At 34.9% G+C, this 72,089-nt stretch overlaps 1 protein-coding gene across 3 annotated transcripts; it reads right to left on the bottom strand.

Annotated features, from left to right (window-relative positions):
• Window positions 1–18,467: 18,467 nt before the first annotated feature.
• LOC122025791 (serine/threonine-protein kinase BSK2-like) lies at window positions 18,468–67,748 on the bottom strand. 3 transcript variants are annotated; one of them, XM_042584672.1, is made up of 10 exons: window positions 67,519–67,748; window positions 67,215–67,438; window positions 66,983–67,118; window positions 61,842–61,975; window positions 41,637–41,742; window positions 28,990–29,075; window positions 27,790–27,978; window positions 27,485–27,643; window positions 19,859–19,972; window positions 18,468–19,014 (listed from the first exon to the last, which is right to left on the bottom strand). In XM_042584672.1, exons 1-10 carry the CDS (start codon window positions 67,595–67,597, stop codon window positions 18,763–18,765), a joined length of 1,479 nt encoding a protein of 492 aa, XP_042440606.1. In that variant the 5' UTR covers window positions 67,598–67,748; the 3' UTR covers window positions 18,468–18,762. The 3 variants fall into 3 exon arrangements, with proteins under 3 accessions (XP_042440606.1, XP_042440614.1, XP_042440622.1); XM_042584680.1 differs by having other exon boundaries at window positions 18,776–18,970; XM_042584688.1 differs by lacking the exons at window positions 18,468–19,014; window positions 19,859–19,972 and adding an exon at window positions 21,313–22,793.
• Window positions 67,749–72,089: the final 4,341 nt, after the last annotated feature.

The raw sequence follows: 72,089 nt of genomic DNA, 5'->3' as shown, positions 1-72,089 counted from the left end.
CGGCTCGCCGGCGGCCTGCTTGCGGCTCGCCGGCGGCCTGCTCGCGGCTCGCTGGCAGCCTGCTCGCAGCTCGCTTCTCGCAGTCGGCGGCCTGCTCGTAGCTCGTGGCTCGCCGGCGGCCTGCTCGCAGCTCGCTTCTCGCGGCCGGCGCCCTTCTCGCAGCTCGCAGCTCGTGGCCATCGGCTTGCTCGCAATTGTTGCTGTGCTTTGCTACTGTTTGTAGCTGAGCACATTCAAAACCCTAGAAAATTTTAGTGCGGTGACATCTTTTGATCCATATCGTAATTATACTAGCATAAACTGTAGTGCCCAACAGGTGTTTGATCGATGCTTCTCAAACAATAAAATTTCAACAACATTAAGAGAAATTGAATTGAATATCACATTCTTTTGAAGGAACAACAAAGTTAAGCACACATAAATAGAGAAGATATCAACGATTTTTAGGAACAATATACTGCGACCTGATTATCACTATCGAATGTTGACCAAAAATGGATGTGAGGAAAGTGAGCCCACTGCCAAAGAAAAGATCATGCTTTATTATTTATTGTAAACATAGTTCTGATTACTCTTTAAAAAAAACTATTTTACTCTTTAAAAAGAAGAAAAAGAGAATTATTTACATTCTTTGCTGCAGTGCAGAAAGCTTCTTTGTGGCTGATGTCTGGATTGTTAGCCTTTATTCTTTGTATCTGCCCGGCATACATCAGGATCTCAATTCATTGTTGAGCACGCTATGGATCTGGTGATTTTAATTTAAAGTTATATAAATTAAATTTTTATTTATTAATAAACTTGTATAATTTTGGCCAAACTTATTTGTACATGCAGGAGCGTTCTTTAGAAAGACAACCTACTTGCTTGGAGATCTTTCTCAAGACTCACTAGAGAAAGGATGACACTTATGTTGATGATCGATCAAAGAACATTGGGGTTTGAATGATTAACTTGCAATTTATATTTAATCTTTAATAATGATTAATTAGCTTTAAAAATTGTGTATAAGATATAAATTGTATATTTTTTCTACACAGGAGGAAATGACAAGCAGGGTTGCTCAGACATCTCAGCCACCAGTAGAGGGAGGGGAGTCACAGGATTTATCCACCCAGGAAATAAACGAAATTTATTATGATGTTGTGGGTGGAAGGACAAAGAACTCCTCCCTCTGAGGCCTTGGCTCCCAGGCCAAGGTGGTATTTGATTGCTTGAGGACTCCTAGGGGTCGTGCGAGTTCCTCTTCTTCTTCTTCTGAGGTGGAGTCATTAAGAAAAGAAAACCAAGAATTGAAGACTCAGATGACTACCATGGATCAGAGGTGGGAGAAGAAGTGGGCTACTCAGGAGTAGGCATTGGCCTAGATGCAAGCAATCATTGCTAGATGGGATCCATCATAGCAGCCCCAGCCACAGCAGCCCCAGTCAGAGGAGACCCCAGACCCATCAGACCCCGCAGCTGATTATATTTTTTTGAGGTAATTAAGTTCAACTATAACTATTGGGATATTATTAGCTTCTTATCTTAAAGTGTTTTATATTTTTCAGGAGTTCATACTGATACATTCACCATCACCACTATTATTGGTTATCCAAAATATAATCCAGGTATTTTTTTTTACAAGTAAAATTAGTTATATATTACAATGTTTGAGTTATATTACATTTGTATTGATTCATTCTAATCATAATTTCTTGTATTTGACTTTTACAGGATTATATTTGGATATATGTATAGGTGATGTATCATGGTATATATTTTGGATATTTTGTATTTGGCGTTCACTTATATACTTTTAGATACTTATGATTGTGAGCACTTGATGCTTGAAATTTATTATATTTTGGATATTTTCTATTTGTCGTTCACTTATGTTTTTGTATTTATTCTATGTTGTATTTTGGAGATTGTGGATTGATTTATATTGTGATCTTGTTGTTATATGTTGTGAGTATATTGTGTGGATTGAGATATATGTATGAATTGTGTTTGTGATGCCATCGCTTGTAATGGCTTGTATTTGTATTAAAATTGTATATGGGAAATGAGCAAAACAGGAGTAGATTTTCAAATGTTTTAAAAATTTTTACCAACAGAATTATAGTTTCCGTCGGTAAAATATCAGAAGTACAGTAAAATTTACGATATATTACCGACAGGATACGAGCCAGGATCTCCTAGACCACTTTTTGTGGTACAGGGGATGTACCACTCCTATTTGCGGCCGGATCGTGGCCGCGATCCGATCACAATTGATTGCGATCCCTTCTAGGGTTCACCGTCCCCACCAGGTTATAGTTTTTGTTCGGAGCGAGCGGCCGGAGGCCGCCCGGAGGACACCCTCGCTCGGCGCCCAGTAACCTGACCACTTATCCATTACCGGAGGCCTCCGGGCGACCTCCGGCCACCCGCTCCGAACAAAAACTATAACTTGGTGGGGACGGTGAACCCTAGAAGGGATCTCAACCAATTACGGCTGGATCACGGTCATGATCCGGCTGCAAATAAGAGTGGCACATCCCTTGGACCACAAAAAGTGGTCCAGGAGATCTCCTCTCCGGGATACATATATTCCGTCGGTAATTACCGATGGAATCAATGTTTTCGTCGGTAATTACCAACGGAAAACATGTATTCCGTCGGTATTTATCGACGGAAACACTGATTCCGTCGGTTCCATCGGTAATGTCCATTACCTGCCGTTTATTTTTTGCCGACGGGGGGAATATTCAGTCGGTGCTTTACCGATGGAAAATATAATTCCGTCGAGGAGTACCGATGGAAATACTATTACGTCGGTAAATTGAATTGCTGACCAAATTACTCCCGATACCATGAATTCCGTCGGTAATGCCAAATACCGACGGAATACCGACGGAATATTCAGTCGGTAATAATAGTATTTTTTGTAGTGCCATGAGATGTAAATCATATTATACTAGTCTTGGGCGATTAGCCAAAGCTAACTCAAGATGAATTATAATATGGATTTCATAAGATGGGAAAACGAACAAACAGTGTTGTTCACCTAAGGATACAAGAGTTACATAGGATGTAATTGGTAAACGTTGTCTACCTAAGTTATACTAAGTCTTGGGTGATTAGCCAAAGCTAACTCAAGAAAGGTATAATATGGATCTTGTCCAATTGGTACACGTTGCCTACCTAATTTATACAACTCTTGGGCAATTAGCCAAAGCTAACTCAAGATGAGGTATAATATGGATCTTGTCCCACTTGAATGTCTTTGCTTTTGGGCTTAGAGCTAGTAGTGACTTGCTCCTATCAAGCTTTAGAATTCAGTGGGAGAATCATTTAATTAAAGGCCTAATTAAATGATCTGAGTATGATACTTCTCTGTATTTTATTGTTGTAGACCACCATGTCGTCTAGTGCGTAGAAGACACTATCTCTGCGATCTGTTCTTGATAAGGACAAGCTCAATGGAGCTAATTTCCTAGACTGGTATAGAAACATGAGAATAGTTCTCAAGAGAGAAAGAAAACTATACGTCCTAGAGCAGCCTATTCCTGAAGTACCCCCTGCCGCTGCCACTAGAGCTGATAGGGATGCTTACAAGAAGCATCAAGATGATGCATTATATGTGTCATGCCTTATGCTCGCCACCATGAACTCTGAGCTTCAGAAGAAACATGAGAACATGGATGCTTATGATATGGTTGAACATCTTAGACAACTATATCAAGGACAAGCAAGGTATGAGAGATTTGAGATCTCTAAAGCATTGTTTCAATGCAAAATGCAAGAAGGAAGTCCCGTAGGGCCTTATGTTCTCAAAATGATCAGGTATGTGGAGAATATACAAAGGTTGGGATTCCCACTAGGCCAAGAATTGGCCACTGACCTTATTCTGCAATCGTTGCCTGATAGCTATAGTCAATTCGTCATGAACTATAACATGAATGAAATTGATAAACCACTGCCAGAAATGTTAAGCATGTTGAGAAATGCTGAACTCAACCTTAAGAAGGCAAAGCCTAATTCTATTTTGATAGTATCTAAGGGCAAAGGCAAGTGGAAGCCTAAAGGTAAGAGTAAGACCCAAGCCAAAGGTAAGGGCAAGGCTCATGCACTGAAACCCAAAGGTGGGGTTGCTAAGGAAGGGACCTGCTTCCATTGCGGTGAGACCAGACACTAGAAGAGGAACTGCAAGGGATACCTAGAGGAACTGAAAATAAAGAGAAGTGAGACTTCTGCCTCAGGTATATTTGTTATAAAAGTTAATCTATCTATTTCTTCTTCATGGGTATTAGATACCGGATGTGCATCTCACATTTGTATTAATGTGCAGGCGCTGAGAAATAGTAGAGTATTGACAAAGGGTGAAGTGAACCTACGAGTAGGCAATGGTGCAAGAGTTGTCGTCGTCGCTGTAGGAACCTACTCTTTATCTTTGCCCACTGGGCTTGTTTTAGAACTTGAAGAGTGTTATTATGTGCCTGCTTTAACTAAAAGCATAATCTCTATTTCTTGTTTAGACAAGATGGGGTTCTCATTTATAATAAAGGACAAATGTTGTTCTATTTATTTAAATGATATATTTTATTGTAGTGCACCTCTGATAAATGGACTCTATGTTCTAGACTTTGAAAACCCAATCTATAACATTAATACCAAGCGGTTCAAATCTAATGATCTGAACCAAACATATCTCTGGCATTGTCGCTTAGGTCACATAAATGAGAGTCGCATATCCCAACTCCATAAGGATGGACTGTTGAACTCATTTGATTTTGAATCATATGAGGTATGTGAATCTTGTCTTCGTGGCAACATGACAAAGACTCCATTTAGTAGACATAGCGAAAGGGCTAATGATCTGTTAGAACTCATACATACTGATGTACGTGGTCTTTTCAAAATAGCAGCTAGAGGAGGCTATTATTACTTTATTATCTTTACTGATCTTTTCAGTAGATACAACTATGTGCATCTGATGAGACACAAGTCAAAATCCTTTGAAAAGTTCAAAGAATTCAATAATGAAGTATAAAACCAACTTGATAAGAGTATTAAGATGCTTTGATCAGATCAAGGTTGGGAATACCTTAGCCAAGAGTTTCATGACCAACTTCATTGAGTGTGGGATCATATCTCAACTCACTCCACCTGGAACACCACAATGGAATGGTGTATCAGAAAGGAGAAACCATACTTTATTAGATATGGTACGATCGATGATGAGTCATACATATCTTCCTACTTCCTTCTGGGGACATGCTCTAGAGATAGTCGCTTTTACACTAACCGAGTTCCATCCAAGGCTGTCATAAAGGCACCATATACGATATGGATAGGGAAGAGTCCCAAGATATCTTTTATGAAGATTTGGGGTTGTGAGGCTTACGTTCGACAACAAGTCTCAGATAAACTAGGACCCAAATCGGACAAGTGTTATTTTATAGGATATCCCAAGGAAACAAAGGGATATTACTTCTATAATCCCACACAAGGCAAACTGTTTGTTGTAAAAAATGATGTCTTTCTAGAAAGGGAGTTTATTTCTAGAAAAACTAGTGGGAGTGAAGTCGATCTTGAAGAAGTTCAAGATACACAAACTAGCACCAAAGCCTTGATGGAAATTGAATAGGTACCACAAGATGTTGTGGATCAGGATTTTGTTACACCACAAGAGGTTATGGAACAACAACCTGTTCAAGTAGCACAAACTCTACGTAGATCTGATAGGACCCATCATCAACCTGAGAGATATTCTTTTCTCTTGTCTAACAATGGTGATGTAGTGCTTATTGGTCTTGATGAGCCTACATTTTATCATGAAGTTGTACAGAGCCCAGATTCTGAGAAATGGCTAGAGGCCATGAGATCCGAAATGGAATCCATGTACACTAACCAAGTATGGACTTTGGTTGATCCACTTGAAGGGATCAAACTCATTGGGTATAAGTGGGTCTTCAAGGTGAAGACTGACATGGATAGGCATATACCTATAAAGGTAGATTGGTAGTTAAAGGATTCAAGAAAATTCATAGTATAGACTATGATGAAACCTTTTCACCAGTTGCGATGCTCAAGTCCATTCGGATCATGCTTGCTATTGTTGCTTACTATGATTATGAAATCTGGCAGATGGATGTTAAAACCACATTTCTTAATGGAAATCTACTCGAGGATGTGTACATGACACAACCTGAGGGTTTTTGTCAATCCAGAGCATGCTGGAAAGGTGTGTAAGTCGCAACAATCCATTTATGGATTAAAGTAAGCTTCTAGAAGTTGGAATCTTCGATTTGATGATGTGATCAAAACGTTTGGTTTCAATAAGAATGAAGATGAACCTTGTGTCTATAAGAAGATTAGTGGGAGCATAGTCATTTTTCTCATATTGGAAATGATATCCCTACTCTTCAGTCAGTGAAGATTTGGCTTGGAAATTGTTTCTCAATGAAGGACTTAGGTGAAACATCCTATATTTTGGGCATCAAGATCTATAGAAATAGATCCAGGAGATGGCTTGTTCTAAGCCAGAGTACATATATTGACAAAGGTATTTAAACATTTTTCCATGCAGAATTCCAAGAAGGAATTTATGCCGATATCACATGGTGTGAGTCTTTCGAAGACTTAATATCCTTCTTCTAAGGTAGAAAGGGACCGCATGGATTAGATTTCTTATGCATCTGCTATAGGATCTATCATATACGCCATGCTTTGTACTCACTCAGATGTCTCATATGCGTTAAGCAAGACGAGTAGATACCGGTCAGATCCAGGTGAAGGTCATTGGACAACAGTCAAGAATATTCTTAAGTACTTGAGAAAAACTCAAAAATTATTTCTTGATCTTTGGAGGCGATGAAGAGCTTGTTGTAAAGGGTTACAGTTGTTACTGTAAAGGGTTACAGTGGTGTAAGCTTCCAAATTGATAAGGACGATTCTAGATCGCAGTTAGGGCATATATTTTACATAAATAGTGGTCTTGGGTATTGGATACTACAACGATTCGAGGGATTATCGATATATGAGATATGATGATATACAGAGAACCAAACAATGCTAGCATTACAGATCCTTTGACCAAGGCTTTAGCACCGAGAAAGCATGATGGTCACACTAGGTTAATGGATATGAGATATTTTAGTGATTGACACTAGTGATATAAGGAGATTGTTAGTGTAAGCCCTAAGAGACAATCAAGAGTTGATTGACTTAGGACATTTTGTATCATATTTCGTTATTTCATTAGAAGACAAAGGTTATGGCTATTATATTTACTTCAGTTCAGTGACGAATGAATAAGTATAATAATGTCCTTGGGTAGTAAGTTATTATCTACAGTATATCAATTGGTTGAATTGATAGTGAGATGTTGTAGAGAACACTACTTTTAATTGTTCCTAGTCGAGCATTAATATACAAGGACAATATTAATGCGTTGAGACTAGCATGTAGGTCAACGGATGACTTGATCTCACAAGTCATGGATATGAGATATCAAGTTGACACATGGGTATATATTAGAGAATATATACTGAATGACCCGCCATGAGATGTTTCATGGATCGTTATATGAGTGTCATAAACATTCTCATGTGACTATTGGTATGAATAGTCCTTAGACCTGAAGTCACTACGGTTCCCTACATAAGGAGTTGTGTGCTTTGGTATCGTCAAACGTCAATAGGGTGGACTATAAAGTTGATCACTGGGTATGCAATAAATTATATGGAGGGATGTGAGTGATGTAGATGGGATATATCTCTTCCATATAATGGAAGCGATATCTGTGTGCCCCTTTATTAATGGGACACAGGAATGTATGGTCATACTCAGATAAGTCAATATGAGATATTGAGCTTGTTGGATCGTGAAGTTTCGATAGACGGGGGGTGAATATCGATTACAAAAATTTCGATAAGAGTAAGCGCAGCGGAAAAAGAAAATCAATGCTAACATAGAACCAGTTTTACTTGGTTCGGAGCCTGTGTCGACTCCTACTCCAAGGCCCGCACACAAGGGTGCTTTCGATGGGCAATTCACTAGCAATTCGATAACTATTACAAACTAATACAGGAATGCTAATGAAAAATAAAGTAAAGCTATACCGACAGAAGAAGAAATTAAAAGAATAGTGTTGTCGGAACTTCGCAGCGTTGCAGGAGCGTAGGAAAGCAGATTCTGAGTTGTTGTTGAAGCTTTGCCTCTGCCCCTTCTTTTATATGAAACTCGGGACACCCTGGATCCCTTCCGGGCGCCCTGATGAGACGTGGCAGGTCCAACCAGTGAGCTCCACATGGTGACGCTGCGTTTGGATAAATTTCGCCTCCTGGGCGCCCGGATCCCTTCCGGGCACCCGGACCTCCGGGCGCTCAGACCATCTTTTTCCAGGGAGCATCTTTCCTGCAAAACAAGGTTAGTCCGAGGCAAATTTATAAATTATAACCTGCAAAACAAAGTGTTAGTTCAGTTTATAGTTTAGCAAAAAGAGTATGACTTACATTCCGTCTTTTCGAGACCAGAATCTGGTCATGATCTCGACTTAGATATCCGAAATGGATCTAAGCCGGATCGACGCCTAATGTTCCCTTCCCAGGAATGCACCCTCACAGTTACTCCCTTCCAGTGACTTACCTTTACTCACCTGCCAGACGCCCGGTCAGCCCTTTGACCTGTCTAGACTTCTCGCCAAGCGTCCGGTCAGCTCGTCGACCCGTTTGGACTTCTCGCCAGTTATCTGGTCAGCTCGTCGACCTAGCTGGACTTCTCGCCAAGTGTCCGGTCAGCTCGTCGACCCGCTTGGACTTCGTGCTAGACATCCGGTCAGCCCGTCGACCTGTCTGGACTTCGTTTGCACACTCGGTCAGAGTGTTAGATCACAACAAACCTAACTTAACATGATTTTTCATTCATCAAAACCTGAGTTAGACCGTTAGTGCTAACCGCACCAACAGAGCTTATTTGCTTAGTGTGTCTACTTAGAGATCAAGAAACACAAAGATTGATAAGAGGATGACACGGTCTATGCCTCACTGATCAATCTAGATATCAAGGATAGAGGGACTGAGTCATATAAGATAATAGCCACGGACAGGTTAGGTTGGATCTCGACTTTCTCGTCACTTGAGTAGCAATGATGCATTGCTAGATGCCGCTCATTGTTTATGTATCACAAATATTGATTTGGATACATTGCCAACGTTATGAGAGCCTATAGGGTCACACACAAAGAACATATTGGTTTGGAAATAGGTATTTTAGTTTGACTAAAATATTAAGGATATTAAGAATAATAGGTAAATCCAAAGTGTTGATGTCATCTTAGTGGTGATTGACACTAGTGCTAGTGGGAGATTGTTAGTAATTAGCCCTAAGAGCCAATTATGAGATGATTAGGTCTTTTGGGTTACTCATTGAGTTAAACGCAAATAAACTCACTCATTGGATTGAGTCCAATCTGAATTAGATACATTGGATTAATGGGTTAGACTCAATAGGTTAGATTTATTGGGTTATTGGATTAATGGTTAATCCAATATAATAAATCCAACCCATTAGGAGGAATACAAAGAGACAAAAATCCTTGGTATTCATTGGATGAATATAAATAGGTTTTTGGATTTGTTTTTTCATTAGATGAAAAAAGGTGTCTCTTGAGCTTCTCTCTTCTTCCTCTTCCTTCCTACTTGGCCGAATCTTCAAGCTTGGCCGAACCATACTTCTTGCTAGCACAAGAAGATGGTTCTTCTCCAAAGGCTTAGTTCGTGCGATGAACAAAGGATATGTTCGTGTGGATACCATAGAGGCGCAGACGCTTGAACGCGCTGAGATCTAGATCTAAAGAAAAGGTTGCTGTCGGGATTGCGAAGGGCACACAACAAAGGTATAATCCTATCATGTAACTTAGTATAGATTGTTTGTATGCAATGTTTTTCCCTTCACATGGATCTGCTGGATAAAGGATCTAATAATTTTTCCACTGTGTTTCCGCGGCTTTGGCGCACTAGATCCCAACACCAGGGTCCTTTTTTTCCCTTCTCGGACTTGTAATAGTTGTTGATGGTTTTGAAGATCTTTCTCCAAGAGAGTCATATGTTGGGTCTGAGAACCCAATTTCTCTCTCAATGGAAGAACACCGTTGCTGGGAGGAGGAGGAGTTTCCCCTAAAACCCTTAGCTAATCTTTCAAGGTATTATTTTCCCGCTCTAGTTTAGCAGCTAGGTGACCCATATGTAGGCTTGAAGAAAAAAACTGAATGTAACAACAACACGTTTGTAGTTTAAGCCCACGACCTAAGAAAATTAAGAAAACTAATAAAACATATTCAAAATACTCACAGCAGCAGCTTGGCGGTTGTGGTCGTCCGCTCGATCATAAATACTTTTTCCTTTCACAGAAGCTTGACATTGTAACCAAGACTCAGCTAAGGGGCTTCTCAACTGAAGGAGCCCAAAAGAGATAGGAATAGGATCTAGCTTTCCCAACATAGAAGGTAGTCCTTGGGCCTGTCTAAAAACAACCCGGGGAGGGATAGAGGTTGAAGGCCTCTCAGAAGAAGTAGACGAATGTTCTGGAATAGAAGGTGAAGTCCTAACACCTGAAGTAATAGGAAGATTATGTACAGGGGCATGAATGGGAGATGGTACAATGAGGGGTAGGAAACCAGGGTTTGACTCAGTGGAGATATCTTGGGAGTTAGAGCCATAGGTTCTCCTACACGGGGTTCTCTTGGCTCTCACGACGGTGGGGGAAGAAGAGAAAATTGATGGAAGTTGAGAAGATATACGTACTGGCCTAGAAACAGGAACAACTGGGAGAATATTAGAAATGAGTAAGTCCGGTCTCATCATGTTAAGGGATAAATTATAATGAATTCTAGTATAAGGCATAGGCTCCTTACCTCTCTCATAAGAAACCTCAGAAGGGACAATAGGAATTTGTTCAATCGTGGGGATGGTAAACCCAAGGGAGGTATATCCGTCAACATTTGCTCTCCTCCGTCGGGCAATAAAGGGGCAGTCCTCCTCAGAAGATTCTGACTTCTCTGCGGACACTTCATTAGAAGGAAGCAATCCAAGGGTGGAAGATACAGGATTGGGACGACGATCTTTTAATAAATCCACCCCAAACTTGGTTAAAAATGATCTGGACAATGCTGCATTCTTGTACATAAGAGCTGGGAGCATGGTGTCAACCAAAGAAAACAAAAGATCATAAGTTTAAAAAAAGACTAATCTAAGAGTAATAAACAAGAAAGGTGCTCCACTCACCAAAAGGGATATCTAATTCTGTATCGACAGAACTTATCCCAAAGGCAAATAACAGGCTTTCAGCGATTAACGCTGGCAGACTAAATTTGGCACCCCTTAGTTTTGAGAGAGAAGATTGAAAGGTCAAGTCAGCGGACACGTCTTAGGGATTAGGGAGGACAGAAAGAGTCCACTACAAAGTTATAGGGTATGGAGGAGGAGAAGGAAGGCGTAGAAAGAAGAACTTATACTTCCATTCTCCTTGAGCTGAGATTCTATTAAACAGAATGACTTTAGGATGACTTTGAAACTTAAAAAGGTTATCCTCTACCTGACGAGGGACGAAAAAGTGGTGGAACAAGCGAGGAGACAAGGGAAATCCGAGTAACCGAGAGATAGCAATAAAACAAACCAAAATAGAGAAAGATTGAGGGATGAATTGATTCAGCGATATATGGAAATACAGGCTAACCTCTGTTAGAGTGTATACTAAAAGTCTAGCTTTTTGTATAAACATTTATTTAGAAATCACATTGGTCAAATGTCTACATTTATATGCTAAGTGTAGTTGTTCAATTAATTTATATTGTAGATAACATAGTGTGTGGTGTCACACACAGAAGATAATGCTATCAGTTCTTTATAAATTATAAACAGAAGCTCACGACTAAAATGGAAAGGAACAAACCATTGGAATAGTCGTAGTGTAATTTGGTATTAGTTTATCTTAACTATAAAATTACATTAGTACACTATGAGTGTATTGAGTAGGACTATTTAAGGTAAGTTCTTTTTATGCTGACTTAATAAAAGAACAAGACCTTAGTTATTATAGAAATGTGTGCTCTTAATCCTAATATAATAACAAGCACATATATTTAATATTCATCTCTTTAACTTATTAAAGGGTGAGATTTAGCTCGATGAATCAAAAGGCCTGATAAGTTGGGAAATGATATTACTTATAATATGTGTTGTTGATTATAAAAGGAAATTGTGTCCTAGTAATCTAGGTTGATAATGTCCCCAAGAGGAGCTCATAAGGATTGTCATGTTAAACCCTGCAGGTGGACTTAGTCCGACATGACGATATGGTTGAGTGGTACTACTCTTGGACTAAGATATTGATTAAAGAGAGTTGTCAGTAACTCATTTAATTAGTGGGCATTCGACATCTTAAACACAGGGAGACTAACACACTCATGATAAGAATGAGCCCAAAATGTAATTTGGGATTGGTACGGTAGTTCAATAATAATTCTTTAGTGGTATGAATTATTATTGATGAAATTAAGTTGGATGTTCGGGGCGAACACGGGAAGCTTAATTTTATCAGAAGACCAAAACCAATTCCTCCTCTCGGTCCCTATCGTAGTCTCTTATTTATAAAGTATTATACCCACCTATACCCACCTTTATACCCATCCTAAGGTGGCCGACCAAGCCTTGCTTGGAGCCCAAGCAAGGGGCCGACCAAGTTAATCCTTGGATGAACCAAGTGGTGGTCGGCCCTAGCATGAGTCCAAGCTTAGGTGGCCGACCACAATAAAATTAAAAGGATTTTATTTTTTAAAATTTTCTTATGTGGATTCCATGATTTTAAAAGAGAGTTAAAATTTAAATCTTTCCTTTTATAGCTTTCTACAAAAGATTAAGAAAAGATTTGATATCTTTCCTTATTTATAGATTGAAAGAAAGATTTTAATTTTGATAAAACTTTCCTTTTTTGTAACCATGTTCATGATTTAAAAAGAGAGTTTAAAATTAAATATTCCCTTTTATAAGTTTCTACAAAAGATTAAGAAAAGATTTGATATCTTTCCTTATTTGTAGATTGTAAGGAGATTTTAATTTTATTTTTGGAAATCATCCACATGTTTTAATAGAAAATTTTTAATTTATAAAATTCCTTTTATAACCAACCTTGAAGGGAAAAATTGTTAAAGAAATTTTTATTTTAAAATTTCCGGAAACAAATTAGGAAGTTTTAATTTTGTGTTAAAACTTTCCTTGCTTAGGAGCTATAAGGTGGCCGGCCACTTGATTCATGAAAAGGAAATTATTTTTTAATTAATTAAATTTTCCTTTTCATGGCAAAGTAATAAGAAAGTTTTTATTTAAATTTTCCTTATTTGCCAAAACCAAGGATTATAAAAGAGGGGTAGGGGTGCCTTCATGGCTAACATCTCTATTCAATTTTCCTCCCTCTCTTCCTTGGTGGTGGCCGGCCCTAGAGCTTCTTCTTCTCCTCTTCTCTTCTTCCTTAGTGGTCGGTTTTCATCCCTCTCTTGGAGCACTTGTTGGCGGCCGGTTCTAGCTAGGAGAAGAAGGAGAGAAAGGAGACTTTGTTTCTTGCATCCCTTGGAGCTTAGTGGTGGTGGCCGAACCTCTACATCCTTGGAGGAGTCTTGGTGGCCGAAACTTGGTGAGGAAGAAGAAGGGCTTGGGGTGGTTTTCATCTCGGTAGATCGTTGCCCACAACGTCCGAGATAAGAAGAGGAATACGATAGAAGATCAAGAGGTCGTTGCATACAAAGAAAGGTATAACTAGTAATTATTTTCCGTATCATGCTAGTTTTTCCTTTGTATGAATTCCAAACACAAGAGACATATGATTCTAGAGTTTTGAATTTGAGATTCGAGTTTGTGTTTTTTTTTTTCGAATTTGTGATTCGATTGTTCCTTTTGGTTAAACCTAGAGTTATATAAGGAAATTAAATATTAGATTTCCTTAAAAGGCTTTGTCTAGGCGGTGGTGGATGATCTCATGCCCAAGAAGGACTAGTGCCTCGCCATGCAGTCCTGGAACTAATTTTGGAAACTTATTTAATTGAATTTATAACATGGGTAGATTTGGATCAATAATGCTAAGTTCCGTTTGCGATCCAAGTCTAAACCATTAAGAACAGATAAGTTAAATTTGGAATCAATAATATTAAGTTCCGTTTGTTATTCCGAATTTAATTTTTAAAGAACACAATAGGTTGTTAGGAAAGGTTCGACACTTGTACAAAATTTTTGTATAGTGGAACCGGTACGATCTTCCTAGGACCAACCAACAACCCCGAGGGATTAAGGAGCCTCTTTACCAATCTTGTGGCTGGCCCCTACAATCCCTCCAAACAAGGAAAGTTTTAAACATAAAATTAAAACTTCCTAACTAGTTTTTGCATCATAACTAGTTCATCCTTTTTGTTTAGATCATGAAATACCAAATACAAGAGGCTAGTGATTCTAGGTTTCGGATTTGTGTTTTCTTTGATTTTTGATCTTGTGATTCGATTGCTCCTTTTGGTTAAACCTAGAGTTACTATAAGGAAATTAAATATTAAATTTCGTTGAAAGGCTTTGTCTAGGAAGTGGTGGTTGCTCTCATATCCAAGAAGGCCTAGTGCCTCGCCATGTTTAACCTGGAAATCGATCTCTGAAATTAATATTTAATTGAATTTGTAACATGGGTAGATTTGGATCAATAATGTTAAGCATCGTTTGTGATCCAAGTCTAAACCTCTAAGAACAGATAAGTTAAATTTGGAATCAATAATGTTAAGTTCCGTTTGCGATTCCAAATTTAATTTCTAAAGAACATAATAGGTTGTTAGGAAAGGTTTAGAACTTGTACAAAATTTTTGTACAGGGGAACCAGTACGATATTCTTAGTAGTAACCAACACTTCTTACCCACCTTAAGGTGGCCGACCAAGCCTAGCTTGGAGCCCAAACTAGGGTCGGCCAAACCAAGGTTAGATGGGATCAAGTGGTGGTCGACCCTAGCTTGGAACCCAAGCTAAGGTGCCGACCACAATTAAAATAAAAGGGATTTTAATTTTTAAAATCTTTCCTTATGTGGAAGCCATGATTTAAAAGAGAGTTTTAAAATTAAATTTTTCCCTTTTATAGTTTCTACAAAGGATTTTTAAAATCTTTCCTTATTTGTAGTTAAAAGGAAGATTTTAATTTTGGAGAAAACTTTCCTTTTTGTAAGCATCCACATGTTTTAATAGAGAGATTTTAATTTATAAAAGTTTCCTTTTATAACCAACCATGAAGGGAATTTTTAAAAGAGAATTTTATTTTAAAAATTTTCGGAAACAAATTATGAAGTTTTAATTTTGTGTTTAAAACTTTCCTTGTTTTGAGGACTTGTAGGGGTCGGCCACAAGATGGATTAAGAGGAAATTAAATTTTCCTTATTAGTCATTGTCAAGGAAAATAAGGAAGTTTTTATTATGTCTAAAACTTTCCTTATTTGCCAAGATCAAGGAATATAAAAGAGAGGGTAGAGGTGTCTCACCCCACAACAACACATCTATTATTCCTCTTCTCTATTCCTTGGTGGTGGCCGGCCCTCATCCTTCCTCTCCTCCTTTTCTTCTTCTTTGGTGTCTGGCGGCATCAATCTCTTGGAGCTTGGTTGGTGGCCGGATTTAGCTTGGAGAAGAAGTAGAGAAAGGAGGCTTTGTTTCTTAGTATCCCTTGGAGCTTGGTTGGTGGCCGAAGTTCTTCATCTCAAGGAGATTGTTGGTGGTCGAAACTTGCAAGGAGAAGAAGGAGGCTTGGGTGGATTCACGTCTCGATAGATCATCGCTCACACAACGTCCGAAATAAGAAGAGGAATACGATAGAAGATCGTGAGGTCTATAAGCTACAAAAGGTATAACTAGTTATTAATTTCTGCATCATAACTAGTTTATTCTTTTGTTTAGATCTTGAAATACTAAACACAAGAGGCTAATGATTATAGGCTATCGAATTTATGTTTCGATTTTGTGTTTCTTTTATTTTTCGATCTTGTGATTCGATTGTTCTTAATGGTTAAACCTAGGGTGGTTATTATAAGGAAATTAAATATTGAATTTCGTTGAAAGGTTTTGTCTACGAAGTGGTGGATAATCTCATACCCAAGAAGGCCTAGTGCCTCACCATCTTTGACCTGGAAGCCGATCTCTAAAATAAATATTTAATCAAATTTGTAACATAGATGGATTTCAATTAATAATGTTAAGCATCGTTTGCGATCCAAATCTAAACCTCTAAGAACAGATAAGTTGAATTTGGAATCAATAATGTTAAGTTTTGTTTGCGATTTCAAATTTAATTTCTAAAGAACACAATAAGTTGTTAGAAAAGGTTCAAGACTTGTATAAAATTTTTGTACAGGGAAACCAGTACGATATTCCGGGTAGCAACCAACACTTAGATCAACATTGACCTACTAGGACTACTGACTTACCTAGGTTAGTCTTGACCTATCAAAAATTCTCACTTGCTTAGGTCAGTCTTGATCTGTCAGGACTTCTCACGTGATTGCTAAGCATTCAATCAATTATAACCTTCTTAGACTTCTCACCAACTCATTTCCCATTACCAGTCATCCGGTAAAACTTGACTTGATTGGACTTTTCTAAAAAAAATTATTGTCAAACAAATATCAAAAACCTGGAGCTGGATTGCACCAACACGAACAACCAGAACTTCAAGGGATTTTTTTTGCACTAAATAGAGAGCTTTAGAGTGGATTGTTGTCATGAGCCATGAGCCTTCAATGCCATTTATAAAGTTTGATTCAACTTTTACCGGTCAACCTAAAACTTGTTCAATCAACTAAACTTTAGTCAAACCTGATCCAAAGACTGAGCTCCTCGTAATTTGGACTAAGCCTTGTGATCTCGCCGTTATAGAATTTTCAGTCGACTGAAACTTTTTTGGTCGATTGAACCAAAATAAGTTGCCAAAACCTGAGTTTGGCTAAGCAAACTCATCCAGTCGATCGGACCTATTTTCGATCGTCGGACCAACATTTTAGTCAACCGGACTAGTTCTCTGATTGATCGGACCAGTTCAGATCCAATTTGACCTATGTTAAGTCACATTCACTCCGAACTTGGTCTGATTGCATCTAGTTGCTTATGGTTCATCTGTCTTGCCTTGCTCTAGTCTTTGTCTGGCTTCAGTTGCCTACAAAACACAAGACAACCATACAAACAAGCCTAATCATTTAGTTTTTCTAACATATTAGGCTAGGAGTTTAGTCCTCCAAAATTTCTCACACTATCAGGGTTCACTTCCCTAGGATTTTTCTCTTGCTCAAAATTTACTCCTCTAAAACTTCTCACCACCTAAGGATCACTCCCTAATTTTTTTTCTTTTCTTGGAGTTCACTCCTCCAACACTTATAATCACCTAAGGTTCACTTCCTTAGAATTTTACCTTTGCTTAAAGTTTACTCTTTCAAGACTTTTCACCAATTAAGATTCACTCCCTTAGGATTTTTCCTTACCTGGGTCAACCTTAACCTATCAAGACTTCTCACTTGCCAAGCATTTAGTAGTTATCCTTGACCTGCTTGGATTTTTCCTTTGCTAGTTATCAAGCCAATCTTAACCTAACTGGTATTTTCCTTTATTAGTCACCTGATCACCCTTGACCTGACAAAACTTTGACTGTCATGTAGCTGGTCAATATTAACCTACTTAGACTTCTCTTACCATCTTTGGTCAACCTTGATCATATCTCTTTAAATATATTGCTCAAACAAATATCAAAACACAAGTTTAATTATCTAAAGCTTCTTACTCTAATAAATGGAACTTAAGTGACTAATTAATTAAGCCAATCTAAGGTTTGGAATAGATTGACTAAGCTATATGACTTATTCTTGGTCAAATCTGCTTCAATTGTAGCTTTGACCTTATAATCTTCAATTGATTTCTTCATCTTTTTAGCCTTAACCCTTATAATGAGGCCTCTATTAATACATAATAGATCGAGAACATTTAGGGTGGGATGATCATTTTCTTCCATGGACTTAGCTTGATCCCATCGTTAGTTTGTTAAGTCACAACTTGCTCTCCATCTTTGTCTCCTTTAGAAGGTGAGAGATTGGAAACTCATTTATAGAAACGGATAGGCACTTTGAGGGCCACACAAGTCCCCACCCCACCACCACATGTTCACTCAATTGGGTTAGTTTGGCTTGCAAGTTAAATTTATCTACGCTGTTTGAAAATCAACTCATTTCTTATTGATTTAAACAAAAATAATAATAATCTAGTCTAGCATATCCTATTTGAGTGGTTCAACTTCAATTCTTTTTTTAATTAGTCTCGTACATGTTAATCATTTACAACTTCATTTACACAAGTGTTCGAACTACCGTTCATGTATGCAGACCACACGAGCTTCACAGATTAGCATAGTTGAGAAGTGAATTTTCCTGATAAATCACTCTATCTCGGTATCAATAACATTGAAATGCATATTGCATCTTTAACGAATAGAAACACAGATCCTGATACAAGTTAACATTTGGCGAGCTAGATAGACAGCAACGTTGCACATGTTACAAGGACAATAATTAATAACCTAAAGATACTAAATTCATGCTCAACAAATTATCAATACCTAATAACAGATTTCGTATGACAGTAGCTGGCTTCTGTTCTGACATTGATACCCAAGAGAATGCTTGATACTGGTAGAAGAAACATAAAATAGTTTGGATTTGAAGATGCTGAAACCCACACCAAAGCTTCCTAGCCACGCCAGCTGTTCTGCTTCTTTGCTTCAAAGGCAGCTCCATCGTTGAGCATGTCCTGCGCATCAGTTTCCATTCCAAGCTTTGAGAGAGCAAGTGCTTGCAAGTAGAAGGCTGTTGGCCATTCGGTCATGCACACCTGAGCTTGCATAGCATCACGTAGGGCCAGCTCTGGCTGTCCGTTCATCAAGTATGACAGGCTCCGCCTTGCAAAAACAGTCGCAGAAGGAACTGACATCATTGCCACCAACTGAATTATAGGGAAAAAAAAGGGAGGAAATGATATCATTTTCACTGTAGACATGGCAACACATCACATGGCTTGAGAAATGGCAAAGAAACCATTGATTAGAAACCATGCACAAAATAAATTTACCATGAAACTAGTACAAGCCTAGTTAACACTTAAATGCAAGGGAAAATTGAATTCGTTGGCAGGGTAAAGGCTAGTTAACACTTGAAACATGGAATGCCAATGGAACTAAGAATACAAACAGGTCTTTTATTTACCACTTTTTTTTATCAAAGCTTCTTGTAGCAGTACTGTAGTGATTGTCCTTTAAGGCATATTGTTATTACATGACTGCTAGAATGTAGAAGAGTTTAAAGATAAGAGTTGACCTTCCATACTTTACTTTTCCAACATTTACTAAAAGCTAGTTTTATTTATTCCCATTGTTGTGTTTTCAGCATATAATTAATGTATTGGCGAATAAATTAGTTGTTATTTTCTTCCCAAAAAAAAAATGTACTACAAGCAAATAGTGGCAGAAGCTTATAATTATAAACCCACTAAACTGAAATGAGTTAGGTTTGTGGAGAAGCAAATAGGTATGTTATTGAGCATAACATGATCTAAAGAGATAATACAAGTAGGAGAGCATATCAACTCTTCATATTATCAATTGTTTCAATAACCCCAATATAATAACAATACTTACTACGCTATATAAGACTAAGAGGTAAACTGAAGGTTATAAGAACCATTTTACGATCATAGTATACTATTGAAGAACATCCTTTAACCAAAAGGAGAAATAATGTCACAACGCACTTGAGGAAACAAATATACATAAGTTGATATCGACTCATACCTTGGAGTAGTATTCAATAGCACCCTTGAAGTCCTTGTCTCTGAATGCAATGTCACCAAATTTCTTCGTGTTCAGCATCTCTTGCACTTGTTGTGTCCATTCTTGGAAGGAAAGCTTTTACAACAAAGTTCACAAACATGGGTATTGATTTTTCCAATTTAAAATGGTCATACCAATGATGTTCGTTGAAAATATTATCCTGTTACAGAAAGTTCAAAAGTTTTCCATAGCATGTGCATGATATATCGCATGTCACTTGAAGGACCAATAGTAATAACTCCCTACAACAACAATCAAGCTTTATCTCACTAGATAAGGTCAACTATATAAATCCTTTTACACCATTGAGCTCGATCTCCAACTATATCATCATATATACTTAAATAAATTTTATCTTGTTTTATTGTTACTAACCAAGTCTTTTTTTATCTTTCTCTTCCTCGTTTGATATGCATGTTTGTCAAAATTTCACATTGCCTAACTGGAACATTTATTGATCGTCTAAGTACATGCTCGTACCATCTTAAACATATCTCTCTGAGTTTTCTCTATTGAGATGCAACTCCGACTTTCTCTCTAATGCTCTCATTTCTTATTCCGTTCATCCTTATTCTGTCCATCCTCGTATGTCCACACATCCACCTTAACATTCTTATCTCTGCAACTCGCATCTTCTGCTCATGTGCTCAAATCATAGTCCAACATTCAGCTCTATACAACATAGCAAGTGTAACTACGGTTTTGTAGAACTTTTCTTTAAGTTTTAGAGGTACTTTACGGTCATATAAAACACCCGACGCTCTCCTCTATTTCAACTATCCTACTTGTATTTTATGTAAGATATCTCTCTCAATCCCTCCATCGTTTTGTAAAAATGATCCTAAATATTTAAACCTCTAGATTTTAGACAACTCATCATATTTTGACAATTATTTCATTACGTCTAAGATTGCTAAACTTAAATTTCATATAGTCTTTATTCTACTAAGCCTAAAATCTTTCCATTCTAGGCACCTTCCATACCTCTATCGGAATATCATCTGGTCGAACAGCTTTTCCATTATGCATCCTATTTAAAATTTATTCTACTTCTGAAGTTTGAATTCTACGATAAAAATTTAAATTTCTATACTCATTTTGCCTACTTAAATTACCTAAGTTATGTTGGTCACCTAAACCTTCATTAAAAAGTTGATAAAAATACATTTTCCATCGCCCTTTTATTTCTCCATCATTTACTAGTGCCCTATTATATTCATCTTTAATATATTTTATTTGGAAAAAATCTCTTGTCTTCCTTTCTCTCACTTTAGCTATTCTATAAATGTCTCTTTCCTCTTCTTTTGTATCTAATTTTTGATATAATCGTTCAAAATTTTCATTCTTTGCTTCATTCACTACTTTCTCGATTATTGTATTTTTTTTAAGTTTTCGTCGTTCTTACAAATATATAATTTCTTATAATTTGTTCATTTTTCCTTCACTTTTTCTTGTACTTTTTTACAAATATGTCCCTTTTGACTCACCGAGTACTCTTAGCTACTATTTTCAACTTTGATATCATCTTATCCCATGTCATGTTAGAGTCATCATATATTTCACCTAATACTTGTACTCCTACCTTCTCCTTACATATATTTTCTTTCACATCTTTTAACTTCAACCACTTAATTCTAGGAGTCGTATATATTTTCTTTCTATTAATACTATACTTGAGACGTATATCCAATATTTCTAACCTATATTAGGTAGTTAAACTTTTTCCAAGTATGACCTTGCAATCTTTATAAATCTTTTTTCCTAGTCATAAGAAAGTCAATTTATATTTATTATTCTCACTTTTGAACGTGACTAAGTGTTCTTCTCTTTTCTTAAAAAACGTATTAGCTAATATAAGGTCATATGCTATCGCAAAATCTAATATAATTTTCCCTTCTTCATTTATCGTTCCAAATCCATAACCCCAATATATCCTCTCATATTCATCATTTTTCACTCCAAAATATCCATTTAGATCAACTCTTATTAAAATCATTTCATTTAACGGAATATTTTGTAATACTTCATCTAAATTGTCCCAAAACCTTGATTTAGTAGTTTTATCTAATCCTACTTGCGGTGTATATATGTTAATTATGTTCATAGTTTCTTTCGTCACTATTATCTCAAGGGACATAATTCTTTGCCCTTTTCTAGCTACTCCTAAAACTTCATTTTTTAATGAACTATCTACAACAATACCTACTCCATTTCTTGATTTACTTTTTCCTGTGTACCATAACTTAAAACCTGAGTTCTATATCATCTTTACCTTCTCACCTACCCATTTTGTCTCTTATACGCACAAAATACTAAATCTTCTCTTAATCATCGTATCTACTATCTTCATTGATTTACTTATGAAAGTTCCTATATTCCATGTGAAAGTTCCTATCTTCATTGATTTACTATCTTAGACAATTAATTTTCCTATCATATTTATTCTTATTCAATCTATGGTGTGAGAACTCTTACCTATTTAACACCATCGTGAAGATGTAGCGGTCCTTGTCGGATCCTACAATGCAAACTCTTACATATTTAGCACTACACCTGAGTTCCAGAGATATAGCGGTCCTTATCGAGACGTTACAGTCGGACTCTGTAACGCGTTCCTTCTAGGGAACAACCCAGTATTAGTACAATATTTTAATAGATCCATTCATTAAACATTTGTCATAGTTTTAATGTTGGCTAGCAAACTAACACAACGCTCCTTTATCCGGGCTTGAGACCGGACATGATTGGTTCTCATGGGCAAAGTTATATAATAACCCACTACCATTATTTAAATTTTAAAACACCTTCATAATAATGTTCATCGAAAAAAATATGATCATACCTAGTCTTTGCTTTCATGGCCTTATTCTTTCAACCTATACTAAAGGGGCAGCACCTTGTCAAGAAGAGAGAAAACAATCTTTAAAAAGAGCAGAAAATATAAACTGAGAGAACAAAGCATTAATATTTTTCCTTTCCACAAGTTAGAATTCACACATAAACAAAATATTGTATTTAGTGAAGCATCAGCACCCCTAGTCCTAACTACACAATGACGAAGCAACAAAATTACAAACTACTTTCTAAAAATTATTGAGTCAAAACTAATCTTCAGTACAGTTCATTGCTTAGTCAAAGTAATCAGTGTATACCTAGGATAGTTTTAATATGATCAATCGAGTTGGGTTAAACTCTGTGTATGATACCTTGTGTCTGAGTGTGCATGCACTTAAGAACACAAGAAGTCAAATGGAAGACGCAACAAGTGAGAAAATGACACAGAAAGCGAGTCGACGGGCTCACTATATCCGAGGGATGAGGAGCTGTGAAAAAATACACCAGTGAACGAGCAGAACGTGTGCAGCGTATCCTAGGGAAAGAAGTCTGCTCGAGAAGTTCGAAGTTGGGTTCGAGTGAGCTCAACTCCAAACAATCGAAGCATCACTCAAGCAAACGCGAAGAAAAGAATGGTCAATGCTGCAATTGACCATTCGATGAACAATGTTAGAGGCGCCTCCAATGGCTTTGGAGGCGCCTCAAGCATCGACAGCATCTCTGTCGAAAGAGGAACTGAAGGCGCCTCAGATAAACAGTGCCTGAGGCGCCTCCAACTGATCGGAGGCGCCTCGAATGAACAGAAATTGTAGAGTTACCGTTTACTGAGGATAATGTTTTATCCTCTTGGAGACGCCTCCAACTGATTGGAGGCACCTCGACTGAACAGCAACCGCAAAATTAGCTTTTGCCGAGGATAATATTTTATCCACTTAGAGGTACCTTGGATGTCTTTAGAAGCACCTCCAATCCACGTCAGCATAACGATAAATTTTCCCAGAATGTTATAAATAGCACTTGGAACTAGAAGTTCAATAACAATCTATGTAACAACTTTCTTAATCCTTTGTGAGCTTTCAAAGTCTGTAAAAGGTTACTCCGCTTTCACAAAGAAGATTATTTTAGTGGAGCTTTTTTAACTGCCTTAGATTAACAACTAACTAGATTGTAACCAAATAAATCTTTAGCCTTCTTACTCTTATTGTTTATGTTATTGTTTTTATGTTAATTATATCTATTATCTAATTTTGTGGCCTTGCTAAGGTCAATAGCAAAAGAATTGTTCTAACTTTAATTGTCAGGTTATTCACCCCCCTCTAGCCAGTCATCAATGGTCCATCGTCCAATAATTAGTATCAGAGTCAAATTGCTCTAGAAAAATTAACCGTCAGCTAAAGCAAGAAGACGATAGTCGGATCGAGCATTCACCCATAAAGTTTGAGGGAGAGTTTGCAGTATGGAAGCGCAAATGGAAATATATTTTAAAACTGACTCCGAAATTATTTTAACAATAAAGTACGATTTTGTAGTACCCAAAAATCAACACGGAGAAGAAAAGGAAGAACATCTATGGAACAAGGAGCAGAAGGACTTCGTAGCCAACGACAAAGCAGGATTTCATCTGATAAGCATACTACCGCCTCAAGAAGTCAACCAAATCGACGCCTACAAATCTACCAAAGAATTTTGGGAGAAATTCCTAAAGTTACACGAAGGAACCTTGGGGCAAAACTCGGAAGACGGGGATCTGCTCCAAACCCAACTTAGTAACCTCCAAATGGAAAAGGAAGAAATAGTATCTTATCTACACACAAGGATAAAGAAGCTGATCACCGAACTCACGAACCTCGGAAAAACGATAACGAATTAGGATTCACAAAGGTATGCATAAATGTGTTGCCGAGAACATCGGAATGAACGTTCATAGTAAACTCCTATTACATCTCCAAGGATCTCGAAGTAAGTAACTTAGAAAATTTATTCTCTACTTTTGAATTACATGAGTTTCGATGTGCAAGACAAAAAAAAAAGAGCCCAATCAGGGTTTAGCACTACAAGCCAATAAGATCGAGCCGAATTCTGAATCATCACTCGACAAAAATGAAAAAGTATATATGGTAAGGATTTTAAAAATTCTTTAAGTCTAATAATTTTGATAAGAAACAGGCCAACAAGATTCTCGTGGGAAAGAGTAAAATCAGATGCTACAGCTGCCGAGAAGGACACATTAAGGATAACTTCCGAAACTGAAAAGAAAGGAGAGAGAAAAGTACAAAGGGCAAAGACGATCGAAGCACAAAAGCATAAAAGCTACGTGAGGCGAGTCGTCATCAGAGTCCGAGAACAAGGCATAGTCATCAAGAAGAAGAAGACGAGGAAAGCTCGTCCAATATGAGCATCGAGAGCAATGATGAAGGGGTAGCATCGAACTACGAGTAGCCCAAAAAATTCTCTCATAAGCAGAAGGTGATGGTCTTGAATGGCAGCACTTGACTTAAACCAGTGATTAGCCATCATCCTTGTTGGAAGACTGTTCCTATTCCTGAATGTGTAGCACCCCATTCAATAATAGGACCGATGCTTGCGATAAGGAGAGCTTTAGAGGATAGGAATGCCTCATTAGTTTCTACTGTCCATATGCAGCAACAGTCATTGTAATGACGTACAAGGCCCAAGACTCGACAGTGCTGCAGGATTAGACAGTTGCAAATAGTGCATATGGTATTGATCTTACATTCGTCTGCTGGAACGACACTAGATAAAATGGTGTGCTCTAGAAAAACAATTTCTGTTTGGGCAAAGGTGCAGTTACTTTGTTTAAGGAATTAGTTATGTTGTAGGAAGTTGAAGATTTCACAGAGATGCGAATAAATGTTTTGTGAAGGACCGACTGTAAATTAATGTATATTCAAAAAAGCAAAAAATTTCATAGAATTGGCCTAGAAACCTCATTCACCAATGACAACAATGTCAATGGCGCATTTGTAAGCCCTAATTGCATTGCTAGGAACTCAAAATGCCCATGATTGTTTTGGAAACCATCTTGATGGTAGTTAGAGTGGAGGTATACCTTGGTGAAGCATTGTGCTCACCATACAGAAAAGATGGTAAAACTGGGATGGAAATTTATGGCAACATTAAGACCTTAGTAATTAACATAGAACCACCATTCCATCTTCCAGATTGATGCCCTTTAATCTCCACCTATAAAAAAAGGATAGTCACGACTCAAACAGATGCCAATTTCTAGCTCCCTCATTAGAGAAATCACTCACAGAAGAAGTTTCAAAAATCCTCTAGTAACTTTGCATCAACCCCTCTTATGCAACTCAGATAGTTATTCCATCTTCCTATTCTGAGCCATCTATCCAAAGCGTATGTGACATTGTTCCTCAAACTGAGACCTCAAGAGTTCACGATGATCTGGAGCAAGTTTCAGGAACCAAAATTGAGCATTGTCAATTAGGTTGAATGACTCAGAGCCCACTTTCCCATATTTGAATGTTCGTTCATCACAGACTTAGTGTTCACATTCGTTGATCCATCAGATGGGATCCTCCATGCCTCTGTAACCTGGAAACTAAAACCTGAAGGATGTAACAATTGTTCCCATATGGAAAACAGCATTGGCATCCAAATCTTCAATATATGGTCTTCCCCAAGTGATAGATCTGCTCCCCTCACATAGTATCCCTCTTCTGCTACAAGATGCTTCAACATTCTTGGTCAGTGACTCCAACAGAAGGGATAAATCGAGAGAGAACACAATCACCAAATAGAGAACGAAGATATGAGTTTAGAGAACAAAGAGACGTCCACATATAGGCAGAACTCATACACAGATGTGTGCACATAATTAACACAAATATAACTACCTAGCCAATAAGAAAACAACAAAATTATCCATTGCTTCCTAAAAATTTGATGAGTTACAACTAATCTAAAATTGATTACATTGGTTGGTCAAAGCTAGCTTTAAACATCCTTAAATTGCACAGAAAGCCAATATAAACGCTCTGTTAAAGCTAATCTGAAACTTCCTTAAGGTTGCTATTACTTCAGACGAGAGAAGGAAGAGAGAAAAAAAGGGAAGGAAAGGAGAGAAGAGACAGCAGGAGAGGAACTCATAAGATGACTTGGTAATGAGAAGGAAAAGAGATAAGACGGCTTAAAGCTACCAAATTATCCTGTTATCAATCCATCGCCTTCTCTATCAAATCCATCCTCTTCCTAGATCCATTACAGCAGTGATACTTGTCATCTTGCAAATCCAGAGGTCATATTTGATGTGGCCACGATATTAGATCATAGAGGCAAAGGACATCTGGTCTTTTTCCCATCAGGCAGCTCTTTCCTCCCCTTTTGCCTGTATTTGGGAAAAAGTAAAATTGGCCCGATTTTCCACAGAATCAACCGTCAACTCTCTCCCATAAATAATTCATCTAAGTAATCCTCAGAAAGACACATCTGATTCTCTCCCTTTCCTTGGAATCAGAATCCCTAAGTAAAGTTACTGATAATTGATGGTTATCATTCCCCCATCATGTTTGGAATCCCTCCTCCCTTCTACTTCATCATATCCTGCTGCCTAGCCACTTTCCTTTTGTAAACCTTCAGTGCTACATCGGCAACGGTTGCCACATAAGTGGTTCCTGACTTAATTGGTAAAATTACCATTCACCACACACTCCAAAACATTGATTGTCAAAAGTAGCATCATTATTGCATAATTGCATTATTCATGGAACTCACCTCATTTTCTGCACCTTCTTCATCTTTGTAACCTGTCTTGAGCAATATATCATGAACAGAAGTTAAATCCATCTTTACACAAGCCTTTCCAAGTGGTGATAGCATTGTTGGCAACACCTGTTCTGTCTTGGTTATGCCCATCAGAGAATGTGATGGAATCTGTGTTAGAAGGAATCTGTATTAGAAATAATTGCGTGATACATTAGAAATAATTTGGGAGTATCTCCCCAAAAATGTGAAAAAATTATAAATAAATGAAAATTCTAATCTTTAATAAACAACAGTTCACTTGCTAAAACTCTTACCTCTTTCTGAGTTTGAAGTGGTGATACAGCAGAAAGAAGAAACTTAGAATTAGGCCGATCTCTAGCCTCAAACTGTAGACATTTCGAAGCTAGTTCCACTAGCTTTGTAGCATCCTCGTTAGCATATTGCCCCTCCAGCGATGAATCCATTATCATCAACATACTCTTTCCTCTTATCAGATCTAATGCCTGGCAAGATTCAACAAAAATTCAGTTTGACCACAGTCACATGGCATTAGAACAGCAACCAATAAATTTACAGACAAGCAAGTATATCAGGAAAACTACTTGGGATCTATTTACGTACTGAAGCACTAACAAATAAGATAAAACAGAACATTATATAAAAAAAAGGCAGCCCGGTGCATGAAGCTCTCGTTATGCAAGGTCCCGAGGAAGGATCACGCAGCCTTACCCTGCTTTTTGCAAGAGGTTGTTTCCAGGATTCGAACCCGTGACTTTTTGGTCACAAAACAACAACTTTACGGTTATGCCAAGTCTCCCCTTCGAACGTTATAAAAAATAAAACATTATCATTTGGGAAAATTAGGTGAGGCATCAGTGACATATAAATCCAATAATGTAAAATGAAATGTGACTGAAGATTTAATGGTAAGTTATATAGACTAAAAATTTATTATAAAAAGGCAGTACAATGATAAAATCATCAGCTAAAGTAATTAGGGAGAAGCACACAAATTTTATTTTGCACAAAACACAAAAAAGTATAGATTTCTCGCTCTTAGTTCAGTTACTTAATATTTGCACCAAGGCAAGAAAGACAAACACTTGTCAAACATAAATATTTGCCAAAAACATTAGAATCATATCAACTTCTAAACAGCTTGCCAAAACAATGCATATTGAATGCATAAGTAGAATAAAGAAAAAGATTGACACTTCAGTTGACAGCTAATGAAACATTTTAACTCACACTGATATCAGAGATTTTCAACATGGCAACGTGGTTCACACCATATCTAAAATATCAGAGTAATCCAAACAGAAATCAATGAAAACTTAACAGTTTTTCGTATAAATATAATCATTATTTTTCTAGAAAATTTAAGTGCTTAAGCGTTTTCTTAAGCTGAATGCCTTTGTTGCTTAGTGACAAAATAAGAGATAAGATTATGAACTTCATTAGCTTGAGATTGACTGACAGAATGAGAATTGCCTACTCTGATAACCTGGACATACATGACTTGGGGGTATATGCTTCCCACTCAAAAGATCCAAAAGCACAGTGCCATAGCTATAGATTACACTCTCTGGGATTACCCTTCCTGCAAAAAGTATATGACAAGTCATATTCAACTGTACCAAACTAAATAAGAAAAAGTATGAACTAGACATCCATAACATGAAATTAATAATTGTTGGTTATTTTATAGCTCCCCTATAAAATTAGTCAGATATTGAAAGTTAATATCACTGGTTTTAGTGGTACAAAATTTAAATCAGTAAAACCTTGCTTGTTTAGTCCATGTCACTAGCAATCTGATGAATGGTCTACTCAATTTGACAATATAAAGATGCACATATATCAAATGTTATTTAATGTCTAACACCTTCAACTTCAATCAACATCAGTTTCATTTCATGCTGAAGTTTTGATGTCTTGTCAAAGCGAGATGTGTCATGGTCCCAATTAAGGTTTAAAAATTCGAATCATATCAAAACTTCAAGCTCTAACCAAAACGATACACCTTTTGTACCATATTATACCATGGTGGTATTGTTTGAGTGGTTATTAATTGCCCCCGCGAGTGTAGCCGAGTTGGCACTTGGGCAAGGCTTGCCACCAAAGATGCATGGTTCGATTCTCGATAGATGCAAATACTATTTTGGATTATCTCATGCCTCCTATCGAGGAAGGCCACCCTACTAAGACTGAATAAGTCCTCGTGATTTACCCACTTCCAGAGTGTGTGAAGTCATCCTTGAGGGCCTGCTAAGATGGCAGCTTCACCTTTCTACCACCAGAGTAGTTATTAATTAAATTATTAATACTAACAATCAATTTTATAATTAATTGATTATTTAATAATTAATTAAATTGTTAGGTTGCAAGCTCGAATAAAGGAGGGTTACATTAGATTGTCAGCCAGCGTCAAAACTATGGCAAATATTCAATAAATGGATCCATTAAACTATTGTATTAATCCTAGGTTGTTCCCCGGAAGGAATGCATTGCAGGGTCCGACTGTAACGTCTCGGTAAGGACCGCTACATCTCCAGAACTCGGGTGTAGTGCTAAATATGCAAGAATTCGCATTACAGAGTCCGACTGTAATGTTTCAACAAGGACCGCTACATCTCCATGAGAACTTGGATGTAGTGTTAAATAGGCAAAAGTTCTCACACCATAGGTTGGATAAGAACAAATATGATAGGAAAACTAATAATCTAAGATTTGGAACATGGAACATAGAAACTCTCACTGGTAAATCAATGGAGGTAGTAAATATGATGATTAGGAGAAGAATTAATATTTTGTGTGTACAAGAGACAAAATGGATAGACGAGAAGGCAAATATGATAGAGAACTCGGGTTTTAAGTTATGGTACACTAGAAAGAATAAAGCAAGAAATGGAGTGGGTATTATTGTAGATAGTTTGTTAAAGGATGAAGTTGTAGGAGTAGTTAGAAAAGGAGATAGAATCATAGCCCTTAAGATAATAGTGGCGAAAGAAACTATGAACATAATTAGAATATATGCACCACATGTAGGATTAGATGAAACTAACAAATCAAGGTTTTGGGAGAACTTAGATGAAATATTACAAAATATTCCACAAAATGAAATGATTTTAATAGGAGGTGATCTAAATGAGCATGTCGGAGTGAAAAATGAGGAATATGAAAGAGTACATGGGAGTTATGGGTTTGAAACGAGAAATGAGGAAGGAAAAACTATATTAGATTTTGTGATAGCATATGACCTTATATTAGCTAATACGTTTTTTAATAAAAGAGAATAACACTTAGTCACATTCAACAGTGAGAATAACAAGGGAGAGCTATTGGCTTCGACCTTAGAAGGAAGAACGAGGCCAAAGGGACGCCCTGCCGTTGCTCCTCGTCATCACCTGCGCCAACACCAAGCCCCCGAGCAAGGCACCTCTTAAACCCTTTTCTTTCTACACCTTGAATCTGTAAATGTAGTAGGTTTTCTTTCTATACCTTTAAATCTGTAAACGCACCAGGTTTTCAACTTTTCTTTCTATGCCTTTGAACATGTATACGCAGCAAATTTTCGAGGGGGATTGTGGATTTCAAGTAGTAGGTTTTGAGAGATATTTGGGTTATTTACAGCAGGTTTTCGAGGTGGATTTGAAGGCTAAGAGTAGCAGATTTATGAGGGTTGTTCGAGGTCGTGTGCAGCAGATTTCGAGGGGTGCTTGAGGGAAGTACATAGCAGATTTCTGGAAAAATGTTTGAGGTCGTGTGTAACAGATTTTGAGGGGTGTTTAAGGGTGGTATGTAGCAGATTTTTGGATGGTTGTTTGAGATCGTGGGCAGCATATTTCGAGGGGTGTTAGAGGGTAGTATGTAGTAGATTTTCGGATGGTTTTGACAAATAGTTGGCCACCTTTTTGTCCGAGGAAGATAGGAGTCGTGGCATTGCCATGAGTAATCGCAACACAATAAAATAAACGAGTACTGTAAATGATTGTTTAGCTTCATGTAGTTTACTGATATACATGTTTATTGAGCTTTATGTAAATTATGATATGCATGTTTATTGGGCTTCTTTGTAGATTAATGATATGCATGTTTATTGGGCTTTATGTAGATTAATGTTATATATGTTTATTAGACTTTTTGTAGATTAATGATGTGCATGTTTATTAAGCGTTGCGAAGTTTAATGATATGTATGTTTATTAGACTTTACGTAGTCTGGTAGGATATGCTAGAGTTATGATGCATGATTAGCCTAATGGAAAGGATATATATATATATATATATATATATATATATATATATATATATATATATATATATAATAATGAAGAGGATTAAAGGAAATTCTGCGAGGGCCAAGGCCCCAGAGGAACTCGAACATCAAATTTTCATATTTGGCCACGCCCCAGTGACGAGAGTTGCTGACGCTCCGCCACCTGGTACCATGATTAAACAGATTGATCAATCGAACAAAGGATAAAGAATGACTAATGCATCTCCACCTAAGAATGACATACGATAAATGCTAAAGGAAAATGCTCCATAATGTAACAATTGAAGGATACTCAAAATAATGTTGTGTGATAATCATAATTTAATGTTTTATGGAAAAATGCCTATATGTCTGCTTGCATGTTTGACAATAAATTCCAAGTAAAGGTAGATTTAATGATACATGCGACTGGTTAAGGAATTTTGCTGCTATGGTTTGGAGGTGCTGAGTTAAACTCACTAGGTTTGGTTTGTGGCGGGTGAAGAAACAGACGACACTGGAGGCTTGGACACTTGACGAGGCTGGGCTAGACAGTACACTCCTGAGGGCCTTCCGATTCCGTTTAAAAAGTAAATAAATATTTATAATTTAGAGAAAATAAAGTAGTACTCAATTTAGATCCCCAGAACATCCTGGTTTATTAATTACAAACAGTTTTCATATTTATTGGAAACAACTTAGGGTCGTTTCAACAAGTCCAAGCATGAGTTTTGAAAACTTATCTAACAAAGTAGGTAGGACAAACCAATATTATATCCTAAAAATTGCATTCATTACTCAAACATAAAAATATAAAATCTATGTTCAAGGGAGGGGAGGCGGCAAACTAATTGTCACCTCAATAACTTGACTTACCCACTTGGGCACTTAGGACTAGATAAATCAGAATTAGTTATAACTTATTAGATTAAAGTTTAGAACTAAGTTCTCTGGGTGAGACTAATTGGAAAGCTTTGTCTAAGGCACGTGGTTACTCTAATAATATCAAGTGACTCACTACAGCCTAGAAGCTTATTCAAGAAAGCTTACTTGGAGCACCCAAAGTTACGCTTAAATCAAGTACAAGTTAAAACAACTCCTGATATAAACTTAAAATCAATAATCAATTATTTTAAACCTAAATTAATTAATCAAAGCAAATAATTAATTCAAATTAATTTTAACTCAATAACAATATTTCAAAATATGCAATTAATGTTAACTTATTAAAGAAATTAAAGAATAATTAATTTCAACAATTTATACCAATTAGTTTAATTTAACCTTAAAGTAATCTTTCATCAAGCCTAATAATTTGAAATTAATTTAATTCTAACCTAAATAAAACTAACTAATTACTTAATTATCAACTTAACTTTATACTTTAAAAATATAATACTTAACTAAATCAAATCAAATAAATTACTTTTATTAAATCAATAATCAAATTCTTAATTAAATTAAAATAATTAACTATAAATCAATCCTTAACTCTAATTAATCTTAATTAATTAGAAACTTAATTGATCAATTAATTACTTTAATTAAATTAAATTTCCTAACTTAATCTAAAACCTAAATAAATTTAACTTTAAATGATAATCAACTTTTTATTGAAATCTAAATAATAATTAACTCAAATTATATCTAAATTAAGTTAATTCATTCGAAATTAATTATTAATCCTAAATTAATTAAACCTAAAGCTAATAATTAATAATCAATTATCTTAATTTATTTAATTAATTAACTTAATCAATTCAATATCGATAATTATTCTGAAACTAATCTAAAATTAATTTTAATCAATCTTAACCTAATCAATTTTAAAACCTAATTAATAAACCGAAATTAATTAATAATCTAAAACAATAACTTTAATTTAATCAAATCTAATTACTTAAAATAAAACCTAATTTATCAACTTAATTTTATAGTTTAAAAACTTAATCTTAAACTCAATTAATTAATCATTAATTATACAAATTAATCCATAATTAATTAATAAGATTAAATTTAATTAAAGTTTTACTTAAGTGATTAAATTCAAACTAATATAAAATTTTCAATTAAACAAATCATCTTACAAAGCCATAGGGTTCTCCTTGTTAGATCACTTAGAATATGCGAGGTAAAAGAAAAAGCAAATGGAAAATATTCTTTAGTTTGGGTGCAATTATAAATTTATTTCAAAACATTGATTTATTTGGGTGCAATTATGTAGATACTTTTCAAAAAATCAATATATTTTGAAAATGATTGTTGACCATTACTTAAGCTCATATATCCTCAAGTCAACCTATGAACTCCTAAGCCCCTACATACATAGGTATAACTTTCTTAACAAGAATTTCCACGGAAGTATCAAATTAAAGGAGAGCATTTCTTTTTGAAATTTTTAAACCTTTTTGTAAAATTTATTTTCAAATATTATCTATAGTTTGACTTAAAATTCAAAGGTTATTTATAACTTTTGAATCTATTTTTAAAAAATATTTTAGAAAATATCATTTTCAAAAATATTTTTGAAAACTTTTGTTTACTAAGGAAAATTTTTCAGAAAATTTATCATACTTTAGACAAATTAATTTAAAATTTAATTTTAAAATTAATTTTCACTTATTTTTTTTAATTCATAATCTGTAAAATTTATCTTGAAAAATATTTTCAATTGAAAAAATGTTTGAAAAATACTCTTAGTATTATTTTCAAAATTTAAACTTCTAAAAAACATATGACAACTCAGTCCTACACAAAACACATTCTACTCCAACTAGTGATTATTAATATTCTCACGAACTTAAGTCATTTGACTAACACAATCAGCAATACAATGTGAAACGAATACCATCTAGTAGCAAATCACTATATGATGAATTCATATGCCCCTAGAGCAATGGTGTGATGGTAAGCAATAGGATAGTATACCCATACAGCGAGGGTTCAATTTCCACGCTGGGCATTCTTGAACGTTCGCAATGCTCGAACTACTCATGTAGGGTATATGGGTGGCCCACCAGGACCCATATGTATTTTCCGATTTATCATGGTGACCAGTGAAAATTTTCGTGGAGCCAGACAAGTCACCTCCAAGATTAGTCGGTTCAACGAGTTAGATACCTGGATTAACAAAAAAAATTATATGGTGAATTCCTACATTATGGACTTAAAATTAGAAGTTGACTGAATATAGATTGTTATGTCATACTTGTGGTGATTTGAGGCATCGTGGTTGTCATGTTAAACAGTACATACATTGGGATCGTCCTGATTTAAAAGAGGCATTATAACTATCTAGGTGTAGTTCCATGGTGTATTATTGCCGTGAGCATCAATGGAAGAATTCATCATTCTTGGTAAGCAGAGAAAACATCATGTCTTTTTGCTTGTTTACAACTAGGGTAAAATTAAAAGGAATATTCCCAATTGGTTTAACAAGTCAAGAATGATAGGATAGAGAGAAACGAATTTGTTATTCACTACAAAATAAATTTTATTGGGCACTAAGTGATGAAAAGACCTCAAAATAATTTTAATGATGAAAAAAAAAATATTGTTCATTTTATCAAGGTCTTCACATCATAGTTCGTGGAATCAAGAGTATCGAGATCAAGCAGTCAGATCACCCAATTCAAAAATCATAATATCAGCCATTTCAAGTTGATAAAATTGTAGGATTAGAGTTTTAAAAATAATTTTAAAATAAAAAATTATGCTTTTAATTAGATAATCAAAGACAAAGTAAATAAACTTCTTCTAATCATCGATAATATGTATAAATTTAATATATATCAAATTTGAAAAATACTAAAACTATTATATAATATATCCTCAAATATTATAAAATCTAAATGTTCAATGATAGTTTTGTAAGATGCCTTCAGTATGGCATATTAATACTTATTGTATTTAATACAATGGTCATACTAATAGACATTATGTATTAATAAATTGTCTATTAAAAATATTTATAAATAGTTAGTAAATTTTGGATATTTTTGCATATTACCTTATAATTTCATTCCAGATTCTTTACTTTTCATTCTTATTATAACCAATTGTACATTACATTTATCTTTCATTGTTCTATATTAATGTCTTACAGTTAATAAACAGTACACTTCATCATCAGCTTTTTTCCCTGTACACATAAATATATTGTGCCAATATTTACTATATTTATGGCTCATAGGACACTAAGTGGCCACTTGTTGCCACACAACACATACACTCAAACAAGTTAGCATAAATATGTAATAACTTTCTTATTTAAAAGAGCCCATGCACATGATTCGTTTGTCTCCCTTCTTCTGGCAAAACATTCTCCATTTTTCACTCCCAATGACTTTCCTTTTCCTTCTAATCTCACCCTAGCATAATTCTGAGAGGCCTCCTACATGGCTGCCTAGGAGGATTAGATGGGGACTGCCTCACCTACTCAGTGGGTGATTCCCATTAGGCAGGCTATTCAGGCAGCCAACCTGGCACCCTAGGCGACCCAAGTGACCTGCCTAGGCAATTCAGGCAGGTTTACTTGATAAAATAAAAACCTCTAGCCATATTCTTATTCCATACTCCTCAATTCCTAGTCATTTCTTTTCACCTGACATAGAAAATGTATGATGACTCATTCGGCTACCCCTTTTTCATCTGATCTCTACGACCAACGGCCATTTGCAGTCATCTAGTCTTCTTTCTCTGCTATAGGTGTGTTCTCCATCATCAATTGTCTATTATTCTTACCCATTCTTATGTTTTCCATCATTTAATTTCATACTGATACCAAATGTTTTTTTGACCAATTTATTTGTTTTGTTCTTTTTACCATTGTTTTATTCAGGGCTCATATTCAAGGTAATGTTGCTGGTTGCTATTGTTGGCTGTCAAAAGGTAACCTCTGAAGTCAAGAAGGTTAGTTTCGAATACATGAAGCCAATAGAAAAGAAGAATGACATGACAAAGTTGTTTGAAGAAAAAGAGAGCACAGGTTAATACCTACGGGGGGCATCAATAGGAAAATCCAAAAAATAGATAGTAAAAAGCTAAAAACTAAAGGATCAATCACTCAATCACCATAGTGATCGAGGCAAAATAGCATAAAGAATAGATTTGTCAAGTAGAAAGGGAATCAACCAACATGTTGGATGATTTAATGAAATAAGCATTCGAGTTCATTTAGCACCTTGAAGTTTTTCAACACTATTGTACAGGCAATGGGTCTATAAATTTTTGGATAAGAAAAAATATCATATCATGGGTCAAGAGTACAGAAAATGGTGCTCTATAGTGGATACTTATATCTGAGACAAACATAGTACATCCCTAAAGACTTGAATATATGTATACTCACACTCCTGAATATCCGCTCAACATTCAATTGCTCATTTAAAGATACATTTATTTCTAGCACTCCATACATAGTATATTAATGAAGACAAAGTCCATTGTCGAGCCTTCATTGATACCCTATTCCCATGGTAACATCTCCCAAACACCCTTTAGAGACATGGACATCTCCTGTAACATATAAAATCAGTCTCTTACCCTCCTCCATAACGCAATGATAGGGGAACACCCAAAAAACAAATGATCCTACGTCTCCAACACCTGTCGACAAAATGTGCACTATCTATCCTCGAAGTACTCCTGCATGTCTTTATGCGAAGACGCCCCAAGGGCAGCATCCAACAAGTGGTGATGTAACTAGGATGCAAGTAAGTCTTCCACACCATTCGTGCTCATACCTTCTTTGGACTGGAATATCTAAAGAAGTCATATGCCCGAGCCACTCCGTCCTCCTGGTAGCCTCTACAGACTCCCCCTTGATTAAGATGTTACTGTTGATACGAGACCAAATTATTTCTAATGCGAGCTCACCGGCAAGACAAAGATAGGCAGTTTGGTCAATATAGTCCAGGCTATAAGTTCCAACTCCTTATTAGCTTGGTAAACCTTTGCTTAAGAAAGAAATGGCAAGGATGAAACATATTTGCCATCTCAAGGATGCTTTAAAGTGAATTGGTTGTACTATCATAACCCATTTATAGATAATAAAAGAGTAAAAGCACGGTTCAAAATTTCATTCCGTCGGACGAAACGGGCAAACTTACCGTTCCTCCAGCGCACCGAAACCGGCACCGAAATAGTGAAGATTTCGTCATGTCGTGCGTCAAACAAGAGTCACGCGCACTCTAGAAGGAATCACGTGCGCTCGTCATCGCACGACAACATGGGCAGCGTCGCCAGGCAGTTCCGGTGTCGCCGAAAGCGTCGTAGGGCGCCTGAACGGATGCTTTCGGCGCCGCCGAAAACATCGCCAGACACCTCCGATGCCGCCGAAGGCGTCGTTGGAGGGGTCCGCGGGGGGGTCGAAGGCATCGCACGCAAGTCGCGGGCGTCAAGCGTGGAAGTTACTGTACAAACCATTTAAATAAATCAAACAATTTTCACTCCCACTTAATTGTAATATTTTAAAGAGGCTTTCATAAACCCTAATTAAATTATCCCAATAAAATATAAAAAATAAATTTTAAATTTTAAAAAATTAATAAATTTTATTAAATAATATTCTGAAACTATTTTTACTATTTTAAATTCTAAAAAATTCTTAAAAATTTAAAAAAATCTAATAATTCAAATTTATATTCTTATATATATTTTTAAATTATTTTATATTATTTTACTGTTTTAATATTTAATTGATATTCTAATTTTTTTACTATTTTAAATATATATTATTTAAATTATTAATTTATTAATTAATTAGTTAATTTATATGATTATTATATATAAAATAGTATTTTATATTAATTTATATAATTATGATTATTTAATTTGGACATTGGAGAACTATAAAAGTTATTTAAGTAAAATATTACAAGAATCATTATTTCCATTTGATTCACGTCACTCCTTTTAGTAAGGTAACATATTATGATATTATGATGTATCAATTTTAATTCGAGTTATTTATACATCAATTGTTTTTTTAAAGAAAACTATATTTAATTATTTTTTATAACAATATTAAATAATTCAATAATGAAAAACTTATATAAAATCAATATATAACTTATCTTAAATTATATACAATAAATATATTTATCTAATAATTACTATATATAAATAAAAAAATATCAAAACTGTATCAGCACGGCACGATATAATACCGAAACCGTATCGCTCCGATCTGGGACTGAAACTTCGGCACTGGTCAAAATTTTAAATCTGGGACTGAAACTTCGGCACTGGTCAAAATTTTAAACCTTGGGTAAAAGCATTATGAACTTAATGCATAAATTGTGAATTAGGTATAAGTTTCTTTAAGTTCATTAATGCATTTGAGACCTCTCACACAACTGAATACATTGTTATTTATTGTTGATGACTGCTAAATAAAATTTCAAGGAAGAAAGTGTTTTGCAGATAGTGGCAAATAATGTTGCTACAAATTTAGTATGGAAGATCAATGAAAGAGGCATATCCCCAAATATTTTGGTCCTTGTAGCTTGTAGTGTTGATTTAATGCTTGAGGAACCTGGTAGAAGAAAAAAAAAAGATCAAGAATATAGTTGAAAAGGCAAGAACTCTCATTTTTATATAGAGTCTATATGCCTTTGAGAATGATTCATCACTCAGAAAAGGATTTTCTATGACTTGGAATCACAATAACTGCAACTTCTTTTCTTTCATTGCATAAATTTATGAATGTGTGAAAAAAGTTAAAGGTAATTTCATTCAGATAAGTGGATGAGTAAGTGCAATGCAAATAGACGGAAAAGTGTTAAATCCAAGAAATCAAAAACTATTGTGATGAGCACCAAATTTTGTTCTAGTGTATATTAAGCTTAGTGTTTTTGCTATGAGTAAAATTGTCTAATGGAGATACAAAATCAACAACTGAATTAGTGTACAAACTTATGTTGGTGCTGGGAGCACCACATCGAACCTATGTTTTGATGTATGACTAAATTTAAAGTTATGTTATTTGTGATCTGACAGTTTTATCAAGTTTATTATCTACACATAATATTTATTGACTTAGAAAAAATTTATAATAGAGTCCAAGAGAAATTATACGAAGAATTCTAAAAAAAGAGAGATGTTAGCATAGCATATATTGTACATGTATTTTACAATATATGCATCTAACAACCATAGTGAAGGCTTCAAACGGATTAACAGAAACATTTCCAATAAAGATAAGATTACATCAAGATCAGCTCTAAATCTTTATCTTTTGACACTAATCATGGACGAACTCACTAGACACATTCAAAACACAGTACCATGGTTGTTTACAGATGATATTATTTTGGTAGATGAAATACGTGAAACAATAAATGTTAAACTAGAATTTTGATAGGAGACACTAATAGTGAAAGGTTTTAGACGTAGCAGAGTAAAGATTGTATATATGAAATTTACGTTGAGCAATATTAGAGATAATGAGACATTATTAAAATAGGAGATAAGTTGAATGGAACTGAGGGCTTTAAGTATTTAGAATCATTTTTATAAAACAATGAAGGGATTGAGAGAGATATCTTACATAGAATACAAGATGGTTAAAATGAAGGAGAGCGTCTGGTATTTTATATGATCATTAAGTATCTCTAAAACTTAAGAGGAAGTTCTACAAAACAGCAATAAGTGGTGTTGACTGTTGGACTATAACTCAAGCACATAAACAAAAGATGAGAGTTGTAAAGATAAGGATATTAAGGTGGATGTGCGGACATATGAAGAGGGACAGAATAAAAAATGAAAGCATTAGAGAAAAAGTCAAAATTGCATCTACTGAGAGAAAACTCAGAGACGAATTTAAGATGGCACGGGCATATACTTAAGCAGCCAATAAATGCTCCAGTTAGGCAATGTAAAATTATGACAAATACGCACGTTAAACGAGGAAGATCAAAAAAGACTTGGTTAATAATAATAAAATAAGATAAAATTCATTTAAATAATAAATATAGATGATAATATAATAGGAGATAGAGCTCAATGGCATAAAAGGATATAAATAACCGACCCCACCTAGTAGGATAAGAATTGGTTGTTGTTGTACGTAAATTTTATGAGTATGAATTTTACAATTGTTGTGATTTTTGTTTCTTCGTTGTAATGTGATGTGTGATATCTTTTGTGGTGGTTATGTGTTTAGTAATTCCTTATCAATTATCACTTGTTCACTTATGATTGTAAACATATTTTCATTCCCACTATTAGATTGGCTTAAGAATTAATGGACCATGTTTTTTAGTTAGGAAAGTTGTGGATTGACTTGAGTCAAATGGATTTTTTTCATTTATTTAGGAAAGTCCCTTCAACATTGTGCATTTAGAGAAAAATGGCAAAAACCGCCTTATTTAAATATCACATTTTCTATATATGTGCAGAAATACATTTGTTCTTGATATATGTAAAAATATATTAGTTGCTAACTGTATAATATAATTACATATGTTATCAAATTTAATACATTACAGCACTGCATACAATTATATAAAAGATAGGAAGAATGCATAGAAACGGGCGGGAAAATAAACTTGCAAGCAAAGAGTCACCTGGCATATTTGGAGCAAAGAAAACAAATCACGGCTTTTAAAAAATAAGTATAATATAATTAATCATAAAGTATATGCTATGCAGTAAGATCTTTTTCCAGTACTACAATCTTAGTTTTGCAAAAATACAATATACCATTTGAGTTTCTATAGCTAAGATCTCTTTTGTTGATCTCTAGACGTTTATCCAACCCATCTCTGGTTCCATAGATTTATGGAATCAACAAAATGCAGATCCCACAAATATCAAATTAATTTTGGTGGTCTAGATACAAAAAGGGAAGTTCATAAGATCAATTGAATCTCAGCAAAACTAAGACAGAGACTAGAATTACCAGTTCGCAAGAATTCAGGAGGAGTGTAAGCTAGGTTAGTGCTATAACTTTTTCCATCTCGACTATTTTTCATGAGACCAAAGCTAGACAAGCGAGGATCTCCATCCTGACAAACAAAGAGAAAATTGACATAAACATTGAAGTGAATAGCATACAGAATAACAACAATACTACTTTCAAAGATATTACAATCTAGGACAAAATTTTAGATGCTGCTAAAGACAATATTTTCTTTCTATTTTTTTTAGTTGGCACCAAGTTTCCAAGCCTTTGGCTTGACAATATTTTCTTTCTAGGTAATATGCCTGATGCAGATTTGGAAATCAAATTTAAGTTGTTTGATATGATAATTTGGTATCATTCATTTTGGATGGTCAATTAATAAGATTATTGTATTTCCCAATTTACTGATTTGCATCCTAGTTTTTATAGGATCAAACCTATACAAGTGTCACAATGTCTCAATGTGAGATTCCCTCTAACTGTAGGTTTATGTTCCATGGTGTTATGTCAATTGGTATCAAAGCATTTCAATATTGCATCAATTGGTATCAAATTGTTTGTGTTGTGTCGATTAGTATTAGAGCCAAACTTTATTCAATTTGATAATTTGTTTCCTTCCTCTCCCGCCCACTAGTCCATATCCACCCAATGCCTACAACTCCTCAACTCTGTTATTCTCATTCACCAGAAGGTAGAAAACCAACACGCCACCTCCTGTGAACCACCAATGTGGTGACCCTTCTGATCGAGTGTTGCCACCTCTCCAGTAGTCCATGTTCTTCCCTTTGTGATGCTTGACGTCCACGACAGTATGTGAATGCCCCATCTTTGACTTCATGAGAGACGCTCCTTGCTGAATCCACATAAATTGAAATGAGATCTTGAACTCACCAAGAGAGTGAGTAGTGCCCATCGCCACCACTGACCTTATTCTCCTACCCAAGCACTGTCCACAGCAATGAAGCCACCATCGCCTCACCATGAGCAGAAATCTTCTTCCACCCATAGCCAACCTTCTTCTAGTGTAACTGATACTCCTGACACAAGCTATATCTCCTCTGTGTCAAGCAACTCCACAAGTCGTGTTCCCTTTCCCATTCATGAGAGAGATTAGCAGCTGCCTAGATCCCAACTCAGCGTCCAATCTGCTTAAAACCAGAAAAAATAAAATGCTCAAGTGGTGGGCTCCAGTACTTCTGGATTTGTGAAAAGCTAGCATAAAGATGGTCTTACAATGTGAAAGGGATTGAATACAAGGTTTAGGTCTAATCCAAAGCCCAAGGTAGATATTGAGCAAAGAACACTCAGGACCAAGAGACTGTGGAAGGTGAGGAAGATACTATAGGGCTTCATGTGGTGTGTTTCATCTTGTCCACATTCATGTCAAATGATACGTGGGAGTGCACTACAATCATCTATATTGATGTGAAGTTCAGAAACAAGCAAAATCGTAGTCACAATAAAAGCTCCATGAATGTAGTTTCCATGCAGGCTATCTAGTAATATCAATGTTATGGATATGAGTTCAGCTAGAGGGGGAGAGAGTGATTACACAAAGCTTATTAATTGCAAATCTCATGCAAAAACAAAGACAAAACATTTTATGTTTGAGAGTTCTTTATATTTGTTCGTCCAAGAATATGAATACAAAACGGAAATAAAGATAAACAAACAACATTTTACCATGGTTCGGAGACACTGCTCCTAATGCATAACCTATAATGTGCTTGGTGCATCATTCTTAAAATGTTCTAACAGAATCACCCCTTCATAAGAGTTATTGGGTGCAAGCCCTTGGAGATCTTTAAGCATTGTTAGCGCTTGATCAAAGGAATATATAAATGTTTTGTTCACCCTTCTAAAGGTTAAATGTCCCCCAAAAATTTATATAGAAAAGATTCCAATAATCACATTCTGTCCACCTCTAGTCAACTAGAATGTCCCTTCAGTCGAGTTTTCAAGCAAATATTTCAGTTAAAAGCCAACGGCTATAGTATAGTCTACTGGAGAGACATCCAGCCAACCACTCAAGTCTCTAGTCAAGTGGAAGCTTTATCCAATCGATCGTTGTGCAAACAAAAAGTTTCAGTTCACTAACATGATCTAGTCAGCTAAATACTCCAAATGACTAAATACTATCAATGTTCCCTCCTTCACTCCACTTACCTCTTCATGAACCTACACAATTCTAGGATTGCCATAACTTGGGACCAACAACCCCTCGGCTGAAGGCTTCAAACAATGTCACTAGGTAGCCCTCCCCATCTAAATACTGTAACTTGGGTAATCAAGTTCTAAAATCTTGTATAGAGAAATTCCTCGTGATTGATTTTAATAAGATCCTAATCTAAAGCAAGACTCACACACTGACTTGGAACACATTTGTCTTGTCCTTGATACTATAAGTTGTTTATTTATCTAAAGGAGTGTTCCTTGTAACCTCAGGTTCCTTTCCTCTAATTTATTTTTTCAAAAGAGTGCAGAGATCATTTTGACAAACCCAAGATAATTAAGGAACTCAAGGACTAGCCCGAACCTTATATCCTCAAATCTTTCTATAGATGTTTTATTAAGAACTTTACCATCATTACAACTCTTATAGCAACCTGCCTTCAGAAAGGAGAGTTTAGATGTTATATCCACCTCCACAACCTTTTCAGGAGATCAAAGAAAGATAAATAAAGCTCTCTTTCATAAATATCTTTAAGTCTGCACGCCTTTTAAGGTATTTTGTGATGCATTTGGGGAAGGGATAGGAGGAATTTTGAGACAAGAAGGGCACTTGATTGCATCTGTTATCATAGAAGCCCTTAGACATTAGCATTACTACCTTCTATCACATGATGCTACATGAGTTCATCCTCCATTTTAACCGCAAGGCACTAAGTTGTATTCCATCTCAGAAGATGCTAGGAGGTCAAGCATACTAGGTTGGTCTAGCATCTCCAGGAATACACTTATATTCTAAAACATTGACCTTATGTAAATAACAAATTCGTTGATGCACCAAGTTGTGTTATAGCTACATTATGCAATGAACACGATTGTCTAGAATTTGATTGCCTTAAGGATAAGCATGCCTCTTGTCCTAACATTTGGACAAATTTTTATGATGTTTGTGATGAGATTCATTGTGATTCAGATAATTTCATAGTTAGAAATGATTACCAATTTGAAGTTACACATTTATGCATTCGTAGGCCTTCAGTTAGGCACTTTTTTCTTGTTTTTGAAATGCACTAGTTAGATGCTGCAGAAAAGATAAGATCTTGGCCTCATGTTAGATGGATTTTACTAGTCTTCATTGTGACAAGATGTTTAAGATCATTGGTCTCATGTTAGATTGATTTTACTAATCTTTATTGCGACAGGATGTTTCTTGAATTGTATTGCAAAGTTGAATGCGTCAGACAACTAAGATAACTAGGCAATACATAGGTCTTTAAGCATTGTTTTTCATTCTCCAAGGACACTAAAATGTATTAGCATGAACTTCGTTTTCTAAGTTTATGTGGACTAGCTAAAGCCACAAATCCTTTTTAGTGTTAGACCAATTCTTGAAGATGGCAGATTTCATTCCACAAAACTAGACCAACAATGCATTGCAAATAGTCAAGTTGTAGGGTGATTGTTAACATGCATGATAGCCACGTCAATATTTGTCACATACAATACTTTTGTTGAGTTAAGAAGCCCCTTTCACCTTCATCTTCCTCTTTAATTAGCGACATTATCGTGTCTTGCCTTTTGTATAAAAGGCGTCCAAGGCAATCGGTGCAAAATGGGGTGTGCAGTGAGGAATAGATCAAGGTTGGTTCATCCATTTGCAGAAGAGAGATTTAGTTCGTGAAGCTTGAAGAACTTTTTGATTCGTTTGTGATTGCTCTTCCACCATCAAGTCCTTCTCCGGTTTCTTCTCCAAGCACAGAACACTCTTAAGTCTTTTGCTTCGTATGAATTTCTTACTGTCTACGTATCAGAGCAAGTAATGTTCGACTGGAAGAAATCGCTCAAGCAAATGTGTGGCGCACCGACGACCGCATCACAGCAGAATTACATCGGAGAAGAGCTATGCTGCGATGCAGGAAGTCACAAGCGACATACGTTCGGCGCCAGAAAGTGTCGACGACTACCTCGGTAGGTCGGCAATTGGCTGCCGTGGTTGGCAACCACGCATTTGTCACGGATGAGGATCGCATTCATCGGGGCAGAAAAGATCTGAGAAAATGTTTGATTTTCTTAAATAAAAATTTTAAAAAAACTTTTATTCGTCAAAAGAGGAAAATTTTGATTTTAAAAATAAAAAAAATCAAAACAAAAGGAAAAACATGAAAGTTTTTCTTGGGTTCACGTTTAAACCATATCAGTTTGGTTTATTTGAACCCGACCAAGTTGGTCCAATCAGATCCAGATCTAGTTCAAACCATTAGTTGATTTAACCCGACCAAGTTGGTTCTTTTTGACCTCGATCTGGTTCAAACCATTGATTGGTTTAACCAGATCAGTTTCATTTAATCAGACCGGATTGTATCTAATTGGGATGGTTTAATCCAATGGGTCTGGGCTAATCAAAATTAATAGGTCAGTTTGATTTATTGGGTCGGATCTTTCCAGATCTGATCAAATGAGCCGGATTTATTTTAACGGACCAGATTTGATAAAAATTGGGGCAAATTGTCCAATGGGTCAGAATTGATCAAATGAGTCTTGGTTTGATCAATAGGTCTAAGTCTAAATTAAAAGGACTTAGGTTAAGCAACAATAGTACATAGATATAAGGGATTCCTATCCAATTAGATTAGGTCTAACGAGGATAATGGATCAAGCTAATGCTCAAAATCCAATTTCCCAATTGAATAGTGCAGTGTATCAGTCAACTAGAGCTCCTCAAATAAAGATAATTTATTTTTCTTATTTACTTATAGATTTTGTGTATTTGCTCTATGCATATGTATGAATTGAGTTGAACCAATTTTGTTACTGGTTTATCAATTTCGTACTAACATAATTATTTTCAATTCCAGATATCACAAATGATATACATGATGACTCATCACGACGTGCGACGGAATGAGCTAAGGGAGCCAATTCAAGAGATAAAATATGACCCGGAATACGGAGTCGAAGGACATATTAGACGGCTCGACCAATTATTCTAAAACTTCGAGCAGGAAGAGTTTCTAATCCTGGATAATTACAGGATCTGGACATTCGATCATTGTCGGAGTATCCCAAGGTGGCAACACATCATATATGGGGGTCTCTGAAAGGCGTACCTCATATACAAAGTCGTGTGTGGAGCTACTTCACCATGTAGAGCAAGAGGATCCTAAAAAGTTTGAGGAGCATCCTGAAAAGTTTGAAGAGGATCTGAATATGAACCAAATGGAGAATCCTGAAACTGGCATACCTGAGATTGTCCCAACCAAGTCCAGGATGAAAGGGATAGTGTTGACCACTGCACTAGTGTCTGTCCTAGTGGGAGTAATGTTAGCTTATCTAGCTTATTGGAATTTTATTGTTCTTACTGTCGTTATGCACAAACAGTATTAGCTCATTTAGTTTATGAAAATAATGTAGTAGAAACTGTTGCTATATACGAGTGTTATATTTTACGAAAAAAGAGAATGTTATGTGTTAACAATCTTAAAAGAATAATTAGTTTATTTAAATGATGAGTTTATTTCATAATTTGTTCACTTAATGATTAGGTTTATTTTATGGGATGTGTATAATACAATTAATCAATGTTGGTTAGATTTGATTGTATGAATGATGAATGGAAACACAATTGTCACTTGATATTGTAGACCAACTCAAATTAGTATTGAGTCAATCATACATTATATACAGAAGAAATACACTAAATCACTGAATAATATGTTTATTTATGTTAGATCATGGCTAGTACAAATATCATCACTGAACTCAATAAGAGAAAGAGATTATATAAAGATAGAAATTATATAAAGATGGCTATGAAATATAGCACCTTAAGATACAATATGTTTTTAAGAAACAAGAAATTCTAGAAGTCATAAATTAATTTATAAAAAAACCTACCGATGGTTCTACAGCACAACATGGGCGTGATCTTCATGCCTATAAGGCATGGAAGAAAAAGGACTCCACTACTGAGGGATATTAATTAGTTCAATGGTAAACAACTTAGTATTTGAATATGAGTCATTACCATCAGCTCATGTCGTCTGAGTTGCCTTAAGAGAAAATTCAATGAAGTTAGTTTATGCAAGCTTCATCAACTGACAATCAAGTTTGACAACTACAAAAATTATCCAAATGTTACCATGGCCCAGCATATAGGGAAATGGCAATATAATTCAAGATTTAAAGGATGTCGGTCATGAGATGAATAACAGCTTAAGACAGTTATCTGTTCCCTTCCTGATTCTTGGGAAACAATAAAATAGAATCTGACTCGCAGTGAAAGTATCAAGACTTTCACTAATATCTCAGGTCATGTTGAATTGGAGACAGAGAGAATAGAATCCGCAAGGATTTTTAGATAAGCTTTTGTAGCTAAAGGTTCTATTGGAATATCTGGATCCAAGAATAAGAAAAGATTATTCTCGAAAGAAAAGGGAAAGGGAAAAGAAGCTAGTGCTCCTGCTAGGTAAGGCTCAATCAAGAAGAAAGGAAGTATGGAAAAAACCTAAAAGCAAGCAGCTAGCATGCTTTAACCGTAGCAAAAAGGATCACTTTGCTCGGAATGTACCGAGCCAAAAAAGGTTGATTCATATTTATCTTCTTTCCATGAGCATTATATTACTAATTCAGTGTTGTTTGTTGATTCTTATAATTATAGATTATAGATTCAAAGCAACGAACCATGTAGCTCATGATCGAGTTACATACATGGAGTACTGTTTGGTACCAAGGAGTTGGCACTTGCAAACTCAACCTACGTGATGGGCGTACATTGTTTTTACATGATATCCTACTCCTGAGATTCGACGAAATCTAGTTTCCGTTACTAGTCTTCTTAATTTGGGTTATTATGCAAACTTTTATAGTCGTTGTGTGGAACTAAGTATTTGATAGGATATGGTTATATATCAAATAGTTTCATGGTTCTTGATGTAGAACTAGATATTAATTATAGCAATGATGGTTGCTTTTTAAATGTTCATGTAAATGACAGAGTTTGGCATGCTAGATTAGGGCATCTAGGACAAGAACGAATGAATAAATTAGCTAAAAAGGGTCTACTCAGCACTCATACTAAAGTTAACTTGTCTATACATGAGCATTGTCTTACTGGAAAAGCAACTAGGAAACCATTTGATAAGGCTATCAGAGCTGCATCACCATGATAATTAATTCCTTCGGATATTTGTGCTCCAATAAATGTTAAAACTATATAAGAAGTTCTTATTACATTACATTTATTGATGACTTTACATATTTTGGTCATGTTTATTTGATCTTTCATAAATCTGAAGCATTAGATTGCTTCAATAATTATTTAAACGAAATTGATAATCAATTAGAAAGTAAAGTTAAAACCTTATGCACTGACTATGGAGATGAATATTTACTTGATCAGTTCATAACAATATGTGATGAGAAAGAAATTATTAAAAACTATCCCTGAAACTCCACGCAAAATGAGGTTGCTAAAAGAAGAAATCGAACTCTTCTAGATATGGTTAAGTCTATGATGGCTCAAGATAATTTGTTGATACGTTATTAGCTGCAACCTATATACTTAATCGAGTATCTTCTAAATCTATTTCATCTGCTCTATATGAACGCTAGATTGATAGAAAACCGGATTTGAGTAATCTGAAACCTTGGGAATCAACTACATTCATGATAAGGCTCACAAATATGAAAAATTATAACCCAGGCAAGAAGTATATCTATTGGTAGAAAACGATATTTGAATCATCTGAGATCTTGGGAATCAACTACGTCCATGATAAGACTCACAAATATGAAAAATTATGACCCAGACAAGAAGTATATCTTTATAAAGTATTATGATACTTCTAAGGATTATGTCTTCATTGGTGAGTAGGAAGATGGAACCATCACTGAAATAGAGTCAAGAGATACTATTTTTTCTCGAAACTGAGTTCCCAACAAGAGGTGAAGTTGATAAGACCATTCCTTTATTTACAATAGAGGAGGATAATGTTCCTCTATCAGTGGATGAGGTATCCGAGATATGTATGAATTTAGTCAACCTAGTGGGAGTGATTTACCGATAAATGATTTAGTTTCTCAACAGTCTAACATTTAAAGTAGTCATCAAATTATTCCTCGGAGAAAGTTACATATTTAGAATGAAGCATTAATGATTCTCCCAATGATGAGGAATCTCGAACGGTTGAGGCAGCTTTGAAATACTCAGTTGAAGAAGAATGGAAAGTTACAATAGATGAGGAAATGGGGTCTATGAGAAAGAATCAAATTTGAAATTTAGTCAATCTTCCTTCGGGCTGAATGACTATTAGGAATAAGTGGATTCTCAAAATCAAGAGGATTACAAATCTCGACTAGTTGCGAAAGGATATACCTAAATAGAGGGTATTGATTTTGAAGAGACATTCTTCCCGGTTGTGAAGTTTGTGTCAATACGTGTCATCCTATCTATAGTAGCACATTTTGATATGGAATTACATCAGATAGATGTACAAACGACTTTCCTTAATGATAATCTTGATGAGAAAATCTATATAGCATGGCAGAAGGTTATATTGCTGAAAACTAAGAGATAGAGTATATAGACTTAAAAAGTCTATATATAAACTAAAACAATCATCAAGACAATAGAACATAAGATTTAATGAAGTCATTTAATCTTATGGTTTCGAAATGAACAATGAGGATGATTATGTTTACCTAAAAAGGAAAAAATGAAAAAAAAAAAAAAAGTTTGTCATCTTATCATTATATGTTGATGATATGTTAATAGATGGAAGTGACATAAAATTTATAATAGAAATCAAATCATCACTTTCATCACAATTTGATATAATAGATATAAGAGAAATTGAGTACATCTTAAAAGTAAAGATCATTAGATATAGATCAAAAAGGTCTTTGAGTTTGTCTCAAGAGACTTATATCACTAAAATGCTACAATACTTCAATATATTATATTGCGACTTTAAACAAACACTACAGTGAGAGATACTGTTCTGAGCAAAAATATCTATCCCAAAACTCCTAAAGAAATAACTGAAATGAAGAAAAAAACATATGTCAATGTCATTGGTAGTTTAATGTACAGTATGTTGTGTACACGTCCTGATATAAGCTATGTTATTGGCTTAGTTAGTCGTTTCCCAAAATACTGGAAAGCGATGAAAAGGATATTCAGATATCTCAAAGGGGCAATAGATTATTGTCTATGTTTCCAAAGATTAAATATGAGTTTGAAAGGCTACACAGATGCAGATTGAGTGAAAGACCTTGATGACAAAAAAATCCACATCTGGTTATACCTTCTTACTAAATGATGATGTCATCTCATGAAACAACAAAAAACAGACTTGTATAGCGCTGTCGACAATGGAAGCTGAGCATATGGCTTGTGTCAACAGTTGTGCAAGATCTGGTTAAAAGGTTCCTGAAGCATTTGAAAATTGCTAAAAATAGTAAAAGTCATGTTATATGACAGTCAAGATGTTATAGTTTTTTCTAAGGATCCCAAATATTAAAGTAAGGGCAAGCACATAGAAATTAAGTATAATTTTGTAATGAATATTGTGGACAAGAAAAAGATAATTCTTAAATATATCTCTGCACGTGTTATGCTTACAGATTATTTTACTAAGTACTAAAGAGTTATTTCAAGGATATGTAAAGTCTTTAGGTCTCTGTCAAATATCATGATCTATTCAACATATATATTGTTGCAGCATGCTAACAGGTTGAGTTTGGTCCACTCACATAAACAATTATTTCTATTTGTTAAGTATAAATAGAGGTAAGATCATTACTTATGGGGTTGCTTATGTAGCTGTGAATAGAGACATACTCATAAGTTGGGGTCGTCTTGATAATTTATATATCAAAATGAGATGATTTATATATTAATAATGATCGGAGTAAATTAACCCACCATTTACTGAATCTGCTAAAGGTCAGATTAGAATTCATAAGTTGAATTCAGGATTAGACATTAGGTATGTCTAGATCAAAACTCATACAATGTTAAATTTTAAGAAAAAACATGCACTCTTTTTAGTAAAGAGAAAAACATCGTAGATTCATACCTGATATAGTGACAATAACGGTAGTATGAGAATGGATCCCTACTTCTCTACTATGTGAGTCTACTTGAAGTTCTAATCAATATCTATTACTTTAACATATATCTATTAGCTATGGATGATTCGGTCTATCGAGTATAATTAAGAAAGCAACTGATTAGAATAAATAGATTCTAGTTAAAAAAGGAAGATTAAATTTATTTACATCTTTGACATTTATTCACGGGTCGACCCGTTATATTTTTTTTGAATACTAAAAATGTAATTGTAAATAATTGTATTGATTGGAAATATCGAACATACTTTCAACATAATAATCATTATGAGAGATTAGAGATATTGATATAAATTATTTAATTTAGTGAAAAAACAAGTTATTGATGTCTTTGATTGGTTTGATAGAGCAGCTCAATGAAGTGTAACAACTTTCTTAATAGTAATTGTTCAGTATGGTTGCAGTCACAGGAACCATTTTTCCTAAAGTATGAATTGAATGTTTTTACATAGTCTTTGTGACTAGATGACCTTTGTGAATTGACTTGGACGGGTGGGAGAGATTAGAATTAAGAAGGTGAAAGGGCGTCTCTTCTCCTTCATCTTCCTCTTTAATTAGCAACGTTATCATTGCTTGCCTTTTATATAAAAGGCGTTCAATGCAATTAGTGCAAAAGGGGTGCAGTGAGGAACAGATCAAGGCTGATTGGCCCATTTGCAGAAGAAGGATTTGGTTTGTGAACCTTGAACAACTTTTCGATTCATTTGTGATTGTTCTTCCGCCGGCAAATCCTTCTCCGGTATCTTCTCCAAGTGCAGAACCATGAAAGTCTTTTGTTTCATACGAATTTTTTTTACTGTCTACAACTTTTAGATAGGGATGTAAAGTTATCTATTTTTTTTTTAAATCCATTGGAAGTTATTGAGAACATAACTTAAGTTTTCATTTGTTTTCCACATACATACTATTGGGCATAACGACCGGTCATGGCCGATCCCAAGCCCAGATAAAGGAGGAGGGTTGCGTTAAGTTGGCAGCTAGCGTTAAAACTATGACAAATATACAATGAATTGATCCATTAAACTATTATGTTAATGATGAGTTGTTCCTCGGAAGGAAAGCGTTGCAAGGTCCGACTGTAACGTCTTGGCAAGGACCGCTATATCTCCAGAACTCAGGTGTAGTGCTAAATATGCAAGAGTTCACGTTACAGGGTCTGCTACATCTCCATGAGAACTTGAGTGTAGTGTTAAATAGGCAAAAGTTCTCACACCATAGGCTGGATAAGAACAAATATGATAGGAAAACTAATAATCTAAGATTTGGAACATGGAACATAGAAACTTTCACTGGTAAATCAATGGAGGTAGTAGATATGATGATTAAGAGAAGAATTAGTATTTTGTGTGTACAAGAGACAATGGACAAACGAGAAAGCAAAGATGATAGAGAACTCGAGTTTTAAGTTATGGTACACTCGAAAAAGTAAAACAAGAAATAGAGTGGGTATTATTGTAGACAGTTTGTTAAAGGATGAAGTTGTAGGAATAGTTAGAAAAGAAGATAGAATTATAGCCCTTAAGATAATAGTGACGAAAGAAACTATGAACATAATTAGCGTATATGCACCACATGTAGGATTAGATGAAGCTATCAAATCAAGGTTTTTGGAGGACTTATATGAAATATTACAAAATATTCCACCAAATGAAATGATTTTAATAGGAAGTGATCTAAATGGGCATGTCGGAGTGAAAAATGAGAAATATGAAAGAGTACATGGGAGTTAAGGGTTTGGAACGAGGAATGACTAAGGGAAAACTATATTAGATTTTACGATGACATATGACCTTATATTAGCTAATACGTTTTTTAATAAAAGAGAATAACACTTAATCACATTCAAAAGTGGGAATAATAAATCACAAATTGACTTTCTTATAGTTAGGAAGGATAGAAAGATTTGTAAAGATTGCAAAGTCATCCCTGGATAAAGTTTAACTACCCAACATAAGTTAGTAGTGTTGGATATACGCCCCAAACATAGTATCAATAGAAAGAAAAAATATATACAATTTCTAGAATTAAGTGGTGGAAGTTAAGGGATGAGAAACAAAATATATTAAGGAGAAGGTAGAAGCACAAGCATTAGGTAAAATATATGATAACTCTAATACAACATGGGATAAGATAGTATTGAAGTTGAAAATAGTAGCTAAGAGTGTAATCGGTCAGTCAAAGAGACATGCACCACTAAATAAAGAATCTTGATGATGGAATGAGAAAATACAAGAGAAAGTGAAGGAAAAACGAATAGCTTATAAGGAATTATATATTTGTAAGAACAAGAAAAACTTGAAAAAAATATACAATAGCCAAAAAAGAAACTAAGTAGTGAGTGAAGCAAGAAATGAAACTTTTGAATGATTATATCAAAATTTGGATACAAAAGAAGGGGAAAGAGACATTTATAGAATAGCTAAAGTGAGAAAAAGGAAAACAAGAGATCTTAGCCAAATAAAATGTATTAAAGATGAATGTAATAGGGTATTAGTAAACGACGGAGAAATAAAATAACAGTGGAAGAGGTATTTTCATCAACTTTTTAATGAAGGTTTAGGTGATCAACTTAACTTAGGTAATTTAAGTAGGTCAAATGAGCATAGAAATTTTAATTTTTATCGTAGAATTCAAACTTTAGAAGTAAAACAAACTTTAAATGAGATGCACAATGGAAAAGTCGTTCGACCAAATGATATCCCGATAGAGGTATGGAAGTGCTTAGGGAAACAAGGTATTGAATGGCTTATAAAATTATTTAACATGATATTGAAAACAAAAAAAATGTCTGATCAATAGAGGATAAGTACTCTAGTTCTCTTATTTAAGAACAAGGAAAACGTACAAAATTATGCAAACTATAGGGATATTACTAATGAGTCATACTATGAAATTTTGGAAAAATAATAGAAAAAAGATTAAAGAGACCAGTGATAGAAAATCAATTTGGGTTCATGCTTGGAAGGTCAACAATATAAGCTATACATCTTCTTAGACAATTAATTGAAAAATATCGGAAGAAAAACAAGATCTATGAATTTAGAAAAAACTTATGATAGAGTCCCAAGAGAAATTATATGGAGAATTTTAGAAAAGAGAGGTGTTAGCGTAACATATATTGAACTAATTAAGGATATGTATGAGGATGTAAGAGTAAAGGCTTCGGGCGGAGTAACTAAAGTATTTCCAATAAAGATAAGGTTATATCAAAGATCAACTCTAAGTCCCTATCTTTTTATACTAGTTATGGGCGAACTCACTGCACATATTGAAGACACAGTACCGTGGTGCATGTTGTTTGCAGATGATATTATTTTGATAGATGAAACATGTTAAGGATTAAATGCTAAACTAGAATCTTGGAGGGAAACACTAAAAGGGAAAGGTTTTAACTTAATAGATTAAAGACAAAATATATGAAATTTAAGTTTAGCAATATTAGAAGTAATGAAACAATTGTTAAGATAGGAGAGAACGAGTTGCCCGGAACCGATAGATTTAAATATTTAGGATCATTTTTGCAAAACAATGGAGAGATTGAATACAAGAGGATAGGCGAGCGTCGAGTATTTTATGTGACCGTAAAGTACCTCTTAAATTTAAAGGTATGTTCTATAAAATCACAGTTAGACCTGGTATGTTATATGGAATTGAATGTTGGGCTATGACTCGAGCACATGAGCAAAAGATGAGAGTTGCAGAGATGAGGATGTTAAGGTGGATGTGTGGACATACGAAGATGGACAAAATAAGAAATGAGAGCATTAGAGAGAAAGTCGGAGTTGCATCTATTGAGAAAAAACTCCGAGAGACACGTTTAAGATGGTACGAACATGTACTTAGATGATCAATAAATGCTCCAGTTAGGCATGTGAAACTATGATAAATATGCATATCAAACGAGAAAGAGGAAGATCAGAAAACACTTGATTGGTAATAATAAAACAAGATAAAATTTATTTAAATATAGACGATGATATAATAGAAGATAGAGCTCAATGACGTAAAAGAATTCATACAGCCGACCCCACCTGGTGGGAAAAGACTTGGTTGTTGTTGTTGTTGTATACAGACTATTGGGCACACCGAGATCATCAACTATAGAAAATTGCTTAGGTGTCTATAAGTTTAAAAAAAAAATAGATATTTGGTATTATAATTTACCACTTACCAATTCGGTTGAAGAAATAAAGCAATAAACTCTTGGAAGACGCCTCAACTTTGCACCTATGTGCAGCATTACAAAGCTTGATTTGGAAAGTCTGATCGCTATACTCCACAAAATTGGATTCTTAATACGGAGAATGATGCAGATTGAAAAATCAGATTTGAATTTTTATTTCAAATTCAAATTGTTTGTTAAATAATCTTCTTCTTTTTTGTTGTCTTTTATTTTCTTTTATTTTGAGTAATCAATCAATGAGATTGTTATATTTCTGGATTGGCTCATTTGTTTCAGAATTTTCTTAAAGTTGAGTTTATAAAAGATTTGCAATTTTTAATGAATATTTCATAAGAATTCTACTTTATCTTCTTTTTTTGAGATTCTCGCTGTATCTAAGCTTCATGTTGTGTTCTATGTTAATACCTCTCCAAAGAATCTCATAAACAAATAAAAAGGAAGTGAAACCTAGACATATGTCACAAAGTTCTGTTGTGAAGATTTATATCCTATTAGACAAGGTAAATATAAATATGTTATATGAAAGTATGAGCAATTTACCAATCAGAAAAACATTGTTATGTCAAATTTTATTGGGCTGGATTTCATGCATATCTTAACAGCTCAATAGTTGGCATTGCAAAAAAGCAGCAGTAGCTCCACAAATATGGAAGAATAGCTAAAAACTGATTGAGCATCCAAGAGATGGAAGGGTATTAAATCTAACTATTCAAGAAAAAAGTATTAATAATTCATCCAACCTACAATCCCATTCTAGACAGTGTTCGAAAAAACGCCCTAGGCGCTGCCTAGGTGCTGTGCGGTTGCAGGCCTCGCCGGAAACCTACCAAGCGGGTTGCCTAGGCGGCCCTCGCGGGTTTCTGCAGGCCTCGGCTATGTGGCGCAAGTATTTTAGGCATATTTTAGCCTTTTAATATGACTAAATCTAAAATCCTAATTTGCTCGAGACTCTTTATGTTCTCTCATCGCCGCGGCTTCAGCTTCGGTTTCTGCTTCCGATAAGTTTTTATTTTTGTTTCTGTTAATTTTTTTTCTCCTGTTGAATCGTCGTCGCGACAAGTCTCCAACGGTGCTGGACACGTCGCGGGATGTCTGCAGCAGCCGGAAGCGTCGCAGGACGCATCCGGCAGCATCTCACGATGCTTCCGACAGCACCGGAAGCTTTCCGCGACACTACCGACGCCTCTCGAAGCAACGTCGGACTTCGCCAAACGCACCGAACACGTCCAGCGACGCTTCCGGCAATGCCAGACGCCTCCCGTGAGTCGTCCACACCGTCGAGTGCGTGCATTTTCCGTTTTGTTACTGTGCATAATCTTTTTTAGGATTTAATAAAATAAAATAATTTCTAACTAGGATAATTTAATAGGGTTCATAAAGCCTAATAAAATTATCCTAATTAAATATATTTAAATTTTAAATTTTTTATAATAAATATTATTAATTTATATATAACAAATTTAAATATATAAAATATATATATATAATTCTAATAAACATAATTAATTTATATAATCATTAATCAGATTTAAATATATAAATAATATATATAATTTATTTTTTTAATAAATATTGTTAATTTATATAGCAGATTTAAAAAATATATTTAAAATTTAAAAATTCTAATAAATATTATCAGATTTAAAAATATAAAAATTATATTTAAAATTTAAAAATTCTATTATTAATTTATATAAATTAGATTTATAAATTTTATAATTTATTAATTTATAATTGTATTAATCAGATTTTAAAATATTAAATTAAGTTTATATCATATGGTATATTTTGTAATTAAATTTTATTATATAATTTTTTCAGGTTATCTATTATCATAATGGCAAGTAATCCATCTTCGACGGCATCTGTCACTTAACCCGAATTTGGGATTCTTAGAAGAAAGTCAAATAACATCAGATGGAAGTTTGAGATATTAATTAATCTAAGAATCTTGACAAAATTAAATACAAGTTGTGTCGAAAAACAATATCGGGAGGAGTGTATAGGATCAAGGAGCACATTGAAAATATACCTAGAAATGTATCTGATTGTCGAAAAGCATCTCAAGAAGATAAAAATAAATGCAAATAAATTATTTTAGAAGAGATGAACAGAAAGAAGAACAAAATAATAGAAGAATAAAGTTGTAGGGCAGAGATAGCTATTTCTCTAAACGAAGAAGGTCTTGAAATTGAAGAAATAGATGGAATTAAAAAAAACCTATTCCACTTGGCCCCATGGATAGATATGCATCAATAATTGCTCAAAAAAATGTATATTCAAGTGGGAGTAAAGTGCTTCGCCAAAAAAATATAAATGAGGCTCTTTTCAAAAATAAAACTCAACAAGTTCAACAATATGCTGGGAGATGGGTTTATGAAAATGGAATCTCATTCAATACTGTTGATAATGATAGCTTCAAGCAAATAATGGAGGCAGTGGGTCAATTTGGACCAGAATTCAAGCCTCCAACTCAATATCAACTTAGGGAGCCACTATTGAAAGCCAAAATTGAAAGAACAAAACAATTGCTGAAGAAACATGAAGAATAGGCAAAGAATGGGTGCTCGATCTTGACAGATGCATGGAGTGATAGAAAAAGAAGTATCTTAAATTTATGTGTTAATTGCAAGGAGAGTACTATATTTTTAAAGTCTAAGGAGTCTTCAGACGAGGCACATACAGCTAAACTTATTTTTGAGTATGTTGACAAGTGTGTTGAACAAGTAAGAGCTCAGAATATTGTTCAAATTGTAATAGGCAATGCCACCAACAATATGACTGCAGCTAAATTAATGAGAGAAAAGCAACATGGGATTTTTTAGAGTTAATCTCATGCTTGAAATTATTGGCAAACTTGCACGATATAAAAAGGTTATTGAACAATCCAAGTCTTTTACCATTTTCATCTATGCTCACCATAAGACTTTGTCATTGATGAGAAGTTTCACGAAGAAGAGACACATAGTCCAATCAGGAGTTACTAGGTTTGCATCAAATTTTCTCACATTGCAAAGTTTGATTGAAAAAAATAGTTTAAGGGTCATGTTTACAAGTGATACGTGAGAGAAATGTAAATGGTCAAAAATAAACAAAAGAAAATTGGCTTACTCTACAGTGATGAGCATGAGTTTTTGGAATGGTGTGACATTTTGTTAGAAAATATTTGCTCCTTGGTAAGAGTTCTTCGATTGGTAGATGGAGATAGAAATCCATCGATGGAGTTTTTATATGAGAAGCTTCTTCAAGCTAAAGAAAATATCAAGGTGGCTTTGAACAACATGGAATCAAATTATCGGCCTATCATAGCCATTATTGAGTCAAAAATGAAAGATAGACTTGATACATCATTGCATACCACTGCCTTTACATTAAATCCTTATTTTTACTATAAAGATAGTTCTATTTAGGGCTGTAAATGAACCAAGCGTTCGTGAACAAGCTTGATGTTCGGCTTGGTAAGAGCTTGTTTATGTTCGTTCAATATACATAAGATTAATTAAACAAACAAGCTTGAACAGCTCGTTAAGCTTGAACACATATGTGTTCAGCTCGTTAACGTTCGTGAACAACGTTCATGAACAATGTTCACGAACCATATTTATTAATAAAACTCTTTCAATATGCTAAATAAATAATAAAATAAAATAAATAAATTTAAATTATTAATCTTAATAACTAATCAAACAATTAAAAATTTCAAACAATCAAACAAGCTTGAATTGAGAGCTTAATAACATCTAAACGAACCAAACTCAAACCAAGCTCAAGCCAAGCTCGAACCAAGCCCAAGCCAAGCTTGAATTGAGAGTTTGATAACATCTAAACGAACCAAGCTCAAGCCAAGCTTCAAACAAGCTCAAGCTCATAAAAAATAAACCAAACCAAGCCAAGCTTGGTTCATTTTAAGCTCGGCTCGGCTCGGCTCGGCTCGGCTCGGCTCGATTATCTTATCAAACAAGCTTGAACACCCCAAAACTCGGCTCGGCTCGGCTCGTTTACAACCCTAGTTCTATTGCTCTTTATGAGAAGGTCACGACGAGGACTTTTGAATGCATGGAAATTTTGCATGTCAATGAGTTAGATTTATAAGATACAATTATTAACAAGGAATTTGCAAAATATAGAGATAAGACTGGGTCATTTGAAAAATCATTGGCAGCAAAAGCATGTGAAAGAAATGATAATGCATTTGATCCATGTGCATAGAGTGCATACGGTGCTTACACCCAACTTGCTAAGGGTGGCATTGAGGATACTTTCATTAACTACAAGTTAATCTGGGTGTGAAAGAAATGAGAGTACATTTGAAGGAGCAAGTTTTAAACTTTCAGTCTTTAATTAAAGTAGTTATAATTTGTAACATTTATATTCGTGTACTAACTATAATATTTACTTTCTCTTTTTTTTTTTTAGATTCATACAAAGAAAAGAAATAAGTTGCATGTGAATAGGTTGAACAATTTTGTATTTGTCCAATTTAATGTTATATTGTTGAACAAACAAAAAAAAGAAAAAGAAAGGAATATCGATGTCCTTCTTGCAAAAGATGCTTCAAATGCACAAGGTTGGATTGTGGATGGTGGGGAAGATGATGAAGTTGAACTAGATTCTAGGCTCACTTGGCAAATGGTTGATGAAGCAAGTGGAGCAAATGAAAATCTACAATCCCGAAGAAGCTCTAGAGTGAGAGAACTTCATGAAGATGATTTTGCATAAAAAAGGGCAGCCCGGTGCACGAAGCTCCCGCCATGCGGGGTCCCGGGGAAGGATCCATTGTACGCAGCCTTACCCTGTTTTTTGCAAGAGGTTGTTTCCAAGATTCGAACCCGTGACCTTTTGGTCACATGGCAACCCGTGAGGCTGATTTTGCATGAAGATGATTTTGCATCCGAAGAAGAAAAGGAGGATCCAAATGATGATATCGAGTTTGTGTAAGAACAAGTTATTGAAAATTATGGAGAAGAAGTAGAATAAATATGAGTCTAAGATATTATTAGTTGTGTAATTTTGAACTCATTTTGTTAAGGCATGATTTATGTTATTCAATAATTATATTTTTCTTAGTGATTCACCATGATGTAATCTTGAATTGAACTCTTGCTACTATTTTCTAATGTTTTCCACCACTAAAATTGTTTTAGCTTATAACAAGATTTTAAAATTCGAGTTGGATATAATGTTCTACTGTTTACTACATGATTATGATGTCTTAGTGCATGTTCTATTGTTCAATTGTTTCTTTTGCTCGTATTTACAGAGTCTATTATATTTCCTTTGCACAAAATCGTTAGTTTTCTTTTCTAGTTTTTCATTTTTTGGTATTGAAAAGTATGCATTTATTTCATCATACATATTGCTATGAAATTGTTTAAGACAACATTCAGATTTGCATATGACATTGTCCACAATCCCCATAAAATAAGGGATATCGAGGAATCCGCCTAGCGGTGCCTAGTCCCCGCCTAGACGGCCTAGGCGCTAGGCATTGGTCTGTTGCCCGACTAACGCCTAGCGAATTTTAGAACCTTAATTCTAGACATTCAAGAAGCTACTGTGGATCACTAGCATATTAAAAAATAGAGTTGTCAATATAGCATCATACTATAAATAGTCAAAGCGCACCAAGATTGAAATTTATCAAAAGAATAAGAAAGTTTACCACACATAACAATAAGTTACATAAATACTTGAACAGGTTGATATTTGACTTATCATACCTCATCAAAAAGAACTCTATAAGAATTCAGATCATGATATATCCTCCGATTTTCAGAGTTACAATGATCAAGTGCTTGTGCAATGAAATATGCCACTCTAACCCGCATTGCCCATGGAAGAGGTTGCTTATCCCCTAAAAAGAGAAATAGACGTAGTTATCAAAATATGTCAATATAATCGCATACTGTATTTCAAACAAATTCCAGTTGTGATTCCTGCATGTTGCAGTAGCACAATGCTACATAATATAAGTCAGATTAAATTACTTAATCTTATTTAAAAAAACAATAAGAAAGATTGTTTTTCCACAAGAGGATGCATAAACATCATGCATACATAAAAGCTACAAAAGGAAACAAGGTGGCAGAAGTATGTCTCTAGCTCTGTATTCAAGGAATTAAGAAAACAATTGTCATATGTCAGACATTGTTTTCTTCCGATTGTATCTAGAATTATTTTAACAGGCTAACTTCACATATCCTGCTAAGTAAACTATAGCAGTATAGTCAGATAAATGCAGTTGGTGTCGAGATTGTTGAAATGGTAAGGGAAAACAATATAGTCGTGTCAGTCTTTTAAAAGCACCTGACAATGGATGGCAGAAGTAAGAACAGAGAATAAAACCCTTGTAAAACTATGATAAAGGATTGATTCACTAACTCCTATCTAATATTAAATAGTGATTTAGATGTCTGATTGTTCCTTTCAAAAATTGTAGCACGTGGTCAGATATTCATTTAAATTTCAGCAATATCTATTAAGATAGCATAAAGAGTTCTCCATTTAACCTGCATTCTCTATACTCCGTTGCAACAATATTTTACTGACGGTATACGCTGGAACAAAGATTAATTATTCAGAAGTTGATATAGGCTGGTGGATCAGACTAACTGCTAGAGGTAAAAATAATTAAAGTAAAATAATAAAGATGTTAAATGGAGAAAAGAAAATACTAAAAATTAGAAATTCAAAACCTAACCTTAAATCAGAGTACCTAATGATCACCTATATGAGATATGTAGTAGTGAGGAGTCATCTCAATTAGTATTTATTTGCACACTACCGCTATATTATTGTATTATAGGTGAAGGGGCTTTTAACCTATACATCAAATACCGTTATTACACTTTAAGGACAACTCTAGCGATTCACTTTTTAGTGGTTTTACTAGTAGATGATTTACCAAACTTATATCATTGGTGACATTCTTACATGCTAATACTTATAGCACTGATACACGTGCTCAGATTTATACCATTGTTGTCATTTAATAATAATAATAATAATAATAATAATAATAATAATAATAATAATAATTGAAAATTATCTTAATTGGTAACAAAAGATGATAATGATTTAGGGTGTGAATATTGATCAAGGTGCCATCTCAATGTTAAGCCATACCAACACTAGGCATGGACATGATTTTGAATTGGCTCCACTCTTTTGTTTGTCTCCTATTTGACTTGTTTACATCTAGAAATAAGAAAATATCAATTTCATAATGACTTGGATTTCATAGAAACAATTAAAAAGGATAACAAGCATGTCAATTTCAACATATCGTACCAGTAAGAGAGTCTAAGACATACTAGCAGATTCCATTAAAATCAAAATCAGTGCCTCGTACTGGACTGGATCTGGAACATTGGTTCCGGTTTGTATAGCACCTGAGTGGATTGCATCATAGTTTTCAATAGCTTAGATTAAATATTACTCCCAAAACATAGATTGGAAGTTTAATTATCATAATGGAAATTGGACCGGGAATAGGTACAAAATTGGATACAAGTAAATTGTTTGGGCTTTAATTTGATTTGTCAGAGTATGATGTTGGAACCAGGGCAGTAAGAAGGTCACGAACATTATGAAATTCAATCATTGATTTAAGCTTAGCACTCATGAATTTATTGATTTAATGTAATCATTGTATCTGTAGTTACATATACAATATATGGCTATCTATTATATATAGCTATCAATCTATCATCATACCTAAGGCTTGAATTAACCCAAACCGTCTTTTAGTTGAGTAATTATTTTGAATTAGTCCTAAGTTAGATTTGGTTTTGAGTTGAAATGAGTTAAGTCTCATAGGGTTTTTTGCTTTTCATAGGCTAAAACCCAAGTTTGTGGGTGATACATGGGACAACAATGTTGGCACCCAACGAAAAACATGTAAGTTTCACTTAAATTGATGAGTTTCAGCTTTGATACACAAAGTGGAACAGAATGTATCATCTATGCAGACCGGCACATAATGAATTGCTCAACTGTCTCATTTTACATCTCAAGTCCTCTTGCAAAAGTTTGACTCTTTTTGGAAGATACAAGAATAGAATTTGGCATTCAAATTATGAAAATTTGCTTAATGCAATGAAGAGAATTTTAGAGAAAACTTCTATTCCATTGAGGCATATCGAAATATTTGCTAGTCAATTGTAATGAAAATTAATATTTTTTCCTAGTTAAACTGTGCAAAAATTAAAGAAGGGGTACCTATCGTGTCTTCTGTACAAAAACAAACAGTCTTAAAAAAACAAGGTTCTAAAATCTTAATTGCATCAAAGTCATTCCACCCTAAATAGTTATATATATTGCATGAATTTCATAATAAGTTAAAGAGAACAGAAGAACTAACAATGCAGTGGTAACATGTAAAGAATTATTCTGCTTAGATAATGGATTGGAGAAAAGTTAAGAGACAAGAAAAAGATCTGAAAGTTTTTGTTTTGGGTTGTGAAAATTTTTTGCTCTTTGTATAAATGAAGGGAAAAACTAATTGGAACACATTTTTTCTATTATTTGATTCGAGAAAGAGTAAAATAGATCAGAAAAGGAAAAGTTTTACCAATTAGGACCTATTATTTTTAGTTATTTTAACTGTTATTTTCTTTCATATTGCATAACAGTAGAGAAGGTGCAAATCACCTTGATGTCCTTTCTCACCACTTTTTCTCCACAATAAAAAGGGTTTTACACTTTGTTGCTTAAATGGGTATAGTCTCACAACCAATATCTTGTGGGGAACAAAAAGGCTTTATAAATTTTATTCCTGATTCTGTTATGTATCAAATTTTGTTCTATTTTAATTTATTTGTCATGATTTAATTTTAAAATTTTTATGGCAAATCAAGCTGAACCAAACTAATATTTTGAGTTTTGGGGGTCCATTGAAAGTTAGTTTAGGGCTTGGTTTTATCCATCAGGCATGCATGATGATAGTGTCAAGTGGGTCCAAACCGAGCTCAGTTTTGACTCATTTTAGCCAATGTAGAGCTGAATCAAGCTACTTAGGTAGCTGGTAGTTAGGTTCAGTCTCGTTTGGATGGGTTTAATGGAGTTTTTGGAATGTCGCAAATTATATATATTCTTTTCTCTCCATCATTCCATGTGCTCCTCTCTTAAATTATCTTGCAACTCTCTTCTTCCCCTTCATGCAACCTCACCACCCGACCCTCCACCATGCAGGCGTTCCACCCAACTAGAGCCTGCAATAGTAGCCTTTTTTCCTTGTCCCCCTCTCTCTATCAACCTTTTCCCTCTCACCTCCCTTCACACATATTAGTACCCAAACATAAACTCTTTGTCAAAGATATCAAAACATCCTCAAGACAACATAGTCAATCCTAATCACTTATGAACATTGTGGATAATTAGCATTGTAACCCTAATTAAAATATTGTTTAATCAGTGTGAAGTCTGTGCAATTGATATTAAACAATGACTAGGTTAGTCGCTTAATCTACCCAATCTACAAATAATTACTTCACAATGAAAACTCAAAATGAAATAACACTTAAATCTGAACACCCCAAAAGGAATATATGATTGAAATGAATAGTAAAAGTAAAATTAGCCTTTTATCGGAACTTCAAGACCTCAGAACCTCATAGCTATTGATAGCTCACAAAGATGTGGTAACATATGTCATCTATGGGTAATCCACATACACTATTTATTCTAGGTGTCGATGTTAAATTGTTGTTTATCACCAGTGAGGGTCTTAGCCCATGTATTAGATATCATTATTTATAGGTTTGACAAGTTTTTCACTTTTTACTAGATTTGTCTATCACAACCAAATGGTGATGATTAAAAGTGGATATGAACGCATAAATGGTCATTGAAAAGTGGAATAAATATTAAGAGTTGATGATACATTAAATAAAAATCTTACTTGAAAATCTAGTTCTAAAATGAAAATCATATCTCATTTAGATTCTTGAACTCTTAATTGAAAATTAAATATTCTTACTTTTTGTTTACCATTTAACGCTTGTGTTTACTCATATTCTTCAGGCTATAGCGTGTTTCAGCCTACATATAGAATTGCTCAAAGATTTTCCAATATGTTAAAAGTCAGATTTTGCTTTTACTTTTCTTTCTTCTAATTTGGCATTTTGTTCCTGTGCATTCTCTTACTGTATTTGCTTTTAATGGAATGAATAAAATGCATATGTTGTTGAATGCTTCTTGTTTACCTTAAATTATTTATTGTTGCTATATGTTCTTGGATGTTTTCTATTACATTATTATTAGGTGGGGAACCTCCTCGTACATGAAATCGCACCTCCAGACTGTTGCAGATCTTGTCAGATCCTTTAGTTTTTCCTTTGCTTACTGCAACACATGAGAGTCCACTTCTCTTCTCCACCATTCTCTAAAGTCAAAAGTACTTATTGCTTCCACTGAACATCTCCAATTTGTGTGGATTATGCAGGAATCTCTGACCAACAAACAATACATTTTCATGCAACCAAAGTTTTGCTTTAGGTTCCTCTAATTAATTTAAAAGTTCTCACCCATGGCAATTTTGTTCCACACCAGCTTGCGACGAATCAGAATCATGTGCAGAAGGACAAGCAGATTGGTTATCCAGTCTTATAAATCGACAACTAGATACTTTCTTTTTATACTATATGTCTCTCCATTAATTGCCACAGGACTTTCCCGAAAGAAACAAGATTTTCTGTAATCTTCTTTATTTAGCAACAGCGATACTAAGCTACTGATCAAAAAGGTTGAAGATAGCCTAAAAGAGAGAGGCAAAAAAAAAAAAAAAAAAAAAAACACTACGAAACAAAAAGTGCAAAGAGCAAAAATAAATAAATGCAGAGATTGGATGTAAAAAGCGTACAATGGAAAAGGTGCCTCGACAACGTGTCATTTGGCATGAACTCAGCCACGAGAAGCCTCTCGTCACCCTCTGCACAGCATCCGATCAGGTTCACCAGCCTCTTGTGCCGGAGCTTCCCCACCCCGGCAGCCTCCGCCTGAAGGAAAGCCCAAAAAGCACCCTTAGCAAAGAAAAATTTTAACTTTCTCCAGTGGCACAGGACCTAGCACCCCAACCAAAACAGAGATCCGACCACAAACTGTTGAGCATCGGGCCAGGACTGCTTGGAGAACCTCTTAACGGCCACGAACCGCCCCCCGTCGAGCTTCCCCCGGTACACAACATTGGGCGCCTTCTCTCCGCTCTCGGAAACTATCAGCTCCGAGCTAAAGCCCTTCGTTGCCGCCCTCAGTTCCGCCAGCCCGTACTCCTTGAACGCCGGCACCTGATCCTGGTCCCCCGCCTCGCCATTAGCTTCTATTTACCAGGACAACATAAACAAAAAAACATAAATGAGAAACAGACGAGAAAGCGCAAAAGCTGAAGTAGAACAGCACCGTGATCTGGCTTGTCTCCGTGTTTGGGATCATCCTCAGGGGAGTGAAGACTAGAGGTTTTGGAATGGAAGCACCCCATTTTCAACGGAAGGCCGGAACCCTAGATTCACATTCGCCTCGGGCGGCTGCAGAAGGCGGGAGAGACAGGGAGAACTGCGAAGTGGGAGAGAGAGAGAGAGAGAGAGAGAGAGAGAGGAAGACAGCGGAGAGAGAAGCGAAGCTGATGGATGTGTGTTTGGATCCGTACCGGGATATAAATGAAGTGGGAAATCCTATGCTCACTGCCAAACTCAACGCGTCTTCTTGGTGTCACCGGATGACGGATGACGCGACCAAACCACACTCGACCGCTCAGGCTCAGCTCAGTGTAAACCAGTTACAGTGTACTATGTGTCCGCGTTAAAAAAAATTAACAAAATCAAAAAATCAAAAAATTCAAATGCAAATGCAAATTCAAATTCAAACACAAACACAAATGTAAAATAATAATAATAATAATAATAATAATATATCTAATAATTCAATTGTAGTGGATAAATTATCATAAACTCATCATATTCAAATTTAATTTTCTCCTCAATTCTTATATTATAAAAAATTTATTTTTACTTCTTGCATGTAAATTTTTTCAATTTTCTAATGCACATTGATTTACTTAATTATTCTCATTTTTATGTAAAAAAAATTAAAATAAGATATAATTCATCTTAAATTCAGTACTTTTAAAGTAAAATTTAATATATTTTTTATCAAATCGAATACAATTCTTTTTTCACATGATCAATCGACTGATATACTTGATTCTAATTAAATGATAATGAATTTATAAGAAATTATATCATATTTTTATACTAGAATCCCTCGATATTTTGTATCGATATAAAAAATCTAAAATGAGATATTATTCCTCTTAAATGCAGTATTATTTAACTAAAATCGAGTATATCAATTATTGGTTAAACGAAAAAAATAGTCGTGCTCAATTTGATAAAAAAAATATACTATATTTTAGATTAAATATATTGCACTTAGGAAGAATTATATTTTATTTTAGACTTTTTATATATAAAAATAAGGGTAATTAGGTAAATCGATGTACATTGGAGAGTTGAAGGAAAGAAAAATCTGTATGCATGAAATGGGAATAAAGTTTTTCTGACATAGGGACTAAGAATGAAGTTGAGTTTGCTATTAGGGATTTTAAAGCAGCTACCGGCCATGTGATCGCCATCTAGTAGTATTTTTATGTTAATGGTTGTCAACACTTTCATGCAAGTGTTTAAACTTTTAATGATTAAGATGTAACTACTATTATGCGTTGGGAGAGTGAGAAAAGGTTTATTAAAGGAAAAGGAAGGTAAGGAAAGTAAAGTATTTATGTTTTTATTTATTTATAAGGGAGGAAAAGTTCATTAATTAACATAATATGCATTGAAGGAAAGCGAGATAAATGAATGTTAAATATATAAAGTTATAAAATTATCTTTAATTTATGATTTTTCACAAAAATACAAGACTACTCGTATCTTCATCTATGCTTAGTGAAATGTCAAATACCAATAAAATTTTTGATGGGAGGAGAAAGATAGAGAAGAATAGCATGTAAATAACTCCTAGGCCATCAACATGAGAAGGCTCTAAAATTTTGAAGGCAAATAGAACTATAGGTAAGATAAAAAAATTGTGTTGATCCATTAACAATTGCACGACAATAGCTAGTACCAGAATAAGACTTGAGAAATACTGACAACACTTATTGAAAATGAAACACTAATTGAAAAAATTAAGCACAGAGTTATACCATGTAGTTGGCCTCTTAAATTTATATGTGAAAAAAACACAAAGTATGGATAACACGACAAACAAATCATCATAAAACAAAAACATCTACTATCCTATTTTTATAAAAACAATTTCACCATAATAACCTCAAAGTATATATCCAATCATCAAGTAAATAGTCTTATATTAAATAATAATAGCCTAACAAGCATTCAAAATCATCCAAGTACATAGCATCCAAATGCATAATGCATAACATCTAAATATAATCATCTAAATATACGCTACAACAAAAATGCTAAAAAAAAATACCACAAAGATAACGATTTTAGGAGAAACTATTACGATTTTGGTAAAAGACAATGATTTTTTTTAAAAAAAAACATTTGTCTTTGAATGACCATTAAATGCAAAAGACAATGGGTTTATACTTTATGTTGTTGTTGAGTGCATTTTTTTTAATAACAATGCTTTTTACAATGATTTTCCAAAATTGTTTTTTTTAAGCATTTTTTAGTTTAAAAGTAGTTGGGACAACAGTGCAATGAACTGTTGTCAACAAAAATGTCATTTTAGTTAAATCATAATGGTTAAAATAATAGTGCATAAACCATTATTGTTGAGCGGTTGTGATAATAAGACAACATTTAAAAAATATTGTCAATAAAATTATAACCATTGTATTTTTATTGCCTTAAAACTCCTGTCAAAAATTGGGAGAAAAAATGAAAAACCTTAACCCTACATCTAACAAGCAAACACCATATAAGAAGCAAACACACAGTCTATACCTCACCTTAACCCTCTGTTCGATTCACCTCACCTTCACCTTAACCCTTCTTATGTCTCTTTATCCCCCTACTCATCTACAATTGCCCCAGCCCCTAATAACAGAGGGAATAAGCACCGTCGTTCCAACTCCCACGTCCTCTCTAGCCAAGCCCGTCCTAAGGCCCTTGCTTGCCACTATAATGAAAATGTTCATAGACAACGAATTTTATCCGTTGTCTTTTCCTGTAAAAATTGTTATAATTGCCACTAATATTAAAAGTGCATTAAACGACAATAGTTTGAAACCGTTGTCTTTGAGCATGGACAACAGTTCAACAATAATTTTAAACTGTTATCTTTTAATATCAAAGACAACAATTTCATAATGGTTAAAAATAGTCATCTTTAGATACTTTTGATAATAGTCAAACATCATTGTCTTTCTTAAGAACCTCAATGTTAGGTATGTTGGGTGCTACTCGGAATTTCGTTCTGTTTCCTCTGTACAAAAATTTGTACAAGTAAAGAACTTTTCCTAGCAACCCATGTATTCTTCAAAAGTTAAACTTGGATTGCAAACGAAACACAATATTATTAATCCAAGTTCAACTTATGTGTTCTCAAAAGTTAAACCATATTACAGAAGTTGATTAAATATATATTTCAAGGATTGTCTTCCAGGTCGTTGGCGAGGCACTCGACCTTCTTGGTTATGGGATTATCCACCAATTCCTAGACAAAGCCTTTTAAAGAAATTGAATATTTAAACTCCTTACAGTAAACCCTAGGTTTAACTACAGAGAACTCAATTGAAGCACAAAATCGATAGCCTCTTGTATTGGTATTTCAGGATCCATACAAAGAGAAACTAAACTAGTATGCAGCGGAAACAATTAACTAGTTATACCTTTCTTTGTAGCTTAAAAACCCCTTGATCATCTGCTGTATTTCTCTCCTCTTCTTGGGCGTCATGTGGGCGATGATCTACCAAGACAACACCACCCGAACCACTTCAATTGCCTCCAAGACTTTCGGCCACCAAAGGGATGCTAGAATAGGGAGCCTCCTTCTCTTCTTCTTCTCCTCCAAAAATCCGGCCACAAGAAGATGAAGCCTCTTGATGCCGTCGGCCCTTGGTAAAGGAAACAAGGGGAGAATAGAGAGGGAAAAGGGTCGGTTATACAAGGGAATAGAAAAGAGAGCTTAGGTTGTGTTGTACCATAAGACACCATCTACCTCTCTTTTATAATCCTTGGTGAATGCAAAAAAAAAAGGAAAGATTTAAAATTAAAACCTTCCTTTTAATTGTGGCAAACCCTTATTTGGGCAATCAATTAAGGACAAATTTTAAATTAAAATCTCTCTTTTAAACCATTGTGGATGGATACAAAAAAGGAAAGATTTTAAAATTAAAATATCTCTTTTCAATCCCTTTGTGGATGACTATAAAAGGAAAGTTTTATAATATTGAAATCTCTCTTTTAAATCCCTTGGAGGATGGCTATAAAAGGAAAGATTTTAAAATTAAAATATCTCTTTTCAATCCCTTTGTGGATGGTTATAAATAGAGAGTTTTAAAATTAAAATATCTCTTTTAAATCCCTTGGAGGATGGTTATTTCAAAGGAAAGATTTTTACAATTAAAATCTCTCTTTTAAATCCCTTGGAGGATGACTATAAAAGGAAATATTTTTAAAAAATTAAAACTCCCTTTTAATTCCCTTGTGGTCAACCCCTTGCTTGGGCACCAAGCAAGGCTTGGCCGACCACCTCTTGGGCTCCAAGCAAAGCTTGGCCGACCCTTGCTTAGGCACCAAGCAAGGATGTGGCCGGCCCATTACTTGGGTAAGAAGTGCACTGGTTGGGTACGAGCCTTTATACATAGAGGCTATAATAGGGACCTAGAGGAGGAATTGGTTTTGGCCTCCTGATGAGCTTGAGCTTCCTGTGTTCGACCCGAACACCCAACTCAAGTTCATCAATAATAACTCATACCACTAAAGAGTTATTATTGAACT

This window comes from Zingiber officinale, chromosome 1A (genome assembly GCF_018446385.1).
Source record: "Zingiber officinale cultivar Zhangliang chromosome 1A, Zo_v1.1, whole genome shotgun sequence".
Taxonomy (NCBI): Eukaryota; Viridiplantae; Streptophyta; class Magnoliopsida; order Zingiberales; family Zingiberaceae; genus Zingiber; species Zingiber officinale.
The sequence above is the reverse complement of the archived record's forward strand: the minus strand, read 5'-3'. Positions and strand labels throughout refer to the sequence as shown.

What these genes read in the sequence shown, in the direction of transcription:
- LOC122025791 (XM_042584672.1), bottom strand. Translation starts at nt 67,597, where the DNA reads ATGGGGTGCTTCCATTCCAAAACCTCTAGTCTTCACTCCCCTGAGGAT. An exon ending in CCGATGCTCAACAGTTTGTG is followed by an intron (nt 67,119 to 67,214) that starts GTCGGATCTCTG and finishes GCTTTCCTTCAG; the next exon opens with GCGGAGGCTGCCGGGGTGGG. An exon ending in CTATTGAATACTACTCCAAG is followed by an intron (nt 19,015 to 19,858) that starts GTATGAGTCGAT and finishes CCTATAATTCAG; the next exon opens with TTGGTGGCAATGATGTCAGT.